At 40.8% G+C, this 67,515-nt stretch overlaps 1 protein-coding gene across 1 annotated transcript; it reads right to left on the minus strand.

Moving 5' to 3' along the window:
* Positions 1–31,964: 31,964 nt before the first annotated feature.
* On the minus strand, positions 31,965–60,398 carry ywhaqa (tyrosine 3-monooxygenase/tryptophan 5-monooxygenase activation protein, theta polypeptide a). The gene is made up of 6 exons (XM_060853381.1): positions 60,291–60,398; positions 59,411–59,964; positions 42,772–42,895; positions 42,141–42,304; positions 36,090–36,185; positions 31,965–32,999 (listed from the first exon to the last, which is right to left on the minus strand). The coding sequence occupies exons 2-6, from the start codon at positions 59,786–59,788 to the stop codon at positions 32,928–32,930; spliced, it is 834 nt and encodes a 277-aa protein (XP_060709364.1). The 5' UTR covers positions 59,789–59,964; positions 60,291–60,398; the 3' UTR covers positions 31,965–32,927.
* Positions 60,399–67,515: the final 7,117 nt, after the last annotated feature.

The following is a 67,515-nucleotide window of genomic DNA, read 5'->3' on the forward strand; positions in this document are numbered from 1 at the left end:
ACTACTCACTTACATTTCGACCATCCCTGCTATACAACAGCACCAATTGTGATGCCATTGATCTGGCTATTGCTGTTGTTTTCCCTTGGGAGGTTATTGCCTCCTTCCCCAACAGTGTCCAAAATAGTATACATGTTTGAAAGGGAAATAGCCACAGGGGACTCCTGCACTGCCTCCCTGCCCCTCCTGGTGGTCACCTACCTATCTGGCTGAACCTTTGGTATGACCACATCCCTGAAACTACTATATCTTAAACGTTCTGCCTCCTTTCTGCTGCTCAGTGAATCCAAATGCAGCTCCAACCGATCCACACAGCCTGAGAGGAGCTGCAGACGGATATGCTTCCTGTAGACATAATTCCTAGGCGTGGAATGTAACCTACAAGTGAGTGAAAACACTGGGAGGTGTGCTAAGTGTGGAGTTTAGGCAATTTAGAGAGGGAGGCATTGGTATGTGTTGTTCTGGCCATTTTTGTAAAGGGCTGCTTTGTGGTCAAGATACTGCTGGTTAGATCTAAAGTAAGTCTACATGAATTGTTGAGGGGAGCAAGCAGCAATAAGATGAGGGTAAGGTATTCCCCTATATTGATTGGAACTCACTTTGTGCTAGAGTTTTGGATGGGGCAGAATTTGTAAGGACCATTCAGGAGGGATTCTTGACACAGTATATAAACAGTCCATCCAGGGAAGGGGTTATACTGGACCTGGTTTTGGGAAATGAACCTAGCCAGGTGAATGATGTTTCAGTGAGGGAGCATTTCGGGAATAATGACCATAATACTGTCAGTTTTAAGATCCTCATGGATAGGGAAAACAACAATCCTAATGTGAAAGTGTTAAGTTGGAGGAAGGTGAAATATTAGGCAGGAACTGGAGAATGTTAATTGGAGGTGGCTGTTTGAGGGCAAATCCACATCATACATGTAGGAGTATTTCAAATGACAGTCAATAAGAATTCAAGAGCAGCATGTTCCTGTATGCTTCCCTTTTTTTTGACCAAGGTCATACCATCCCTGATCATCCAAGGTTCACATAACTTGCCATACCTATCCTTCTTTGTAAGACCTTTTCTTTTCCTCTCTGTGTGCTAGCTGTTAAAGAAGTAGAGATGGCATTCAGTGTCAGTGGAGTAGTATGCTGCTCCTGTCAGATGTGGGAGATCATGGAATAGCTAAGTATCCCTGACAGCTATGTCTGCAGGACGTACGTCTGGCTGCAGCACCTCTCAGACCACATGGATCAGTTGGAGCAGCATTTGAACACACAAAGGGGCACACAGGAGGCAGAGACCTTGATACATAGAAGCTTCAGGGAGGTGGTCACATTGCAGGTTCAGTTGGATAGGTAGGTGACTGACAGGAGAAGTAGTCAGGTAGTGCAGGAATCTCCTTTGGCTATACCCCTCCCAAGCAAGTACTGTATACTGTTTTGGATACTGTTGAGGAGATAGTCTCTCAGGGGAAAATTGCAGCAGCAGCCAGATCTTTGTCACCACAACTGGCTCTGCCAAAAAGCAGGATATGGCATAGCCCAAGCGAGCGATTGTGTTGGGGACTCTCCAGTCAGGGGCACATACAGGTGTTTCTGTAGCCAAGAGTGAGACTCCAGGATGGTATGTTGCCTCCCTGGTGCCAGGATCAAGGACAGTTGCAGCAAATTGTCAAAGGAAAGCGTGAGCAACCAGAGATCATTGTATACGTTGATACCAATGTCACAGGTAGAAAAAGGGATGACATCCTGCAGAGTGAATATGGGGAGTCAAGCAGGAGATTAAAAAGCAGGACCTCAAGAATAGTCATCTCTGGATTACTCCTGGTTCCATTAACTAGTGAGAGTAGGAATAGGAGGATTGTGCAGATGAATGTGTTGCTGAAGAGCTGATGCAGGGGGAAAGGGATTCAGATGTTTAAATCTTTGGGATCTCTTCCTGAGCAGAAGTGACCTCTACAAGAGGGATGCATTGCACCTGAACTGGAAGGGGACCAATATCCTGTGAGATTTGCTAAGGGGAGGGTTTAAATCAGTCTGGCAGGGGCTGGGACCCTAAGCAGCAGTGAGACAAAGAGGAGATTGAGGCTAGTACGGAAGTTAAAGAGAGGAAGTTAAATAGATAAGGCAGGCAAGAGCATGGCAGCAAATGAGGGAAGAGTGATAAATTAAAGTACATTTATTTCAATGCAAGTGGCCTGACGGATAAGGCAGATGAACTCAAGAATGGATGGGATCGTGGGACTGGGCTATCATGGCAATTACAGAGATGTGGCTGAGGAGGACATGAGACTGGTACCTCAATGTTTCCAGGTAAAGATGTTATAGGAAAGATTGAAAAGGGAGGCCAGAGAGAAGGGGGAGTGGTGCTTTTGATTAGGGAATCACAGCAGTACTTAGAGAGAATATTCCTAGGGCCATCATTCAGTGAAGCTATATGGTTGGAAGTGAGAAGTATGAATGGCGTGATCACTTTGATGAGATTGTAAAATAGTCAGCAGGAAATTGGGGAGCAAATATGTCGGGAGGTCGCAGATGGCTTGTAATAAGTAGGGGATTTTAACTTTCCGGAAATAGACTTGGACTGCCATAGTGTTAAGGGCTTGGGCAGAGAGGAATATGTTAAGTGTGTTCAAGAAAACTTTCTCAATTAATATGTAGATGGTTCTACTAGGAAAGAGGCAAAACCTGACCTCCTTTTGGGAAATAAGGCAGGGAAAGTGACTAAGACATTAGTGGAGGAGCACTTTAGCACTAGTGACCATAATTTTATTAGTTTTAAAATAGTTATGAAAAGGCTAGGCTGGCCCATAACTTAAAGTTCTTTGTTGAGCATGGCCAATTTTGATGCTATTATACGGAACTTACAAAAGCTGACTGGGGGAGGCTATTCGCAGGTAAAGGGACAGCAAGTGGAGGCTTTCGAAAATCAGATAACAAGAGTTCGGGGACAACATGTTCCTGATAGCATGAAGGGAAAAACTGGCAGAAGTAAGGAACACTGGATGACTAGGGATATTGAGGCTGTGGTCAAGAAAAAGGATGCATATGTCAGGTACAGATAGCTGTGATCAAGTGAATCCCTGGAGGAATATAGGGATCATAGGAGTACACTTAAGAGGGAAATCAGGAGGGTCAATGGGGGATATGAGATAGCTTTGGCAAGTAAGATTAAGAAGAATGCAAAGAGTTTCTCCAAATGGCACTAGATATAATACTTTAGGAAAGCTGGTTGGCATGGACGATTGGTGCCAAAGGGTCTGTTTCTGTGGGCTGTATGATCTATGACTCTATTTGATTTTTCCCTGATGTCCCACATCTCACAAGAGGAGCGTAGCACTGCATTAACTTCTATTACTGCCCCTCTAGTAACTATTGGTTTAAAAGTAAATGAAAGATCTTATTTACCTTGCCTTACCTTAATCCTGCTCAACCAAGCCCAATGCTCACCAAAACCCACACTTTGACATTAACAGCAGCACTTTGACCTCACAACTCCTCTCCAAAGAAGTGAAATACTGAACAAAAGGCTGAAATTACATTGAACTGTGATGCTCTGAACTTAATGGACATTCGGAATTCATTTACTCAGTGAGTTAAGAAAATAATAGTTTATTAAGTTTGTTTGCAAAATTTATGACATAATGGATGGATTCTAAACTACCTACACCAAAGGAAAATTTGACTAATATGTAAATGTCATTGTCAAATTTGGGATGTCATAAAGGAACTTTAATTAAAATATTATTGACAGATTTTGAGAATTCATGTAATTATTTGGAAAGTTGCCATGTGGGATGACACAAGTCAAACAAAGGGAGCACACTTTCAATTTGGCAAAGGAGAAATGTCATGATGATAACTGAGTGTGTGTATGCTTGAGTATTGGATACTGTAAGGTGCTCAGATACTGTAAAACACACTCTGTACTGCATGTGGGACCACGTGGTGGAAGGTCAGGAAGCATGTGTTGTCATGGTTGCCAGCATGCCAGATTAAATGATGTGACATCTACAGCTAAATCTGTGACGTTGAGGATTTTTCTTTCAGCCTGAGATGGCACATTGGCAATGTAGTATTTGGATTTATTTCAGATCCTGGTTCATTTTTTGTTCTGGAAACAATGTACAACATACAAATAAGAAACACTAGAGTATTTGCTACAATGTGCTTGGTTAAAATTGGGATATTGATTCATTGTATATTTAGCATCAAAAGAGCTCAATGTAAAATCAGCTGTCTGATTCTGTTTTTGGAAAATGCAAAGCAAAATTTTGATAACAATCCTGCATTGAGATCAAACGATTGGTTTTGCAATTATATGAGCTTTTCTATACAAAGCCAAACAGGTATATAACATTATTGCCATTCTTAAATTAAAATCTTTTTTAAATGAAGCTGGTTTTAAACTACTTTAAAACCCAATAAAAGCATTGTTTCTTTCTATTTGAAGAAAAGGACAAATGGTTTTACTTAAAGAGTGTTGATTCTAAAAGCATGAAATACCTCACTGTCGTGTGTACTCTATAAACTACTATTTAAAAGCCCTTCACTATCAAACTTCTATTATTTTATTTATTACCAGAAGTATTTATTTCAAAGCATCTTTATAAAAGTGGTCTTGTATGAATTATATATATAGAAGCTAATCAACGACCTGTGATCAAATAACTTATTGTGTGAGTTCACATTGCAATACATTTGTAGATTATTCCATGGTTAAATGCATATTGTATCCAGTGGAATTGTCATATGTTTCCATTAGTTATTAATGTCATTGGACAATTCAATGAGATTTACCAGAGATCTAGTACATAAATCTTGCCCATAAACCTACCTGTTGATATATGAAATAAAGTGTGTCAAGTATTCACAATGCTTACCTTCAGACAGGAAATGGTAATATCTGGGTGGCACAGTGGTCAGCATTGCTGCCTCACAGTGCTAGAGACCTGGGTTCAATTCCAGCCTTGCATGACTGTGTGGAGTTTGCACATTCTCCCCATGTCTGCAGGGATTTCCTCTGAATGGTTTAGTTTCCTCCCACAGTCCAAAGATGTGTAGGTTAGATGTTGCTAAATTACCCTGTAGTGTGTGGGCTAGGTGGATTAGCCATTGTAACTATGGGCGTAGGGTAGGGGTATGTGCTCTTTAGAAGGTGGTTGCAGACTTGTTGGGCCAAATTGCCTATTTCTGTACTATAGGGATTCTATGATTAACACCCTCCAATTAATTGCACACACTAACAGAGTCTGCAGCATCATTTATGTATGAACTAGTTAATTCACAAATTATGAATGGATGTTAAATGTGTAAAAGTCCTTAAATGTGTAAACATGGGATTACCCAAATAGAGGGCTGAAAATGTGACAGAGTCTCAGAGTACAAGCAATTACTAACTTCAAAGACTTAGTCAACAATATTATTATGAAAATTTAAGAATCAAAATAAGATCCAGATTTTGTAGATGTGCAATAGTGAACCAACAGTACTAACTATTCATCATACTTCTACTTGTCACAGATTATATTCATGAACTTTTGCACTGGGGTTTTCAATAATTAGAAATTTTAATACGACTTGACATCTCTGCAAAGGATGTGGAACCTGTGTGATCAGGGCAAGCAACTGTACATCTTAACCAATCATATTGAAGTGTCCTCTTGGACAAGGATGTATAAATTAGGATACTTCTTGACAAATCATTACAGAAAAGCACAGCCCCAACTCCTCGCATAAGTCAACCACCTGCTTGGCCTGCGAAGAAATAGTTGGGGCCCACAAGACATCCTGTCCACTGTCAGATCCAAAAGACAATTAAAATCCACCCCCTATAAAAGTGTGCCGTGTTCCAAAAGTACTTAGAGAAAGCACTAATCAAAAATTTGAGGGGATACGCCAGAGGACAGTAGATGTTTAAAATGTCATATATCTCCCCATGTATCAGGGCTTTAAGTATCACAAACCGTCACTGCTCATCAAATTCACCTGCACCTCCACACATATCATTTACTGCATCTGCTGCACCCGATGTGTCCTCCTCTATATTGGGGAGACAGGCCGCCTACTTGCGGAACGTTTCAGGGAACACCTCTGGGACCCGGACCAACCAACCCAACCACCCTGTGGCTCAACACTTCAACTCCCCCTCCCACTCCACCCAGGACATGCAGGTTCTTAGACTCCTCCATCGCCAGACCATAGCAACACGACGGCTGGAGGAAGAACACTTCATCTTCCACCTAGGAACCCTCCAACCACAAGGGATGAACTTAGATTTCTCCAGTTTCCTCATTTCCCCTCCCCCCACCTTGTCTCAGTCAAATCCCTCGAACTCAGCACCGCCTTCCTAACCTACAATCTTCTTCCTGACCTCTCCACCCCCACCCCCACTCCGGCCTATCACCCTCACCTTGACCTCCTTCCACCTATCGCATTTCCAACACCCCTCCCCCAAGTCCCTCCTCCCTACTTTTTATCTTAGCCTGCTGGACACACCTTCCTCATTCCTCATGCCCAAAACATCGACTCTCCTGCTCCTTGGATGATGCCTGGCCTGCTGCGCTTTTCCAGCAACAACTCTGATCTCCAGCATCTGCAGTCCTCACTTTCTCCTAAATCATTACAGAAAGCAAAATAAAGAGATGAAAGGAAAGATGTGATTAAAAAAAGATGAAAGGCAAGATGGTGGCTATTCTGTAGAACTGCTGTGGACAGCACTACCTAACAGCCAAGGCATACCGGTTTTTTTCGCTATCCCTGGCCAACTTATGTGGTGGAAATATTAGTTTAAAACCTTACAGAACACATATTTGATAATATTTGGGAGTGGGAAGGATGCCAAAGGGAAAAGGAGCAAGCAAACAGCAGCAGGGAGGACACTCCCCTGTACATCTACCACACCAGAGACTGTAGCAGCAGCAGCCTCTCCTGAACCCCCCAGGAGACCTGACAGACTCTGTGGTAATGGAGAGACTTCCCTTGAAAGTTGCAGCAACAATTGAGGAGATCCATGGGGAGATTCGTGCCCAGGTCCCAACCCATCGCATTCATGCTGCAGAAGCATGAGCAGGAGATCCAGGGCCTTGGGGAGATGCTGGAGGAGGTGGAGGGTCGAACTAAGGCCTTGGAAGCTGCGATGAAGTCCTCATCCAGTCAGATCCAGGTGCTGGAGGGAGAAGTGCAGGCCTTGCAGAATGATATCGACGAGCAGCCAGTCAGCTTCTTTGAAAGCTGGCTGCCGAAGTTTTTGGGCCTTCACATCGAGTCCAGCAGGCTTCAGATTGAAAGGACGTATCGAGTTACAGTGCACAGGTCAGTGCCCCCGCTTGGTCCTAGTGCACTTCCATTCATATAAGGACAAGCAAAAAGTCATAGAAGCTTCCTGATCCCTGGGAAAAGATCCACAGGCACTGCTGTACAAGGGGTCAAAAATCATGTTTTTCCAGGATTTCTTTGCAGCTGTAATTTGAAAGAGGAAGTCCTTCAATTAAGTTAAAAAGAGGCTGAGGAACTTGGGCATCCAGTACTCCATGAGATACTCCGCAGTGCTTCGTTTCAAACGCGAGCACTCAGTTTATACATTTGACTCGGCGGATAAGGTTAAAAACTTTGTGGACACTTTAAAATAGATGGATTGGCCTGAAGGATATGGTTATGGTTGTGCTCTTTTCTATCTTTCCCCATGTTTTCCCTTTTTTTTATTCTTTTCTTTCTCTCTAATAGTTTCCTCTTTGGAAAGGGGGGAAAAGACTTTTGAATAAGTTGTTCCTTTTTTTTAATAACTGGATTTTCTGATGGGAAATTTTGTGGATGTTCTTTGTTGACTCTCCCCCCTTTTTTTGTTTGTTCTGCTTCTCTTTTAGTCACAACCAGGGGTGACATGAAGCCAGGGATGGGTGGAATGCTCATCCTGACTTTGTCTTTTTTTCTTTTGGTTTAAGAATCATCTCCTTGTTTTTTTCTCTGGTCTAAGGCTGGGGCACAGTCAGGGTTTGAAGGAGCTGTGAAGGAGAGGATGGGTAGGGTGAATGCTCCCTATAGGCAGAGGGAAGAGTCTTCTAGTCAAGGTTTTATAGTTGGTTTTCTTTGAAGTTTATTTAGTAGTAATTGTTTATAGTTATGAAAGAGTAGTTTTTGTATGTATAGTTCTTCGATTCTATGAGTCTTTGTTTACTTATGCTCGGCACTTTATAAGCAGGGTTCTCCCTCTGAGGGGTTCAAGGGTGTCTAAAAGGGGATATGGCTAAGTGTCTTATTAAATGGTGCACCTGGAACATTAAGGGAAGTCATTCACCTGTTATGAGGAAAAAAGTGCTTTTTAGCCTTAAGAGGGAAAGGGTTGATATCACTTTGTTGCAGGAAACCTATCTTGATGATGGGGAACACCTGGAATTGCAACAGAGGGGGTTATGGCCAGGTATTCTTTTCATTCTTTACTACTAAAAGTAGGGGAGTGGTGGTACTTATCCAGAAAAATCTTCCTTTCACATTATTAGAGCAGGTGAAAGATGAGCAGTGACGGTTTGTGATACTTAAAGCCCTGATACATGGGGAGAAATATGGCATTTTAGACATCTACTGTCCTCTGGCGTATTCCCTCAAATTTTTGATTAGTGCTTTCTCTAAGTACATTTGGAACACGGCACACTTTTATGGGGTGGATTTTAATTGTCTTTTGGATCCGGCAGTGGACAGGACGCCTTGTGGGCCCCAACTATTTCTTCGCAGGCCAAGCAGGTGGTTGACTTATGCGAGGAGTTGGGGCTGGTGAATATTTGGAGATATCTTCAACCCAACCGACAGGGATTTCACCTTTTTTTCAATCCCACATAAATTTCACATGAGGATTGACCTCTTTCTGGCTCCCTCAGCCCTTCTGAATTCGATGATGAGTTGTAAAATTGGGAGTATAGCTATCTCTGATCATGCGGCAGTATATTTGGAGGTTAAGGCCAGGAGTGAGGGGCTAGGTTTGCAGCACTGACATTTGGACCCTTTTCTCCTTAAGGATTCCAAATTTGTGGAATACTTTTTGAAGGAGTTTCAGGAATTCTTGACTATCAACTCAGGCACGGCTAGTAGTCCGTCCATGCTATGGGAGACTGCTAAGGCCTTTGCTAGGGGATTAGCTATTTCCTATTCGGTTAGCCAGAAATGACAGGAGGAGGAGCAGCAGCGTCTACTTGAGACGCATTTGAAAGCCGCGGAGGCAGCACATTTTGCGCGGCCTTCGGTGACTAAGCTACAGCGGATTACGGCCCTTCGGGCTGCCTTGAATTCAATAGTGACACAAAATGCAAAGAAAGAACTTGCTTTTGCTGGACAGAGGCTGTTTGAATACGGGGATAGGCCAGGGAAGTATTTAGCGTACCTGACTAGGAAAAAGCGTGCTCCCCAATCGATTACTACAATTAGAGACAGTACCAAGGTCCTTACATATGATGCTAAAAAGATTAATGAGGCTTTTCGGAGCTTTTACTCTGAATTGTATTGGTCTGAAGGTTGCAAGGTCAGGAGGGCTAAAATGGAGACCTTTTTTAAGAACCTTGGGTAACCTTGGTTCCAAGGGGTAACCTCTTTCCTTAATGCCCTCTTGACAGTTCAGGAAATACATGAGGCAGCTAGGAAACTTCAGAGTGGGAAAGTGCCTGGCCCTGATGGTCTCCCGGGTGAGTTTTATAAGGAGTTTATAGGGATTTTGTCAGGGCCGATGTTGGAGATGAACAGTTACTCCTATATGCACAATGCCTACCAGCATCTTTGAGAGAAGCTAATATTTCCTTAATTCTTAAGAAGGATTGTGCCTCATGCAGACCCATCTCTCTATTAAATTCAGATTTCAAGACTCTGTCCAAGATCCTGGCGCTGAGATTGGAAAGGGTGTTGCCCCATATTATTAAAGAGGACCAGACAGACTTTATAAGGGGCCATAGGTCCTCTAACAATATCAGAAGGTTGCTGAATGTGGTCCAAGTTTGTCAGCAACGATCGATTCAGGGGTTGGTGATTTCCTTAGATGCAGAGGAAGCATTTGACCGGGTGGAATGGCCGTATCTTTTTTATGTCTGAGAACAGTTTGGGTTGGGTGGAGTCTTTGCTAGGTGGGTGAAGGTTTTATATTGCCACCTTCTGGCCGCGGTCATCACCAATGGGGTGAAGTCTGGGAATTTTACGATTGGTAGGGGTAGTCGGCGAGGCTGCCCCCTCTCACCGTCGTTGTTTTCATTGGTGATAGAGCCGCTGGCAGAGGACATTCATCAGAACATCTACATAACCACTCCGGAAGTGGGATCGAGGGCACACAAGATTACACTGTATGCAGATGATGTCCTTCTGTTTTTATTGAACCTGATGACTGTGTACCCCACTTGATACAATGTGTCAATTCATTTGGGGCTATTTCAGGATATAAGATTAACTTTGCAAAAATCGGAGGCTATGCCTTTGGCAAACCTTAAAGATGTGCTAGGAGTTGAAGGTGGCTCTAAGTTCCCTTTGAAGTGGTCACAGGCAGGGTTCCGGTACCTGGGCATTTTTATTACCCCCAAGTTTGATCTGTTATTTTGGACTAACTTTCCTCACTTACTTGACAGTATTAGGTGAGATCTCCAGAGATGGGAGGCTCTTGCAATTTCATGGCTGGGCCGAATATCTCTCATTAAGATGAATGTTCTTCCTCATTTGCTTTATCCCATGTGTATGCTCCCTATAATGTTTCCCAGGTCAACACTGTGGAAGCTTATGGGATGGTTTGGTTTCTTTGTCTGGCATCGTGGGCGGCCCCTCATCAAACTTACTCAATTGCAGTTGCCTCAAGGAGGGGGAGGAGTTGATTTCCCAGACATCAGAAGGTATCAATTGAGTTCCCTGCTGTCCTTTGTCTGCGATTGGGTAGGTAACGATCCAAACTCAATATGGCTGGATATTGAGGCCTCCCAGGCAAAGTGTCCTCTTATTAACCTGTTGTTCATGGATAAGATGAGGACAGTTATGGACCACTGCCGGAACCCCATTGTCATTAGTACAGTAAGGGCTTGGAGGGCGATGCGTCGGAGTGAGGGTTGTTTATCCAAGACTTCACCACTTACACCTACAGTTGGCATGCCAGGGTTCCGACCAGGGCTGGTGGATTCAGGGTTCAAACTATGGGCGGTGAGAGGAGTTCCTAGTTTGGGAGACTTATTTGAGGGGAAGATTATGACGTCTTTTGAGCAACTGAGTCACAAATACAGGTTGCCCAGCAGAGATCCTTTCCGTTTTTTTCAGGTTAGGGATTTCATCCAGAAGAAGACGACGCTTCTCACTAAGCCCGATAAGCGATGGATGAGTGGTGTAGTAGCAGGTGTGAATTAACTGGATGCTGTAGCCATGAACCTGTGCACAAATGACTCAGTTCATCAAGTTGTTTCTGATTGGAAGGACACAAGTGCTCACCTCCCTATTACAAGGAAAGAGCTAAAACAGTCCTTTGTATTGTTTACTTCATCTCACTGGCCAGTGGGCCTCAGCTGGCAGGCACCCCATTAAACACCAATAAGCCAATCTCCAAAAAGAAAGTAAAGGTGACATCAGACACCAACAATTACAGGAGTTCATGAATGCAGTTCATCATGACCCTTGCTAGGACAATAAATGTAGGCCTAGCCAGCAGCACCCACATCTCAATAAAGAATAATTAAAATTTGGGCAATACAAGCTTAAAGAAATCAGTATACATTACACATTCTTTCAAAGTGGCCAGAGAAGATAATGATGGATAGTGTCAAGTTGGTGACTTTGCTGGCATGAACCATCTTGTCAGTAAGTTGGCTTGACTTCCCAAGAATGTCAGTAAATGTTTGAAGATGCTCAAACTCCCTCTGTATGGCCACAGGCAAGCAACCAGTGGCTTTAGTGTAAACACCACCATCATGATCAGTCCTTATGAAGCCAATGATACATTTTCTGATGTCCTCCACTCCTAGATTGCTCCTATGGCAATGTCACCCAAGCATATAATTCCTGGTGACTTCAAAATAAAAGTTAATGCAGATTACCAAGCGGCAAGGTATCATTAGAAACAATGGATTGGAAGATATAATTGTAATGATTTCTGTCTGAATTTGTGTGCTGATGATAAGTTCTTAATCACCAGCACAGTTTTTTTTAATCTCACTCATCACAACATATTTTAATCGATGCACCTGTTCTATGCAGTGGCAACTGATCAATTATGTCATTACCAGGCAGCAGACAGGCAGCTTGTAAGTCTTAAGTAAAGCCTGGACCACTGTGTCATTTCAAAACTACACAATTAGATCCACATCCTACATTTCCCAGGGCATGAAGTTCCAGAAGTGTCACAAGGCTCATCAGGCCATCATGAAGGAATCTCTCTCAGACAAATACATGGCTTGCCTATGTACAATGAAGGCAGATACGTACTACATCGAGGATGATGGACAACCTTCAGGGATATAGTGTAATCTGTTGTTCTACAGCCCTTTGACGCTACCTGTCATAACCATCAAGATTAGATTAGATGAAGCAATGAGTAATTGAGAAACTACTAGAGGAAATGCCTGTATAGGGTTTTCCTCAATGATGAGTTAATGTTATCCAAGTATGGTGCTAATCAAAACATTTACAGGATTGCTAATCCAAACTCAGAGAGGTGCAAGAAACATGACTAAATGAGAAAACACAAACTTCAGACAAATACAGACCATAAAGACTGGAAAAAAATTCCATATTGCTCTGAAATCTGTCTTTATGTTCCAGGCTACTGATGTACAAACAACCTTTGATGCTGGCAAGTCAATATTGCTCAGAGAAAAGTCCAAATTCTTGAAAATTGGTAAGCAGATTGATCTCTTGATGACCTTCCTGCACTGTTAGAAATTCTGGAATGCTCTAACTCTTGACTCATGGTGGAAATTCCAGGTTGATGCTACCACAGTTGAGGTCGACAAAGATTGAGGTCAGTGCCTGCTCAAGATGTTCAGTCTTTGTAAGAGCAAGGAACCATCTACAAGAATACAAATATACCCGCATTGTGACCTTTACAAGCAGAAAATAACTCATCAAACTTACAATAAACCATAGTGAAATCTCATTCCTCTGTATTGCTGACAAAAGTCATCCCCAGAATCCCTCCGAATGTTTTGTACAACATCTTGTTTTGGATCCACTGCCAGAGAGTAGTTGCAGCTTCAGAAAAGATCAATGAACTAGTACCTTGGTGTTTACACTTAAACATCTCCAGTAGAAATGCCAAGAACAGAACATGGACTTCTAGAAATACCGTGTTTATTGCCCTGACAAAGATCTTTTACACAGTCAGCGGTGACAGCTTTCAGCAGGTAATGGATAAATCTGGCTGCCCTGAAACATTCGAGTAAAAAGTGAGGTCTGCAGATGCTGGAGATCAGAGCTAAAAATATGTTGCTGGTTAAAACGCAGCAGGTCAGGCAGCATCCAAGGAATAGGAAATTCGATGTTTCGGGCCAGAGCCCTTCATCCCGAAACGTCGAAGTTCCTGCTTCTTGGATGCTGCCTGACCTGCTGCGCTTTAACCAGCAACATATTTTCAGCTCTGCCCTGAAACATTCACTGGTTCAGCAATCCCATGATAGCATGCTCATGTGCTATGTGTTAGTGCCACCCCTCTTCACCATGATTATTGCTAATGTCTTCCAAGAAGACAGTCCTAGCATCAAAATCAGATATTGCATGGGTGGGAAGCTGCTCAATCTGAGACAATTCCAGGCAACAACCAACTCTTGCTGGTTCAGAGTTGAACATGCAATGTGGCATGAGATTGTTTTCCAATGTATTTGACAAATAAGCAGGCCAAAAAGAAACTTAAGTAATGTACAAACCTTTTCCATTAAAGCCCTGCATTGAGTCAAAGGTTTCAGTCCATTCCCAAAAACCCATTAGCAGCATTATTTATCTTAGCAACAAACTCTCTTAAGCTATTGATATTAACAACAATGTGGAGATGCCAGCTTTGGACAAAGTCAGAAGTCACATGACACCAAGTTATAGTCCAACAAGTTTATTTAAAATCACAAGCTTTCAGAACACTGTCAGAGCTCTGACATACAAGAACTGGCAATAGAAAAGCAGCTTTTAGTATCTATTGAATATCAATCTGAGAATGAGGAGAGTTTGTCTACCAATGTCCCCTTTAAGCCACACAGCAGTGTGACTCCAAGGAAGCTCCGCTCATGCTGATTAGTATGTCAACACATAGAATCATAGAAGCCCCACAGTGCAGAAAGAGACCATTCAGCCCATTTGAGTCAACACCAACCCTTCAAAGAGTGTTCCACCCAAACCCTGCCCTATCACTGCAATCCTGCATTTAGCATGACTAAGCCACCTAGCCTGCACATTCCTGGACACTACGGGGCAATTTTTTTTTAGCACAGCCAATCCACCTCACCTGTTTGTCTCTGGACTAAGGGAGGAAACCGGAGCACCTGGCGGACACCCATGTAGACATGGGGAGAATGTGCAAACTCCACACAGACAGTCACTCAGGGCTGGAATCAAACCTGGGTTCCTGGTGTTGTGAGACAGCAGTACTAACCACTGAGCCACTGTACCACCCTAACATCCAGTTGCTGAGTGTGCTGCCTCCATGGACCTCAGGGGTCTGTACAGCTGCAGCAAAAATTAAAGGGAACAATGCTGCCTACTAAACCAGAAGTCTACTGAGTTACAGTCCTTTTTGCCCTATTCATAGCAGACTTGCTTCCGCTTCAGCATCTTGCCAAGAAGTTGAACTACTTTTACTGGAGCTGCCTTCAGAGCCTTCTGCAGACCAGGTGTCAAGACAAAATACAAGACACTAAATTCTTCACCTTGAGCTAGCAGGTCAAAAACTGAGACCATTTGAGATAGTCACAACAGAATTAGGCTTGTCGTGTACCCAAAATGCCTGACAATCACTTACCAAAGCAAAACCTCTGTGGAGAGCTTGAGTATGGCAGTGCATTCTAATTGCAGTGAAAGGAAGTGGTCTGAAAACCACTCTGAAGGCTTCACTTATGAATGTTGATATTGATTTCATCTCCTAAGGGAAGCTTTCCCAAAATCAATGAATCTGCAACAACAAAATAAAAAAGGGTACTCCTTCGAAAGCAGGTCCATGTAAGAGCCACAAAGAGGAAACCTCAAAGATGCAATCTGTTCCAATATTCAGTTGCCAGTGGTATCCTTTTCCATTTGTAGTACAACTTTCTGCATGCAGATCAGCCTTAGTGGTCACCTATATATCACTGGAATCCTACATCCCCTGATGATAAAACATAACCCCCCCCCAACCCCTTCTCCCCAAACGCCTTAAATCTAAAACTTCATCTGTTTCTTTCTTGAATATATTCAGTGGCTTGACCTCTGCAGCCTTCTATGCTACAGAATTCCATAGATTCACTACCTTTCAGTGAAGAAAGGTTTCCTCATCTCAGTCTCAGTCCATATCCACAGACTCTGTACCCTGGGTTATAGACTTCCCAACCAGGGAAAAGATCCTCCCAGCATCTTGTCTGTCCAACCATGTTAGAATATTATGTGTTTAAATCAAATCTCCTCTTATTTTTCCATGCTGTAGTGAGTACATGCCCAACTAAACAAAATCTTTCTACACTGGACAGTACTACCACCCCTGGTATCAGCCTAGTGAACCTTCCTGGCACTCCCTCGATGGCAAGGATATTACTTCTGAGGTAGGAAGTTCAAAGCTGCTATCAATACTCCAGGTACGGTCTCATCAAGACCCCATGTACCTGCAGTAAGGCATTCCTACTTCTGAATTCACGTTCTTTTGCAATGAAGCCAATACAGTATTAGCCTTCCTAATTGCATGGACATCTGCCTGTCTACTTATATTGACTGGTGTCCATGCTCCTGATCTTCAGGCACCCAGCACGGAGGGATGAGGGCAGATCTGAGGACCTCCTCGTGGGTCTGCTCCTGCGCCTGGCAAGATTGGCCACAAACAGGTCCAGGCAGTGGGCCAGGAGGGGGACATTAGGGCCGATTGCCTGCCCCTCTTCCTCGCCTATGTTAGAGCCCTGGTGTCTCTGGAGAAGGAGCACGCCATGTCCACTAACACCCTGGAGTTGTTCAGGGAGAGGTGGGCGCCGCAGGGAGTGGAGTATATTATTTCCCCGTCCAACTCTATTTTGATTTAATCTCTGCCCTCCCCTTCACTATTTGATCACGCAGCATTGCCCTTTGATGTGAAGGATACTGCTTGTCACCGGCCACTTGGGTGTTTCCTTCCTTCCTGGTGGTGGAAATTGAATAAAGATTTGTACACCTTGTGCCTTTCACTGTGTCTCACACCTGCTGGGGGAAAATAAGCACTATCGCAGTGGGAAAAAAATATATATTGACTGGTGTACAAGAACCTTCATATTCCTTTGCTCATCCAGACTTCCCAATATATCAACATTTACTCATCCTTTTGGTTTTCATATCAAAGTGTCTTATAGACTCAGAGATATTTTGAGATTTTTCTTGTTTGATGGCTATCACAGCCACACAAGTTGGTTTTTTTTAAACTTTGTTTATTCTGGATTCCCTGGCATGGCAATCATGTGTGTTTGACAAAGGAATACCTGAGGAACACTGACAATATAATTTGGGCTATATTGTGCTTTTGGTGCTGTTCCATCTTCTCAACTGATTTTATTCTATCCACAGTATGGCTTGGAGCTGCAATACCTCTACAACTTGTCACAGTGAAGTATGCTGCAGCTGCCATAAACAACATCTTTTTCGCCAGAAACATTGAGCAAGAAGAGTTTCATCAGGACAGTTCTAAAATCCCCTTTCTGCCTAATAAAAGTTCTAATTAGATGGCAACTAAGCAGAATTTTCTTTTGCGGAATAGGAAAGGAAAAGAACAGAATGAGGCTAATAAAAGAAATGGATTGTAAAAGGTAACAGTTATTAAAAATTATAGCTGGGAAAGTGAAGGATAACCCTATTAAAAACAAAGAGCTTGGGGACAAGGAAAGCAGAATGGGGCCATTGAAAGAAACAAGCCGTGAAAAATAGAAAATGAATGATTAAAGAGAAAGGACCAAAATGTTTTGATGTAGAAAAGAGAAAGAACAGAATCACAAAGTGCTACAGTTGAAGAGAACAAAAAAAATCATTTTTTAAAAAAATAGTATATGCTAGGGAAGAATAGAGAAGAGCTGAAAATGTGTTGCTGGAAAAGCGCAGCAGGTCAGGCAGCATTCAAGGAACAGGAGATTCGATGTTTCGGGCATAAGCCCTTCTTCAGGAATAAGAAGGGCTTATGCCCGAAACGTCGAATCTCTTGTTCCTTGGATGCTGCCTGACCTGCTGTGCTTTTCCAGCAACATTTTCAGCTCTGATCTCCAGCACCTGCAGACCTCACTTTCTCCTCGAAGAATAGAGAAGAATTCAACAATAGACTTTAGAGCAAAAGATTCTATCTGCACATTCTTCTTTACTGTTTTTTTCTGCAAAATGAAATGTATGTTTCCAACTTATCTGATAATCCACTAGTCCACATCAGGTTAGGGCCTATCCAATTGCTTTTTGTCTAACCAATGCAGGGCATCTAGGATAGTTCACTATTTCAAAGTTTGATATCAGTCTGTTCTGTTTTTGCGAATAAATTGCTTGGTTTATATTGCTTCTAAACAATTTTTCTGCTTCTACTCATGTTGTTTTCTGAGTTGCAGTTATAGGTTTACTGCAATATTTTTCGCTTTGCATCCCTGATCATCTGTGAGGCTATTACCAAATTTGCAGACAATATCTGACAGATCTATAGAGGTTATGGAGATTTTTCACTGTTCTTTTATGCTGGCTATCAGAGCCACACAGGTTCTTTTTGAGATTGTTTTTATTCTGGATTTCCTGACCTGGCAATCATAAATGTTTGAGAAAGGAGGACCTGAGGATCACTGAATATATAATTTGGGATTGTGGTGCTGTCTCATTTTCTCAGCATTTTATCTACAGCAAGACTTGGGAGTTACAATATCTCTACAATTTTGAGATCATTCACTGCTGATAAGCATAAATTAAAAATGGAGACTGGTCTCTGGACTCCACTCACAAGTAGAACTGTATATGTATTATTATATGATATGTTATAAATTGTAAAGTGAAACAGTCAATTAAAGTTAAATGATAGCTCCTGAGTTAAACTTACTAGACAGGTAAGGAGGGGTTTAAAGATCACAATACTCTGCGCTCTCAAGAATGGGCTCCAGAAAAGTACTACATGGCTGGCAAAATCACTGGCCACACTTCAAATCATTTCCAGGATGGGATCAATATTCACAATGAAACTAGTTTCCGGTGACAACTCATCCCAAAACCTGGAAAGCTATACAGGAAATAACATATGAGATATGCTGGTGCATTCATTATATAACTGGTCTGGTGATCCAGGGAACTGACTAAACCCAGAGAATGCAAATTAAAATTCCATCACAGTACTTCTGGAACTTGAATTATATTTATCATAAATAGAATGTAAAATGTTAGTACCAGTAAAAACAACTATTAAGATGTGGGCATATTGTCAAAATTCAGCTGGTTCATTAAATTCTTTTATGAGAAGAATCTTATCATTACTTGGTCTGATTTACTTGTGATTCCTCATCCTCTCTAATCTTGCATTTCTCCTATCTGACAACTTCCACTCCCTGTTATTATTCCCTTTTTCTTCCTGTCCTCCCTTACCTTTGCTCTGTCTCCTCTCAAACATTTTATTCTCTCATCCCTTTCCCTTCCTTTTTCATAGATCCTTCACTCTTTATCTGTTCTTCAACATTTCCTTTCCAGGAAAAGTCATTCTGATTCCCCTTGTTCAACACCACAGGACATAAATTATTTAAGTTGTAAATAGCCCCAACAGTCTTGTTATTGGGCGCATATGGTGGTGTAGTGGTCATGTTAAGTGAAAATTTTAATGTGATTTTCCTGCTATAATAATCTCAAAACTGCTCATGCAACACACAATTGAAACAGATTCTGAGCTGTTATGGTCACTGTTTTCTAACTTGTTAAGCAAAGCTCAATGTTAGCATTTATACTTTAAATCACTCAAGATCAATAACACTGTAAAGGGGACTTATGGTAGCTACTTCCAAAATTAATTGCAAAAACTCTGTGTGCACTATAGAATCAAAACTGGACATAATTTCTGACATGGGCTTAAAATGTGCTGTTTAAGCATTTGTGAAGAGAAAACTTACCTGAGGGTAAAGCTGTATTCTTTCAAACTGGAATGGATAAATTAAAATGTGATCTCCCCTGTCAGGAATGCATTTTAAATTAACATTTAATAGGATTCATGATTTTCCCTTGATAAATAGATGCTCAATTAATTAAGATGCCAAAAAAAAAGTGAAAGCTTCGAACTTTACAGCCGAAGTTAAGAATACTGGAAGTTCATGTGAAGCTGAAATTTATTTGGTTGAATTTAGTTGCATCTGGACACCTAGCCAAAAGGTTCCATCACAGTTCTAACCCTGGCAAGTATCCAACAATACAGAAACTTGCCTGAGTATATCCTGTCTGCAAAAAGCAGAGCAAATCCAATCTGGCCAGTTACTGCCCCTTCTGCCTTCTCTCAGGCATCAAAGTGATGCAAGGGGTCATCAGCTGTGCTAACAAGCAGCACTTAAACAGCAATAATTTGGTCACTGATGTTTAGTTTGAGTTCTGTCAGTACCTCTCAGCTCCTGACCTTATTATCACATTAATCTATATGGAGACAAAAGAGCTGAAAATTAGAGGTGAAATGAGAGCAAGTGCCATTGACATTGAGACCATATCAAACCAAATGTAAAAGGAGCCCTAGCAAGATTGAAGTACAGATAGGAATCAGAAGGAAAACTCTCCACTAGATGGAACAAAAGAAGTTGGTTGTGGTTGTTGGGGACCAATGATCTCAGCCTTAGGACAATGTTGCAAGGGTATATTGGGACCACCCATCTTAGCTCTTTCATCCATGACTTCCCCTTTATCACAATGTCAGAAGTGGAAATAATTGCATAAATTGCACAGTGTTCATCAAGTCAGATACTCAAGCAATGCAGGTATATGTACAGCAGACCCTGACAGTATGCAGTCTTGGACTGATGACTGGTGAGCATCATTTGCACAAAATGTTCCAGGCAATAGCCATCTCGAACAAGAGAGTTGAGACAGTTAACTAGAACAACACTCAAGAAGCTTGACACCATTCAAGATGGATGTGCGTGCTTCATCAGCACCCCATTTATTATTGGCATACATTAGCAGCATCAAGTATTATATACAAGATGCACTGTAGTAACTCAGGAAGACTTCTTACTGACAGCACCTTTAAACTCCATCACTTCTACCACATAGATGAACAAGGGCAGAATGTCCATGGAAACACCACCACCTGCAAAGTCCCCTCAAAGCTACACACTATCATAGACTCATAGAGATGTACTGCACAGAACCGACCCTTCGATCCAATTTGTCCATGCCGACCAGATATCCTAAATTAAGCTAGTCGCATTTGCCAGCATCTGACCAATATCCTTCTAATCCCTTCCTATTCATATACCCATCTAGATGCCTTTTAAATGTTGTAATTGTACCAGCCTCCACCACTTCCTCTGGTAGCTCATTCCACACAAACATCACGCTTCGCGTGAAAAAGTTGCCCATTAGGTCCCTTCTAAATCTTTCCCCTCTCATCCTAAACTTATACCCTGTCATTCTGGACTCCCCCAACCCAGGGAAAATAATATCTATTTACCCTATCCATGCCCCTCGTGATTTTATAAACCTCTATAAGATTGCCCAACAGCCTCCAATGCTCCAGGAAAAACAGCCCCAGCCTATTCAGCCTCTCCCTATAGCTCAAACCCTCCAACCCTGGCAACCTTTCAAATTTCCCAACATCCTTCCAATAGGAGCGAGACCAGACTTGCACATAATATTCTGAAGTAGCCAAACCAGTGTCAAGTACAGCTGCAACATGGCGTCTCAACTCCTATGCTCAATGCTCTGACCAATAAAGGAAAGCATATTAAATGTTTTCTTCATTATCCTATCCACCTGCGACTCCACTTTCAAGGAACTATGAACCTGAACTCCCGAGGTCACTTTGTTCAGCAACACTCCCTGGGACCTTACTATTAAGTGTATATGTCCTGCCGTGACTTGCCTTTCCAAAAGCAATTCACATTCATCCAAATTAAATTCCATCTGGCATTCACTGGCTCATCTGATCAAGATCCTGCCGTACTCTGAGGTAACCTTCACTGCCCACTTTCTCAGAACTACATTGCCATCCCTTCACTGAGTCAAACTTTAAGAACTCCTTTCCTAACACCACTATAAGTGTATCTTCACCACATGGACTGCAGCGGTTCAAAAGAGTGCCAATTATCACCCTTTCACAGGTAATTAGAAATAGTGAATAAATGTTGGCTCTGCTTGATGAAGGAGCAACACTCCTAAAGCTAGTATTTCCAAATAAACCTGTTGGACTGTAACCTGGTGTTGTATGATTTTTGGCTTTGCCTGTGAAACACATATCCCAGGAATGAATGTTAACAAAGTTTCATATCAAGTCAAATTGATGTCAGCAATTTTAAGAAATTACTGTTAAATATACAAAAACGTTTAAAAAATGAACATTTCAAATCTGAGGCGCTGACTGATGGGATTCGTCTCCCCCTTTTTCATGGAAAAGGACTGCAGAGAAATGAAAAGCTTCTTAGGCAGCTGATTTTAATTGTTAAAGTTCTGCTCCAGTGACTTAAACATAAAATCTAGGTTGCTACTCCAGCGGAATACTGCAAAATGCTACAATGTCCTTGTATATTATGCCCTTCAGAAGACATGGTAAACTGAGAAAACAGATTTTTTACATTTAACCTCTCAAGTTAACCTGAAAGATGCTCCAGCACGACTTTGAAGAGAATTCTCCCCAGCATCCTGTCCAATATTTAGTCCTCAGCATTATTACAAGCTGATTAGGAGCTCATTATTATATTCATGTTTGAAGGAACTTACAGCACCCAGTTTGGCTGATGCATTTCCTACAACAGTAACTGCACTTCTGAAATAATTAACTGTCTAGAAAACACTTTGAAACATCACAAAAAGCACCATATAAATGCTTTACAACCTTGCGAGATCTGAATACTGTTTGCTTCAATGTGTGCATAATGTCACAGGTGATTAAACAGTGTACATAAATTGTAAGAATTAGTCAGGAGTAATTTTATTTAATATTTCGTTTATTATCTGTCACTGGGGGAACAGATCCCAAAACATTGGGTGGGGGTGATGGAGAACGGAGATTCATCCACTAATTTCCTTTATTGGGAATGTCAGCTGCTCAAATTAATTTGATGCTTTGAGATGTTAATGTATGCAAGACAGAGTACTTAATGAAATACACATTAATTATCTGTAAGAGGCAAATTAGTAGGATACCTGGAGAAGATAGTTAAAGCAGCCCCATGAACACCTGCACGAAAGAAAGCTTCCTTTAGTACGCAAGTATGTGTTAGCCAGTTAATTCAGTTTAGATTTCAGCTCCATTTCCAGTTCTGAAGTTGATAATTAACTCTGTGGTAAGCAGCAATGTAAACTGCATTTCCTTCAAAACCAATGCAGGTCATCACAGCAAGAAAAAAAATTCTAAAGTTATTTTAAGTATATCTTTCCTTTAGCATTTTTTAAACTCAAGATTGTGTTTTAGGCTGCTGCATAATTATACTTGTTTGTGAACTATGTTTGTAAAACAATAGTCTGTTGAAAATACTAAAATTAGATTTTTAAAAAGCTGTATAGAACAGAAATAAATTAACATATTTAGATAGAAAATGCATCATTTAGAGCAAAATTAGAGCAAAAGGCTTTGAAGGCATCTTCTTTTAAACACATTCATTTATCATCCAACATTTGGATTGCCTCTTTACATTGGTCCTTCCATAATGGCCCATCAATAGCATTGAATGATTTTAGTTAAGATTGTGCCTTTCAAAACTTCCAGTTGTCCTGAAGAATTTTACAGTTAAAGTATTTTTTGAAATATAGTATCTTTTGTAACTTAGGAAGCATAGGGAAAACTGCAGTTCAACTTATAAGTTCTTGCAACGAATGGTTTTCATTATGGCATATAATCAGGACCTTTTTCAATCCTTTTAGGATTGGATCAACTTGTGTTCACGTTCTGGCACATGCTGAATACAAATACATTGAAAAACATGGATTTCATTCCCAACTTCAAAAGCCGATTACAGTGACTAAAAAGTAATATGGAAAAGATAAAAAAAAAAGCGATGACTCTCAGTGACACAAATGATTAGTCATATTTCACATTAGTTTTGTATAATTTAGCTTTGCTATGTAATTTCTGAACACAATTCGATTTTAAGTGGCTAAGATGTCAACAAGTGGGCGACTTGTGGTGCAGTGTCCTTACTCCTGGACTGAAGGCCTGTGTTCAAATCCCACCTGCTCGACAGGCACATACTAACACCTCTCAACAGATTAGAAAAAGAGGTTAACATATTTTTTTAAAAATGAACAAGTACTTGTAAATTGCAGTGTTCCAATAACAGTATCACTAAAGTACAAAAAGGTACAGGCTTTTACCACCCTTAAATTTCAGAGGGTTGGTTAACACCTCCTTCAACATTTGGCATTGGAACTGGATTAATACTTGCAATGAAGTAACAGAATCAACTATTAGATTTATTGTACACCAATACTTATTGATAAATTAACTGGATGAAGATTTAAAATAAGTTTGGAGATTGATGCAACACGTCTGCAACCGGCATTCTCGCTAGGATATTAACTGAGGTTAAGGAAAAGATTTTTAACGAATTTGGCAAGGGGAGGACCACCAGGAAGAACCATTATTAACGTGATAGCTGATATACAGCAAACTGGAAGACAAGCAGTATTAGAAATGGTACTGTTGATAAAGGAAACACGACGGCAAAGCCTTTCTTCTTGCATACAGGGCGGCACGGTGGCACAGTGGTTAGCACTGCTGCCTCACAGCGCCTGAGACCCGGGTTCATTTCCCGACTCAGGCGACTGACTGGGTGGAGTTTGCACATTCTCCCCGTGTCTGCGTGGGTTTCCTCCGGGTGCTCCGGTTTCCTCCCACAGTCACAAAGATGTGCGGGTCAGGTGAATTGGCTATGCTAAATTGCCCGCAGTGTTAGGTGAGGGGTAATATGTAGGGGTATGGGTGGGTTGCGCTTCAGCAGGTCGGTGTGGACTTGTTGGGCCGAAGGGCCTGTTTCCACACTGTAAGTAATCTAATCTAATAAATACAAGAATGTCAAATTTCAAAGAAAGGACTATTTTACATTGCATACATAAGGATGCAATTGGTTACTTTAGAATTTAAAAAAAACTCTGGTGGAATGGCAACTATTTAACTACTGTTCATTGTCATAAAAACTCAGTTAATTCACTAATGTCCTTCAAAAAAGGAAATCTGTCATCCTTATCTGATCTTGTCTTTACCTGTTTCAGACCCAAGCTTAACTGCCCATTGTATAATCAGAGACGGGCAAAATGCCCACATCTTATCAATGAGCTGTAAACAATCTCTACCTTAAACATACTCAAGACTGAACTTCTACAGGTCTCTATGATAGAGAATTTCAAAGGTTCACAATACTCTTAAGTTAAAAAAGATCTCTTTGTACAACCAAGGAAATATCTGCCATGTTTATCCGTTTAAGTAATCTGTAAGTAACAAAATCTCTTCTAGTCCTTCAAAACTCTAGAAAATACAGGCCTAATTTGCCAAATCTCTTCATACAACAGTCTACCATCCCAGAAGCATGCCCGGTGAACCTTTCCTGCACCCTGTCTATGGCAATAGATTTACAAGGATGTTGCCAGGGTTGGAGGATTTGAGCTATAGGGAGAGGCTGAACAGGCTGGGGCTCTTTTCCTAGGAGGTCAGAGGTTATGGGGTGACCTGATAGAGGTTTACAAAATTATGAGGGGCATGGATAGGATAAATAGACAAAGTCTTTTCCCTGGAATCGGAGAGTCCAGAACTAGAGGGCATAGGTTTAGGATGAGAGGGGAAAGATATAAAAGAGACCTAAGGGACAACCTTTTCACACAAAGGGTGGTACTTGTATGGAATCAGCTGCTAGAGGAAAGGTGGAGGCTGATGTAATTGCAACATTTAAAAGGCATTTGGATGGGTATATGAATAGGAAGGGTTTGGAGGGATATGGGCTGGGTGCTGGCAGATGGGACTAGATTGGGTTGGGATATTTGGTCGGCATGGACGGGTTGGACCGAAGGGTCTGTTTCCATGCTGTACATCTCTATGACTGTGACTCTATAAGGAAATCAAAATTACACACAGTATTCTAAGGGTGGTCTAACCAAGCTCCTATACACTTGAAAAACTTCAATACTCCGGTACACATGATATTACAACTGTCTTGTTCTTGCTTATTCACTAAACCTGTCCAAATCCCCCTGAAGTTGCTTTGTATCTTCCTCATACATATTCCCACGTTATACTATCTGCAAATTTGAAAATATTACATTTGAACCCTAACTTTAAATCATTTGTATATTTGATTTATGATTGTCATATGTTCTGAGATACACTTCTCTTACCTGCTTTACAGGCTCATTGTACTATACAAGTGCATCAGAGAAGCAGAACAGATACATTACAGTTGGCAGGAAGGTGCAGAGATATCAACATTAACATTAGAGGTCCATTCAAAAGTTGGATAACAGCAGGGAAGAAACTGTTCTTGAATTTGTTGTACACCTATACGAAATTTTATATCTCTGCTTGACGGAAAAGAGTATGGCTGGGGTGGGAGGGGTCTTTGATTACATTGGTTGCTTGTCTGAGGCAATAGGATGTATAGATGAAGTAAATAGAGGAGAGGCTGCTTAGAGAGGGGGACTGGGTGATGTTCTCAACTTTCTGTAGTTTCTTTCAGTCTTCAGAAAAGCAGTTGCCATACCATGCTGTAATGCATACAGATAGGAAACATTGTGAATAACTGGGACCTAAATATTGATCCCACTGCTCCTGACAGTACTCTGTTGATTGCTAAAAGCCAAAGAGGCATGCTGTTTCATATGATCCACCAGTCATTGGGAATATGGCCTACTAACTTAGCATTGCAACAGCATTGAAATTTGTATACTACATTTCACATCTGAGGCAGGTAGAATATGTTTAAGCTCAACAATCGCATCATCATCATCATGTAAAAAAATCATGCCCTGCTATGACCTAGCAGGAGCAGGATGAGACATCTTTGAATTTGAAGTAGACTGAATATTTCTCATGTCTGAAATTGGCAGCCTACACTCATCTGTAAGATACAGTGAGCTTTCAGAGCAACCATTATTCTATGCAAAAACTTGGATGTGCACTAATTCAGCACTGTTTGCAAATAACTCAGACTTTATCCACGTAACAGCTAGCTCTACAGTTTATAGAGCTATAGAAATGTCAAGTAAACTGACTAGTGGAAGACACAAGAAATAGAGAACCCACCAGTAGATTTCACCATTACCATACTGAACAAATGGACTTCATTTGAATTCATGAGTGAATTTGAGCAGGGGTTGAGGAGAACATTTAGGTGCGCAGGGAAATTATGTGCAGCTACTGATTCAGATAAAGCAAAAAGGTGTTAACTACACATCAGAAATATTGTATGCAAGGTGTAGGTGGTCATTCCACTGAAAATATATTTATCATTGAAACCAAAAACAATGTTAGCAAGAGTTGGGCCTACAAAGGGGGCCCACAGCATTACCAGCATTTTGGGCCAACATATTGTCCAAGCTGAACTCAACTACAAGACAGACTACATTCATATGTTCAATGAATACAGATTTTGAAAATTGCAGTGTCCAGATTGCCATTCTATAGTGATCTAGCATAAATGCCATTGTGAGTAGCACATTACTGAACAGGCTGAAAATGTTGAATGAGTACATAAACACAACATTGATTTTGAAGCATAGGTTGTGTACAGTCTTCACAAAGGTGAAGGAATCCTTCATGCCATATGTGGAAAATTCAGAACTGGTTAAAAACTTATTCAACCATTTGGCCAATACTCATGATGCAGAACCAGGCAGTCAAAGACAATAGTGCAAAATGGGACATCACTTGTGGCTTGGATAGGCTATATGTACACTGACTTGGTTGACCACAATGATAATTCTTCTCACATGCCACAAAGTAAGCTCATCACAAAAAATTATTTTGTAGGAGTAAATTGGTGCTGAGCAGAGCAGTTAGCTAGAATTCAGTTGCAAATGAAAGAACTGGAAACAAAGTGAGAAAGGGAGAAACTTGGGAGAAATGAAAATATTTTAATTCCTCCAAGTGAAAAAAAAGGAGAAACTAAAAAGGAAAATGTGAAAATCTTTCTTTGAAATTCAAAATTATAAAAGGAAAACCATAAATTCCAGAGAGAAAAGGTGAGAAACATTTGCCCTCAAAAGGTTAGATCAGTATCTTCCAACCTTTTTAGTAATGTGGCACACTTTAAAGAAACAAACAAAATTTCACAGTACATCCACTCTTTCACTGTCTCAATTTTGTCCTTTGGACACATGCATCTAAAATGCTTATGTTTTAAAATCAAAAGACTGAGACCATGCTTTTAACTTGAAGATTTTTTTTTTTGAGACCTTAGAGTTATAATTAGAATATTGTTTAGGATGATTCATTAACTTGATGCAAAATTTCACAACACAGTTCTCATGGCACATTGCTCGAAAACCATTACTTACATGTCATGGATAGGGATAGGTGGAAAAATACAATGATTTAGATATAACTAATGTTTTGATTAGACAAAGAATATCTATTTAGTGCCTAAATTCATTGGGGTTGGTATTGAAACTTGATATTTATAAGAGACTCAGGAAATCAAGTGATTGTTTATTTCATATATGCAGAGAGGCCTTAACACTGAAGTAATGCTCACTTTGGTGGGTTACATTATACTTTTGGGCTTTATGCAGTTTCAAGTTTGATTCATTTGGTGATTTTAAAAGTGCCTTGCTGGTTACACTCACTGGAAGCAGTTCCTCTGTTTACTTATAATAAATGCAGGCCTTGTTCATGACATCCACAGCCCTATGTAATGGAAAGTTCTTAACTCCTCCACATTGCTTTGTTTGGAATTGACTTGAACATACTAGGGCGGAGTTTGTGCGCGACAAAGCAGTGGGAAGGTGAGTGGTGAGAATGTTTGGCAGAGGGGATAGACACATGGAGTAAGCAAAAACTTGGCAGTTGGAATATAACATGGACAAATGAGAGAGGACGCACCTCAGCAGGCAGAATTGGGATGATTATTATTCAAATTGAGAAAAGAGCAGAAAGCTACAGAATAATTTGGGTGTTCTCTTGGACAGATCAGAAAACGTTAGCAACTATGTTCAGAGGCTAACAGGAAAGGCAAATTGATTATTCCCTTTGAAATAAAGGCCAAAGTATAAAAATACAGAAATCTTGCTAAAGTTGTACAAGGCATTTGGCAGATGACAAGTGGAATACAGGGAACAATTTTGGACCCTTCTCCCAGGAAAGGGGAGATTGAAGGCAGTCCACAGAAGGTTCAGTAAGTTGAACCTGGGTACAGAGGAACAGCCTTTATATAAAAAAAAGTTATTCACAGATAAGGCAAGGGGACTTGTTGGGCAATTTGTGCTGGCCTGATCAGAAGGCAATTAAAAGTCAACCACATTGCTGTGGGTCTGGTGTTATATGTAGGTAAGGATGATAGCTTATTTCCCTTTAAGGACATTAGTGGAGACCTTTTCCCCAACAAAAAGGAATTCATGATTAACTTAATTCCAGATTTTAAATATTAAATTCAAATTCCATCTGTTGTGGGTTTTGAAACCAGGTCCTCAGAATATTACCTGGGCTTCTGGATTAACAGTGATAAAACCATCACCTCACCAGTGAACTCCCAAACTGACTCCAGCAAGGCGGCCTATTCCTACAGATTCTTTCCTGAGACTTTGCCAGACAAATTCTTTGGAGTTTTCATAAGTTTCTATGGGATGTCTCTTTGGCTAGTAGATACAGCATAACCATTTGACTTAATTTTTTGAATCCTACTATAATAGAAGCAATGTCAGTAGCTTTGAAACTTGCTTTTGAGTCCTCATACAGGTCTAACTGGGAGAGCTTTAAATTCCTTTCATTCCTTCTCACCCGGATGCTTTCTGGAGCTAGTGACCTGTCACCTGAGCTTTTGAACCGTCACATTTTTATCTAAGTGTTTCTTGCAGAAGTACAACAGATGGTTGCTAATTTTATGGCATTAAATTTAGTTTGCACATTTTCAATTCTAATAGCTTCACTGGAACAGAGGTCCTTATCCAACAGGTAGGTGGATAACATTAAGCAAAATAAATATAATTACTATGCTGAAAGTTAAATGGCAATTAAATTTAATTTCTTGCCATGGAATGATTAAGAAACACTCATTGAAATTCTTAATACATTCGAATAGAATATTTTCTAAATGGAGTTACTCTTCAGCTATTATTGATTGAACCAACCTAGTGTTTCAGAAGGAATCATTTTCCTGCTTTATTGGATTAAAAGATGAATACAGCAAATGTGAATACAAAGCCCTAACACTTTGAAAAGACCAGAACAAAAATATTTAATTGATTAAGTTAGCAGTACCTACTAGTACACCATTTTCTATCAGCACCCCTGCTCATCCACATCCACAAATGCTACAATTTTGGCATTAAGTTTCCAATTTGGCTTTAAGCATTCTTGAGGCTAAAATTATATCTTGGACCCTTAATCATTTGCATTCCCCATACAGTTCCTTAACCTACTTTTGGTGAGTGTTTGTTTCTGATAACTTAATCATTTGTCAATATTCTACTCTAACTGGTTTGTAAACAATAGGCTTTGGACACCATGGTGGCTCAGTGGTTAGCAATGCTGTCTCACAGCACTAGGGACCCAGGTTTGATTCCAGCCTGGGGTGACTGTGGAGTTTGCACATTGCCCCCATGTTTGTGTGGGTTTCCTCTAGGTGCTCCAGTTTCCTCCCACAGTCCAAAGACATGTAGGTTAGGCAATTTGGTTGTGCTACATTGCCCATAATGTCCAGGGATGTATAAGTGAGGTGCATTAGTCAGGGGAAATGTAGAGTGTTTTACTCTTCAGAGGGTTGATGTGGATGCAATGGGCTGAAGGGCCTGTTGGAATTCTAACTGCTACTCATATTTGGGAGGCTCAGCATAAAAATCAGCAAGTATTGCTTTTGCTTCAAGGTTCATGTATTTTATTCCCAAAAAGATGGTTTTAAAATTCTTTCCTTAAGGTTCTCAAATTCTGGCTCAATCTTAAGTTATAAATGCAATTCCAAAACTTTCACTTGATTTGCAATTAGTTAAGCTTTCCTCAGACCAAGGCAGTGATGTCTAACTTGCTAAGGGACAGAAAAAGATAATAGTTGTAAACTATTCAAAATATGAAGGGTTCGATAGAATAGATAAGATTGTCTTTAGCATAGACCAGAACAGATCAAGATAATGGACAAAAAGAATTAAGTGACAAAAGGCATCTTCAATAAAAGCCGAAAATCTGGAATGCAGAACTTAAACTAGTTTTGTATCTTTGCACTCAATTTTGCAGACAGGAGGAAGGGCTTGTAGATTGATTAATCACCTCCTAGACTAAATAGAGATTCTGAGGTGCCAAAGAGCTCAAGTCATGGGGTGGGATTTGAATCTGTAGACTTTTGCCAGAGGTAGAATTAGTATCAGCTGATGGTCAAGATTAAAAAAAAATTAAAAATAGAATCAACAATAACTTGTATATTGGGTTTTAGGAGGAGTTGGAAAATTGAAGAATCAGAAAAAAGTTTAACAGCCACAAACTTTAGTCAAATTGTCCATCCTACATTAGGATACTGAAAATGAGAACAAAAATTATTTCAATATCTTCCATATGCATCACTCTGAGCAGCTAGTTATAGAATGCAACCACTGAGCAAGCTCTTAAAGTGGTGTGATAAGTAAAAATCAGAAAACAGCCCTGCATTTTGGAAAAAAAATCTTTACATCTACCCAAAGCAGCATGCAGTGCCCATCACATCTAGAAAGGATGGTACCTGCAATGAATACAGCAGAGTTTGACCGCTGTCCAAAAATCAATGATAAAAATGTGACTAACATATACAAGGGCACTGCTACAATGCCATGTCCAATCTAGTTATTGCACAGTTATAACTATCTAGCAAATTAGCATTCAAGGGATAGGAAAAGGCAGAGCAGTCCTGATAACAATTCACCTCAAAAATGTAAAAAATTAGATTTATTTGCTTTTGAAGAGAAGTTCTGAACAAAGAATGGATTTTTGTTGTTAGGGACACATGACAATAAGTATTGAACTACTTGCTGATGAGTTTACAGTTTGCTTCTTGGGTTGGAAAGTTAACCAGGTTACCTGAGAAATTCAAACTGATCATTACTGCAGGTTTTCTTTTCTTGAAGAAATATAGAAGATGGTAAATAAACAAGTGGAGGATGGATTTGAGGGGTAGTGGTGGGGGAAGGAGGGGAAGAAAATGTGGAAGATGGAGAAAAGTATATTCTGGAAGTCTGTTGTCTCCATACTGTTAAAACATAACCTTATCACCACAGCTGCTGCCAGACCTGCTGACTTTCAGGTAAGACTAGGTATTGCAAAGATACTCACCTAGTCAGTCATTCATTAAACCTCCTGGGGGAAAAAAAAGTGAAAAGAATTGATAACATCTTGAATACCATATGGGACTAAAGCTTAGTTAATACTGATAGTGAGGCTGTTTCATAGCTTAAACTACTTGGAGAGTAGTGTTGTACAATCAAACAGCAACACAAGTTCTAGTAAAAGGTCTATGAACATCTGAAAGAATGCAAGTTAGACAAACGTATGGTTTACAAAACATTTATTGTGTTACATAGGGCATTAACATTTCCACAAGGCTTTTGGGAATAATAATGAATGATTAGTAATTAGTGGTCCAAATCTCAATAAACATCCCTTACATGTGCACAAATCTGCAAAGAAATACTATGCTTTTAAAAAAAAAGATAGTGGGCACAAATGAGGAAAATTGTGTTTCCCATTCCAGTGTATCAAAGAGTCATGCTGGTGATAATTCATCAGCACAACATCAAACTTTAGTAGAAACACGCTGCAACAGAACACAAGTGAACACCATAACAGACAAGTGTTGCTTTGTTTCTTTTAAAAAAAAGTGAAGATTTACTGAATTCCAAAAAAAATTTAACATACTTCAACTTGATTGTACATTTATCAATGCCTTCAATCTCAATTTTACAAAATAGCTTGTCATTTTATTGCAGAACATAAGGCAAGTTCTCCTGCAGAGTAGAGGGGTGCGTGCACAGTTACTTTGCTTTATGCTGCAAATAGTATTCGCATTTCAAGAGGTTTTAAGGAAGAGTAGATGATGCACACTTGCCAATATCAGCAGGATAACTTCAAACATAGGAGGGTGAAGTGTGGGAGCAAGTAAAAAAATGCAATATAATCCAAATACTGTCTAGTGCAGCAAATTTCTACCAATTATGTTCACAATACAAACACTGCAAGTATTTCTTTATAATATTAAAGATTTTCCTCTACATGGAGGTTACTTGTTATAAAGTTAACTATATATGCTTATACAGCAGTAACTGCACACTGGGAAGGCAGACAACCATCAACACAAACCAAGGGATGGATTATTTTATAGCAATGATGTGTATAAGACTAAATTGGGAATTTTCCATACATAGCTATTCATACAGTACTGACAAGTTTGTTATAGGAATTGAGAAGTAAGAAACAGATGTGTAAAAAGGATTTGGATTGGACCCTACACACATTTAGTTGTTTTCTCCAGGCTCAGTTGCTTGGAGCTCAGGATCAGCTGATCCTGAATTCTCATTTGTCCACAACTAGGAAGGAAGAAATAAAAGTTACTCAGATTCACTAATGTTTGAAATCAATACAAATTTTAAACACATTGAATACCACATCAAAAGTTTCAGGACTATTGAAAAAAAAAATAGATTCTTTGGTGAAAAAGGCTAAATATCCAAACACTTTGTTTCTTAATGATATCATGGCTGTGCTAAAAGGACACTATGGTGGACTTGAGTAGTGAGGCATTATGGGTGGAGCTGAGAAATAAAGGGTGCAGTTCCATTGTTGGGGCTGTATTACAGGCCTCCCAACAGTGAACGTGAGGGTAGAAGAACAAATATGTACACAGATTATGGAAAGAAGGAGAGGCAACAGGGTGTGGTGATCGGAGGTTTTAATTGTCCCAACATTGACTGGGATTCAGGAGTCTGGATGGGGCAGATTTTGTAAGAAGTGTCCAGGAGAGTTTTCTAGAGCAGTATTTCAATAGTCCAACATGGGAAGGGGCCATAGTGGACTTTGTGTTGGGCAATGAGCCAGACCAGGTGGTAGAATCCCAGGTGGGGAATTTCTTTGGGAACAGTAACCACATTTCTGTAAGTTTTGGAATACTCGTGGACAAAGATAAAAGTGGTCCTATGGAGAGTGTACTAAATTGGGCCTATGTCAATTAGGCGGGAGCTAGGAAATGTGGATTAGACACAGCTATTTGAAGTAAAGTCCACATTTTATAGGTGGGAGGCTTTCAAAGATAGATCAGGCACGTCCTGTTGAAATCAAAGGATAGGAAAAGCAAGATTAGTGAACCGTGGATGACAGGACAAATCATGCAACTAGCCAAGAGGAAAAGGAAAGCGTACATAATGTCCAGGCAGCTAAGAACAGAACAAGCCCTGGAGGAATATTGAGAGTGTACGACCAGTCTTAAATGAGGAATCAAGTGGGTTAAATGGAGTCGAGAAATAGCTTTAGCGAGCAGAATTAAGGAGAATCCTAAAGCCTTTTATTCTTATAAAAGCAGCAAGCAGGTAACTAGAGAAAGGATTGGTCCACTACAGGATAAGTAAGGCTGTGTGTCGAACCTGAGAAAGTGGGAGAGATTCTGAATGATTACTTTGCATCAGTGTTCACTGAGAAAAGGGACATGATGAATGTTGAGATTAGAGATAGAAGTTTGATTAGTCTGGATCACGTTGATAGAAGTAGGGAAGATGGGTTGGGTAGACTAGAGGTTAAGGTGGACAAATCCCCAGGACCAGATAGGATCTATCCCAGGTTGCTTAGGGAGGAAATAGCTGGGGCCCTGACAGATGCCTTTGTAACATCTTCAAAATCCGGAGGACTGGAGGGTTGCTCATGTTGTCCCCCTCTACAAGGGTAGCAGGGATATTCCAGGTAACTACAGACCAGTGAGCCTGACATCAGTGATGGGAAAGTTTCTGGAGAAGGCACTGAGGGATGAAATCTATTTACATTTGGAAACAAATGGGCTTATCTGTGATAGGCAACATTGTTTTGTCTAGGAGACACCATGCCTTACCAACTCTAGAGGAAGTGAGCAAGTTGATAGATGAAGGGCAGGCTGTGGATGTTATATAATGAACTTAGTAAGATGTTTGATAAGGTTCCCCATGGTAAACTAATGGAGAAAGGTGAAGTCACATGGTGTGCAGGGTGTTCTAGCTGGTGGATAAAGAACTGGGCAAGCAACAGGAGACAGTAGTTGAAGGGAGTTTCTCAAAATGGAGAAAAGGTGACCAGAGGTGTTCGACAGGGATCCGTGTGCTACAGCCACTGTGTGATATTCATCTGGAAGAGGGCATGGTTGGTATGATCAGCGAGTTTGTGGATGACAAGGATTGGTAGAGTAGCAGAAAGCATAGTGGACTGTAAAAGAAGAGGACATAGACTTGAGTTGAGCAGAGAAGTGGCAGATGGAGTTCAATCCAAACAAATGAGATGGGATGCATTTTGGGGGAGTCTAATTCAAGAGCGAATTATACATTGAATAGAAGAGCCTTGGGAAAAGTTGATGAGCAGAGAGATCTGGGAGTTCAGGTCCATTGTACCCTGAAGGTTGCTGCAAAGGTAGATAGAATGGCCAAGAGGCATATGGTATGCTTGCCTTCATTGGACAAGGTACTGCGTATGAGCTGTCAGGTCACGTTAAAATTGTACAAGACATTGGTTCTGCCACATTTAGAATACTGTGTACAGTTCTGGTCACATTACCAAAACGATGTGGACAGTTTGGAGAGGGTGCAGAGGTTTATGAGGACGTTGCCCGGCATGGAAGGTGCTAGCTATGAAGAGAGGTTGAGTACATTAGGTTTGTTTTCATTAGAAAAAAAAGCAGATTGAGGGGGAACCTGATTGAGATCTACAAAATCATGAAGGGTATAGACAGAGAGACAGAATCTTTTTCCCAGGGTGACGAATTCATCAATGAGAGGTCATGCTTTCAAAGTGAGAGGTGAAAAGATTGAGGAATACAGGCAGCAAGTACTTTACAAAGAGTGGTAGGTGCCTGGAGCATGTTGCCAGAGTTAGCAGAGGCAGGTATGGTAGATTCATTTAAGATGCATCTGGACAGGTACACTAGTAGGTGGGGAGCAGAGGAATACAGATGCTTAGGAATGGGCGACAGGTTTAGACAGTAGATTTGGATCGGCTCAGGCTGAGTAGGCTGTAAATTTTCTTTGTTCTAAAAGTGTCTATTAGTTATAATAGAACTATGCACGGTTGATTAGTTAAGTTAGCTGGATGGCTGTTTTGCCATGTGATGCCAGAATAGATTCAATCCCTGCACCAGCTAGCATTACCATGAATTACTCTCCTCCGCCTTGCCAGAGGCATGGTGACCCTCAGGTTAAACCACCAGTTGTCTCTAATAGGAGCACAGCCCGATGGGGTGATGAAACTACGGCAAATAGCAGATGTCATTTGATACACCTACAACATTCTACATCTAATTCGGATTAAAACCCAGCATGCATTCAACTAACTTCTCCAAGCACAAATAGTTTAATGAATCAAGAGAGGCCATGCAGGGAACTAGATTCTTCAACTGTAGTCTTCATAATCTTAATGAAGACAAAGCATAATGACTTAAAGAAACTTACTGTAAGGTTGTCTCTAAGCAACTGCATAATGAGGGTGCTGTCTTTATAGCTATCATCTTGAAGAATATCCAGATCTTGAATAGCCAGATCAAATGCCTAGTAGGGCAGAAAGAAACAAACAAAGATGTCAGGAATGAGAATTTTCCCAAAAACTCAAACGCAACTGTGAAAGATTTAGTTTTGGGAAAGCAATTGCTTCTTGAACAGCTAGCAGAAACAGAAGAATCAAGTAGACATTGACAAATTGCATCAACTTTATTTTCACTCATGTCTAATGTTGACCTGTTGAACAGAAATAGTAAGTGAATGCAGTTTTATTTGCTTGTAACAACTTTAGAAATCTAAAAATTGGAGCATCAAGAGTTTCCATCGGGGAAAGAAGGAATTCCAAACGTTCACCAAGTGAAGATGTTCTTCCTGTTTTGTGGCCTACCCCCCAATTTTGAAATGAGGTCGCCTGGTTGACAGTCACCAGTCAATAGACATTCATATCTAGCCTTTCATGTAGAAACTGAAATTTGAGATCACCTCATTCTTAAATTCAGGAATACATGCCAGCTTCCTCAACTTAAAGACAATTCTTTCACCTCAGGGTGCCTCCAGTTCATCTTTATGGCAAATAACCTAGAATACCAAGCAGAAATCATACAACCCCCATTGTGGAAACAGGCCATTCAGTCCAACAAGCTCATACCAACTCAGAACAACATCTTACCCAGACACTCTCCCACATCCCCACCCTATCCCTGTAATCTTGCATGGCTAATCATGGCAAATGCGCATAAACCTACTCACCCTGGACAATTTAGCATGGCCAATCCATCTAACCTGCACACCTTTGGACCATGGAAGAAAACTGGAGCACTTAAAACATGCAAACCCACTGGGAGAACATGCAAACTCCACACAGGCATACTAACAGATGTACAGCATGGAAACAGACCCACTGGTCCAACTCATCCATGCATCAGGTATCCCAACCCAATCTAGGCCCACCTGCCAGCACCCAGGCCATATCCCTCCAAACCCTTGCTATTCATATACCCATCCAGATGCTTTCAAAATGTTTATCAACCTTCACCACATCCTCTGGCAGCTCTTTCCATACACACATCACCCTCTGCTTGAAAAGGTTGCCCTTGGGTCCCTTTTATATCTTTCCACCCCCGCCCCCCCCCCAACCTAAACCTATGCCCTCTAGTTCTGGACAACCCTGGCAACATCCTTGTCAATATTTTCCAAACTCTTTCAAGAGTCACAACATCCTTCTGATGGGAAGGAGACCAGAATTGCACAGTATTCCAAAAGTGGCCGAACCAATTTCCAGTACAGCTGCACCATCACCTTCCAACTACTGTACTCAATGCTCTGACCAAATGAAGGAAAACATACCAAACGCCTTCTTCACTCTCCTGTCTACCTGCAACTCCACTTTCAAGGAGGTATGAACCGGCACTGCAAGTTTTGTTCAGCAACACTCCCCAGTATCTTACCATTAAAGAAAGTCCATTCCTGATTGGTCTTTCCAAAACGTAGCACCTCACATTCGTCTAAATTGAACTCCAGCTGCCACTCCTCAGCCCATGTGATCAAGACCCTGTTGTACTCTGTTAACCTTTGCTGTCAACCACACCTCCAATTTTGATCTTATTTGCAAACTTACTAAACTATGCTTACATTCACATCCAGATCACTTACATAAATGACAAAATGCAGGGAATCAATCACTGATTGATCAGGGAGTGTGGGAGAGAGTCTGGGTAAGATGTCGTTCTGAGTTGGTATGAGCTTGTTGGGATTGTATGATTCCTGCTTGGTATTCTAGGTTATTTGCCATAAAGATGAACTGGAGGCTCATATTCTAATCCCGGAGGTGAAAGAATTGTCTTTAAGTTGATCATTTGGCATAGAACTGTTCACAGGCATCCAGTCTGAAAAAACAATCTTGCACCACCATCCTTTCTACCTTCAAGCCAGCTCTGTATTCACATGCTAGTTCTCCCTGTATTCCATGTGAGCTAACCTTGTTAACTAGTCTACCATAGGAACCTTGTTAAACACCTTACTGATGTCCATATAGATCACATCCATTGCTCTGCCCTCAATCCTGTTATTTTGTCAAAAAGGAAAGTTTGAGACAGGATTGCCCATGCACAGTCAGTCCTTGCCTACCCAAATACATGTAAATCCTGTCCCTCAGGATTCCCTTCAACAACTTGCCCACCACCGATGTCAGGCTCACCAGTCAATAGTTCCCTGGCTTTTCCTTACCACCTTTGAGTGGCACCATGTTAGCCAACCCTCTAGTCTTCCAGTACCTCACCTGTGACTATCAAATGATCCAAATATGTAGTCACCAGGGGCCAGAATTGACCCCAGGTTCCTGGCACTGAGGCAGCAATGCTAACCAGCTCACCATGTGGCCCCAAAACTCAACTCACCCCAAATTGGATTGAGTACTGCAGATGTACTGATGCTGTAGACAGTATCTGGTGAGACAACAGTTTTGGACCCCAATCCTGGGGATGAAGGGTTTGTCATAGGAGCAGTTAATGACTCTGGGGCAGTATTCAGTAGTTGGAATAAAGATCTCATTGAATATGGAGATGAATGGACAGTGGACATGAAGAATGTTTCCACTAGGATAGCGGGTGCAGCCTCAGAACCCTCCTTAAATGCAGAAGTTCTTTCAGCCAGAGGGTGATAAGACTGGAATTTTACTGCCATAGAAGACGGAGGCGGCCAAGGCATTGAGCGTACTTGAGAGATGGGTTCCTAATAGGTACGAGGGATCAAGGATTAGAAAACAGCAGAATAGGGTTGAGAAACAGATCAGTCGTGATCAAATGGTAGAGCAGTCTTGACAGGCCAAATGACTTACTTCTGCTATTACACCTGGTAAAGGAGACCAAAAGCACATAATATTCCAGATGCAGTTGCACTAAGACTCCATAACGCATGACATCTTCACTTTATGCAAATTGGCAGCAGGGCAGGATGTGCCAACTGGAGCTCCTCTACTCACCAGTTCCCTTTCTTCCCTCTTTCCCCAGCTTGGAATTCTTTACTAGACTAATTTAAATCCTTTGCAAAGATATCAGTAATGCTACTGTTTTTCTTTCTAAGTCTTTGTATAACAGGACTATATTCGCAACTAAGATTTGTACCTAGGTACCTGTACCTAAGATGGCACCAATAAAAGGCAGCTGTTGCAAAGACTTTCCACTGCACTCTTGTACCTTTGTCACAAAAGGATATTCTATTCTATTACACAAATCCTCCTGCAGTGAAAGCAAACATACTATGCCCCTTCTCTATTGTTAACTGCTGCACCTGCATGATAGCTTTTATTTATCCATTAAGATAGGTAGTTTTGGGCACCAACAGCTCACCATTTCAGAGATGTCATTTATTCTAACAAAGTGGATAGATTCACGTTTACTCATTCCATCTGTATGTTACAGCCCACTGTGCTAGCTCAGGTTCTATTGAAGCCTCCTTGTATGATCCTTACAACATGACCCCAAACTGGATTGGAATGTATCAGCAGATTTGGAAATTTACCATTAGTTCCTAGATCCAAAACATTCATAGTAATTGTGAATAGCTACAGCCTTAGCACTGATTCTTGCAGCAGGCGATTAGTAACAGCCTGCCATCCATAGAATCATTCCTACTCTGCTCTGAGTAGGAGTTCTCAATCTGACTCGTAAATTTCATGCACTCCAAAGTCTTTAGAAACCTGTGGGCCTTTTCAAAACCCTAATAATCCAAATACACCATGGCTATTGGTTCTCATTTACCTTACAGGTAACACCCTCAAAAAGCTCCAACACATGCCAAAGATTACTGCTCATCATTCCACACCGACTTCATTCAAATTTTACCCTTTTTCCTAAAATGTTATCATACATTTAACAAGTTGTAACATTCCTACTGCTGGCATGATACTAACAGATCAGCAATTCACCACTTGCTCCAATCTTAATGATCAGACTTGATACTATAGCTGGAACTGGAGTTATAAATAGGAAGGGGATCCTCAAAAACAAAACAACTCAAATTTAATATACCTAGACTGTCAATGGAGAAAACATGTTCCAGATGACCATGGACTCAACAATTTAGGGATACAGGGTAGGCCATTTAGGAGAAAGGAAGTAAAAATGTATTCCCCCAGAGTGTGGTCAATCTGGGAATTCTGCTACTGAAAGCTATTGAGGCCAAATTGTTGTTTAAAAAGGAAATAAATATAGCTCTTACTAAAGGAATCAAAGGGTATGGGTGAAAAGAGGAACAGGGTACTGAAATGAATGATTATGATCATATTGAAGGGGTGGAGATTAAGATGCTGTCACAAGATCTCAACTTCTAACAATAACTGATTTAACTATTTGATAGAGAATTTCATTTTCACTGAGCAATTACTCCTTCGAGACAGAAACCTCTAACCATTAAGCTTTTCTGCCATTTCTTAGACACAGCATTCTGAAGTTGGCCAAGTTCACAATTGGTGGGCCTGACATTTCAGGATGTCCAGAGATATCATATTTTTACGCGAAGTTCTATCGAGAAAAATGTAGTATTTGCGAGAAAATACAGAAGTCAGTCTTAAACATTAAGTGCCGGCTGCTGGAAAGTTGCAAACACTTGAAATATCTTAGTTACACTTTACTGAAGAGTGTCAGGGGTGTGAATCTGAAAGTTTCCAGAAGAGTCCAGAAAAATGTTGTAGATATTACAACATTGGAGTCTTGAAATAATGTACATTATTGATGAACAGCTAGTTTAATAGCCTCTGCTGACATCCTTGAGCTTAAGAAAATCCCTTGATACTACATTTAAAAAAGTTTGATAAATCAGAATCTGTCCAAATCTACAAGCTTGATAGATTCGAATCCCAGGAAGATCAAATGCAGCACTGAAGTCACGTCCCAACATTAGTTTAATTACACACAAGTTTTGAACAACATTTAACTTCATGACAAGAGATTTTCTTCATACATATGCAAAGTAGCACAAGTTTTAAGCCTAGGCCTCAAATTCAGAAAGGAACTCCGGTCTGGTAGCAACTGGAGAGAAAAACTTGAGTCATACCAATCTTGAACGATGAACTTGTCCTCCCCACAGATGCTGCAGAACACTTGAGTTTCTTCAGCATTGTTTGATTTCAAGCACTTGCAGTATTCTGCCTCAAATTCGGAGTGCATGAGTAAAAATAATTTCCTTTGCACTATGTACTCAGAGCTCAATTACTGACCTCCATCTGGCTGATCTATGATGTGCAGCCATTAAAATTTGCAAACATTAAGAGGTGTGGATCCAAGGACAAATTAGTTTAGTTTTTTGATCAACTTGTAAATTTCACTAATCCATTCAAATCCAACTGAACCCCTTAAAGCACCACCTGAAAATTGAAGTAATTCACTCTGGGTATCAACGTTCAAATCGGTGTTGATTTTAAAGGAGATCTAAATAATCATTCTTCATATCCCCAATTCAGGACTTCCTGACTCAGTTTTCCACTCCAATTTGATATCACAAAAACAGTCAAACCCAGGAATCCCTAACCACTCAAAAGATTTTCAATCCAAGACCACATGATGTCTTACGAAGTTTGGCTCACATTATCTTTTAAGCTGCAATAACTGCACTTTACCTCATCAGCCAGAACATCTGCAAAGAAAAAATTTAAGCTAATGCTTATCTGGATCACTAGTAAGTAATCCTTGGGTTCAAATGCATATATTTGGACAGATGATCACAAGACCACATTCTGTGCCACCTTAGTCAAATTTTTCACTGATTACTGTTGAAGATCACCGATTTGCCATTGTGACAAGACTCGATGTCAGTAACAAGACTCAGGATCCCCACAGATACTGTTAGATCTGCCGAGTTTCTCCAGCATTTTGTCTGTCAGTCTCTGGAATGGGTAAAACACCAGAAAAAATTTTCAGAATTATAATTTACCATTGTGTCAGGTTGTCACACGTGGAAGCAGGTGAACAGGGGTAAGTTGAATTGAAAAAGAAGAAGTGTGCAACTTACTTCTTTTGCCAGGTCACAGGCACGGGTTGGACAGTTGAGAATTTCATAGAAGAACACCGAGAAATTAAGTGCAAGACCCAAACGAATCGGATGTGTTGATGGCATATCATCTTTACTGATAGTAAAGGCTGCCTGGTAGGCTTGTTCAGCATTCATTATTGTTTCTACAGAAGGAAAAACACTTAAATTGAAGACCCATACCTTGTGAAAGCCACCCAATATTTTAAAAAGTCAGAAATTTGCAATTGCTAATAGTCTTAAATCTCAAATTCCCAATTGCCCATGTTGAAATTGCTGATTGTACAAGCAATTTATAGCAGTATTGCCATCCTAGATAGGACAGTTAAACAAATTCATTAAAGCGGTGTATATTTTGCTCTAGGGCTCCTTCAGCCCACTGGAATTTGAATCCATCAACTACATGCTAGCTGGACAGAATAATTTTTCTGCAACAGCTTACAACTATCAAGCAATTAAAACAAAATTAAACAATGGGATAATATACCCTTAACTATTAGTTGGTTTTTTAACATTTAAGCAACAATTTTTACACAATACTCTTGTCTCTGGCATTGCAGTATACAGATTATTCAATTTATCCTTTCCTACAGGAACAAGAATTTTTACATACCTTTTCTTTGATCTCCCAACGCAACTTCAGAAAGGTACCGATAGTAATCACCCTTCATTTTTAGGTAGAAGACTTTGCCTTCTGAGTTACACGACTTGGGAATTAAATTATTATCCAACAGTTCCTAGAGAGAAAGACAATCACATTTCAAAACAAGTTGATATGAAATTGTTTAATTCAAAACAAGCACTCAAATGTCACAACTTATTCTTTATCAGTGGGTGATTTGAAGGGAGGAAATTGGGATTTAAAGAACAGTAAGGAGATCACCTCTTAAAATGGTTTCGTTTATTATTCAGCATTCTTAGCTAAAGTTTCAACATCTTTCACACAAAATACTAACCAAACTACACTACAATTATCAGGATATCAAACTGAAATATTGCAATGACAGGTAAAACATTTTCATAAAATACTTAATCATTGCTCGCAATGTTACATCAAGCAGCAGCTGAAACTGTTAGTGCTGTTTTCTGAATCTAAGAACTGGGGAGAATGAAGTCAAAGCACAAATTTCATGTAAACCACTCGAGCTAAACATCGGTCAGGTGCTCGCCTTTACAAGAGACTTCCATGGCATGGCACCCTTCCCGTCAATTTCAAAAAGAGCCTGATTTCAGCTACTTCTACACTGTCTATTGCCATTTCTTGTTAAGTTGCACAAAGTGTGACCACATGTTACTCCCTCTCCAGAATCATTCTGCAGTTGAAAGGGTTTTGAATTTTCCCTCAATTTTTAAAGAGATTTGTTTGCTCTGCCTTTATGAACTCAATGCAAGTGCTGAGCCTAGACTTAGTTACCAAGATAATCACATCCTTCCTGTCATCCACCTGGGGACTGCAAGGAAGAGCCAACCGTGGTGCAGAGAGCAATTCAAGTGTGGGGAGAGAGAGACATGTTGTAATTAGGGATAACATAGTTAAGGTCATACACACTGGTTTCTTTCAGCAGGATCAAGTGACCCAAAGGATGTTGCCTGCCTGGTGCTTGGGTTCAGGATCTCAACTGGGCTGCAGACGGGATTAAAGATCCAGTGGTCATGGTTCATGTAGGTACCAACAACAATTCTACTGGGTAGAACAGCTAGGAGCTAAAATTAAAAAGCAGAACAAGAAAAAGGTAATCTCTGGATTAGTACCTGAGCCACAAGGGTCAAAAAGGTTAAGCAGCGAAATGTACGACTCAAAGGATTTGTGTGGAAGAAATGGGTTTGAATTCATGGGACACTGGCACCAATATTGGGGAAGAAGGGACCTGTTCCAATGGGATGGTCTTCATCTAAGCCATACTAGGACCAGAATCCTAGTGAATTGCATAACTAGGGCTGTAGTCAGGGCTTGAAACTAAGTTGTGGGGGTCAGTTATAGGAGAAATTAGAAAAGCCAAATTAAGGAGGTGGTAAGAGTGCAGAACTCTGAAGGGATTATTAAAATCTCCACCACAGAAAATAGGATAGAGAATCTGGAAAGTGTTAGTAATCAAACTTAAAGCACACTGAAAAAACAAATTAGAGGGACAGTTAATACAGGACTGAAGGTTTATATTGAATGCGTGAGGTACAAGGAATTAAGATAAATAAGCTTGTGGCACAGATCGAAATTGGCAGGTATGATGTGGTGGGGGTCTGAATATTCAAGGAATACATCTTACTGAAAAGACAGGCAGGTGGGCAGAGGTGCGGTTGTCCTTAGTGTGAGAAAGCGAATTAAGCCAATAGAAAGAATTAAGCAGGTTCAGATGGTGTAGAATTGCGTGGGTACAATTGAGGAACTGAAAGTTAAAAACCATAGTTGGAGTCTTGTATAAGCCTTCAAGCTATAGTCATGAGCTGGGGTACACCTGGAGATAGAAAATATGGGTAGGAAAAACAAATTTGATTATGGCGAATTTCAGTATTGGGAAAAATCAGGTCAGTAGTGGTTTGCAAGAAATGTGGAATGTCTACAAGATGGCTTTTTGGCACAGTTTCTGCTAGAGCCGACTGAACAGGCACCACTGGATTGTGTTATACAATGAGGTAGACTTAAGGGAACCTAAGATTAAGGAACTGTTAGAAATCAGTGATGACTGAATTTCCAATTGGAGAGAAGATAGAATCAGAGGTAACAGTATTTAAGTTGAATAAAGGCAACTACACATGAGGGAGGAGTTGGTAGAATTAAGTGGGAGGAGCCTAGTCTAGCCTAGCCAGGCAGACAGTGGAACAGCAATAGCAGGGGATTCTGGAAGTAATTCTGGAGATGGAGCAGAGATTCATCCTAAGGGAATAGCAGCATATTTCAAGGAAGATGAGGCAAATCATGGCTAACTAGGAAAATCAGGGATAGCATAAAAGCAAAAAGAGAAAGCATATGAAGTAGCAAACAGTGGGAAAGCAGAGGATTGAGGGGCTTACAAAGACCAGAGGACAGAAAAAAAATAAATAAGATTACTGGCTAGGTTACCCTCCCATTAATAAAGACCAAGTTTCTTTACATATCTAAAGGGCAAAAGAGGCAAGTGGATATTTACCAGTGGCCCAATGACATAGGAGATAGTAGTGGGGAACAGAAAAATTACTTTGTGTCAGTCTTCACAGTGGAAGACATGAGTAATGTCCCAAACCTTCAGAGGTGAGGGTGCAGAGCAGAATATGGTGGCCATCACCAAGGACGAAGTGCTAGAAAAACTAAGTGGGTCAAAAGGCTAGTGAGAAAGATAAGAGCTCATGGTGTTCGAGGAAAGTGATACATGGATAGAAGCTTGGCTGTCTGATAGAAAGAGTGGGGATAAACAGATCCTTTTCAGGGTGTCAGCCAGTGACAAGTGGTGTTCTGCAAGGCTCAATGTTAGGACAATTTTTCATTTTATATGTAAGGATGAAGGAAGTGAGGGCATTCTGGCTCAGATTGCTGATGTATAAAGATAGGTAGAGGGACAGGTAGCACTGAGGTGACAGAAAGGCTGCAGAAGCATTTGGACAGATTAGGAGAGTGGTCAAAGAATTGGAAGATGGAGTAAAACTTGGGAAAGTGAGTCATGCACTTGGTAGGAAGAATAGAGGCATGGACTAAATTTTCTCTCCATTTAGAAAATAGAAGTCAAGAAGACTTGGAGTTCTAGTCCAGGATTCTCAAGGGAATATAAAAGCAGGGATATACTTCAAGGCTCTGGTTAGGTTACATTTGGAGTAGCGTGTGCAGTGTTTGGCCCCATATCTCAGGAAGGGCATACTGGTCCTGGAGCATAGTCAGAGGAGATTTTGATATGGTACCAGGAATGAAACACTAACATGAACATTGGAGGACTCTAGGTCTATACGCGATTGAGTCTTAGAAGGATGAAGGGGGATCTAATTGAAACATACAGAATACCAAATGGCCTGAACAGTATATTAGAAAGTATTTCCATTGGTAGGAGGGACTAGGACCTGAGGGCACAGTCTTAGAGTAAGGGAAGACCTTTTAGAACAGAGATACATCTCCAGGCGGGGAGGTGAATCTATGGAATTAATTGTCACAGAAGGGTTGAGGCCACGTCATTGAGTATACTTAAGACTTGAGTTATATAGGTTCTCATTGTCAAGGGGATCAAGGGTTACAGGCAGAAAGCAGGAGAATGGAGTTGAGAAACTTCTGCCATGATTGAATGGCAGAACAGACTTGATAGGCTGAATGACCTAATTTCTGCTCCTATATCTTATAGTCTAAAGACCACCTAAAATGTTTGTTTGGGAACTCTACAGCCTTCTGGACTCAATACGGAGTTCAACAATTTTAGGGCTTGAGCATTTTCCCCATGCTTTCCTCCACCCACATGAACTAGGTCTTATCACATGGTCTCTCACAACCCATTGTCAGCTACCAGTAGTCCCCATTAACAGCTATCCATTCTCCTAGACTGGTTTTTAATCCACGTTGTCTGTCTAATGGTTTCTCTACCTCCACTACTGTTTACTCCTTATCCATCCCCCAAACTTATCTTCAGATAAAAACCTTCCTTTTCCTAGCTACCATTTCTTAAGGTCACTGAACCGAAAACATTAACTGATTTCTCTATAGATGTTACCAGACCTGCAGAGATTTTCCAGAATTTGTTTTTGTTCAAATCTAAAATATCCTGGATGAAAACCAAAACACTGCAGTGCCTACAATTACCCACAGCTGTTACAGGACTCCTCACCATGTCATTCTGACCGGAGGTCCAATTATTTCAATATTCTTGTCCAGCTATCTACTCTGACAACACAGTGGCAAAGTGGAGCACTGTTGCCTTAGAGTGCCGGGGCCCAGGTTTGACTCCAGCCTCGGGCGACTGTGTGAAGTTTACCCATTCCCTCTCCTCCTAGTGTCTGCGTGGGTTTCCTCCGGGTGCTCTGGTTCCTTCCCACAATCCAGATAGTGTGCAGATCAGGTGATTTGGCTATGTCTAATTGCCTGTTGCATTAGATGCATCAAAAGGTAAAATATAGGGTACAGGAATGGGTCTGAGTGGTTTACTCAGGAGGGTCAGTGTGGACTTGACAGAAGGGACTATTTCCACACTGTAGGGAAACAAATCTATTCCATTTTACCCTAATGCCCATATAAAGGTGATAATAGTGGTTTTGTAACCATTCAAATAATCAGCCCATACTAACCAGCTACATGTGCCACAAGATGCTCGCTTCATTACAATTAGATAGTTAAAAAAACACATTGTTCACTCATGTCCTCAGGGGAGGAATCTGCTCTCCTTCCCCAGAACTGTGTGAAATGGAGATCCACAATGTGGCCGACTTAAACTGCTAGAAGTAAGGACTGCAGATCAGAGTCAAGAGCATGGGGTTGGGGAGACTGGGCGCCTCCTAGCAGAGTGCTTTAGGGAACACCTCCGAGACACCCGCACCAATCAACCACACCGCCCCGTGGCCCAACATTTCAACTCCCCCTCCCACTCTGCCGAGGACATGGAGGTCCTGGGCCTCCTTCACTGCCGCTCCCTCACCACCAGATGTCTGGAGGAAAAACGCCTCATCTTCCGCCTCGGAACACTTCAACCCCAGGGCATCAATGTGGACTTCAAGTTTCTTCATTTTCCCTTCCTCCACTTCACCCTAGTTTCAAGCTTCCAGCTCACCACTGTCCCCATGACTTGTCTGACCTGCTTAGCTCTTTTTCCACCTATCCACTCCACCCTCTCCTCCCTGACCTATCGCCTTCATCTCCTCCCCCACTCACCCATTGTATTCTATGCTACTCTCTCCCCACTCCCACCCTCCCCTAGCTTCTCTCCATGCTTCAGACTCACTGCCTTTATTCCTGATGAAGGGCTTTTGCCCAAAGTGTCGATTTCGCTGCTGGTTGGATGCTGCCTGAACTGCTGTGCTCTTCCAGCACCACTGATCCAGCATCTTGGAAAAGCACAGGTCACGCAGCATCCAAGGAGGAGAATAAATATTTCTGGCATAAGCCTTTCAACAGGAATGCTACTTCCTGACCTGCTGTGCTTTTCCAGCAGGACATACTGACTTAAAACTGCTCTCAAATACATTAGCAAGAAACAGGAGTTGCATAATAGCGGTGCAAGTAAAACAATTAAACCAAAAGATGGATAATGTAGAAACAACCCAAGTGCTAAAAAGTTAGAAAAGCAAACAAGGCTTGTGAAGTCAAAAATCTTCCTCCCTAATATTTGGAAGAGTAGTTCCACAAGCCACCCAGCCTCACTACCACTAAACCTAATATCTAGATTGCATTACCATTCTTGTCCCATCACAAAAAGTCATGGCACAAATCAAGCAGGAGTAGTTCAGTCAGATGTATAGCATGGAAACAAACCCTTCACTCCAACTCATCCAAGCTGATCAGATATCCTGATCTGATCTAGTCCCATTTGCCAGTATTTGCTTTCCTATTCATAACGCATCCAGATGCCTTTTAACCTCTTCTCCCATCCCCCCCCACCTCCCCAATTCCAGGGAATGGACTTTGTCTATTTACTCTATCCATGCCCCTCAAGATTTTATAAACCTCTCCCTATAGCTCATTTTCCAATCCTGGCAATATCCTAAGTATTTTGAATCCTTTTGAATTTCACGACATCCTTCTGATTGGAAGGTGACCAGAATGGCACAATATTCATTGAATTAGGACCCCTTGAAATATGACGTCAGGTCAAACATGGACAAGGAAACATCTTCACATATGGTCAGCTGAATAAGTCTTTATACTCTGCTTGAAAATGGTATGGTGTGGGCTTCAAAGCCCTACTGTTCCTATAGATTGGAGGGTACCTAGCATCACCCCTCTAAGAAGCAGAGAGAAAGTGAGTTACATAAAAATTAGCCAACTTTATGGGGGTGGTGAGAACTGCAAATGTTAATAGCTTAACACTGGGAAGATACTCAGACCAGGCAGGGTTAGCATGAATTTACAGAAGGGAAATCATGCTCGACAAATCTACTTTAATTCTTGTAGGATATAAAGTTGAAGAGTTGGGCTAATGGGTGTGGTTTATTTGCCTTTTCAGAAGGCTTTTTCAACAAAGTCCAAAATTGAGAGATTAGAATGTAAAGTTTGAAGTGCATGAGATCGGGGATAATCTATGGGAGATAGGAACAAACTTGTCAAACAGTAAGATTTTTGCTAGCTGGCTAGAGGATTTGAATAGACAAGCCAAGTCTCTAGGTTATACAGGGCATTAGCGAGATCACATCTGGAACACTGCAATTTTGGTCTCCCTATTGGAAGGAGGATCTGTTGAGAGTGTAAAGATTTACTTAACTGATTCCTAGAATAGCAGATCCGACGCTTGAGTAGAGGCTGAATCAGTCAGGACTATATTCAACAGAGTTAAGAATGAGGAGAAATCTCAAACTTTAAAATAATTAGACCAGGTGCAATATGGATGTCAGAGATGCCTGGGAAGTTCAGAGTCAAAAGGTCACAGCCCAAGGATATGAAGTTAATCATTTAAAACAAGGAAAGAAATGTTTCTTGATCCTGGGTGGGGAGTTTGTGGAATTTACAGCCATAGAAACAAAAATGTCAGAATATTGTGTAATAACTCCAAGAAAGAGTGCAAAGGATGTGGTGGAAAAGCAGGAACAGGCTGATTAAACACCTCCTCCACCCCACAACCTGCCACTCAGTTCATTTCCCAAATGCCTCATGTCTAAATCTCCCATTACTTTTAATAAAAAGTTTTGATCTTTTGCTCAATCATGTCCCTCCTTATCTAGATAAGTATATGTAGTAGCTATGGCATCCAGAGTCAGATTGGAGTCAGACAATTCCTCTGCATATAGAAGCCACGAAGTGGAGAGAGAAAAAAAAATCAATATTTCACAACATAGTCTTATTATCCACTTGTAGTTCAGGGCTAGAAAAGGCTTTGGTTTATCACATCATCCTCCTCAAACATGGTCATGAAGACCAAGCTATGCAGCTAGGTTCTATTTTCTTCAATTAAAACTACAGCACTTAAGTCAATTTCTCTTATTTGAGGTTATCTTTCCCTGTACACCTTAACCTCCCAATTCCTCAAAATTGAGATTTTTGTTATTAGTTGCAGCATTTTTACATAGCACTTCAGATGCAGAAATGTTATGGCACAGTTCTCCAGTGTGAAATGATAGTGTAGCAGGCGGACTCAAACTTCCTGCTCCACTTTCATACACTTCAGTGGATCTTGCATGTTCTAGATCAGATTCCCTCTCGGGTGGTTGGGCCAAAGGGCCTGTTTCCATTCTAGATCGACCCTCCAAAGAGTAACACCCAGACCCATTTCCCTCTGACTAATGCACCTAACACTATGGGCAATTTAGCATGGCCAATTTATTTGACCTGCACATCTTTGGACTGTGGGAGGAAACCCACGCAGACACGGGGAGAATACATGTGTGGAGTTCGCACAGTCGCCAGAGGCTGGAATTGAATCTGGTACCCTGGTGCTGTGAGGCAGCAGTGCTAACTACTGAGCCACTGTGCCACCCCATGTTGCACTAACCCATTCACAATCACCCTGAGAGAAATGACCTCCCATTCCAACGACCATTCAACATTCTCATAGGTGTCCTTTAGCATATGAAAATCCTCAGAGCACTCCATCTCACTTTAGCCCCAACATAGTAAAACCACCATTAAAATTCAATCTGCTACACTGTTTTTAAAACACAGACAGTGGACAAAAATCATAGTTGCCTAACACCCTCCGAAATCAGGTACTCCACACTTGGATATTCAACCATTTTAACTTTAAGTGGACAAGACCCAGTTTATCAGTCTAACGCCAACACAATCAAAATTTCAATAATCTCCTGGAATGCTGAATAAATAAAGGCTTCAATATCTGATAAGTGATGCTCAGGAGACTGATGAGCAGACTGAACTTGCTGCAAAAGCATTGTTGCAAAACAAGCAACAGGAAGTGGGTAGGGTCAGGCATTTATTCTAAAAAGAGGAATTGCTCAGACACTAATCACTTATCTTCAAGTCGCAACTAGGGGATCTCAACTTTATGCAAGTCAACCGTATCTACCTTTGAGTTCAGTAGAAGGCAAACCAAAAATACATAAACTTCCGAAAGCACAAAAAAAAAGGCATGTCAAAAATGTTACTTCGGGCCAAATGAATTCTCAAATTTATGAGCAAAACCTCAGTGCGAGTAACATGCACACTGCAGTATTTGCAAACCTCAGTACCAGATACTGGCCTTTACAAAGCACAAATGGCAAAGTTATGTCAAGTTCTTGCAATGGTATTCAACTGAGTTTTGCCATCTAAAAAAGGTGCCATTTTGAAATGTCAGTAAACAGGAAATCTATCGGTATTTTGCAAAGGAAGCAAGCAGATTGCAAACAGTTTTAATAGAAATTAAACATGCTATAAATTTTCAGAAATTAAGTGATAGAGATTGGTACAATTACAACATGTAAAAGGCATGTGGATGGCTATGATAGGAAGGGTTTAAAGGGATTGGGGCCAAGTGCTGACAAATGGGACTAGATTAATTTAGAGTAGCTGGTCAGCAGCGAGTTAGACTGTAGGGTTGGTTACCATGCTATAGATCTGGCTCAGACTCTAACATTGGCGTTTGCAATCAAAATACCTAGGGCATCATTTAAAAAACTGTTCATCACACCAAACTATATTTCTCTCTAGGATACCATTTTCAATTCATTGAGGTAAGTGAAAAGGTTATCTTGCACTGGATATTATATTAAGGTGAAAAAAACTGAGGCAAAAGAGTCAATATGAAAAGCATTCAGATAACCTTCCAGCTTTAATACCTTCAGCAATTCTGTTTTGTAGTGGCATCTTAATTTGATTATTCTTTAAGTAAATAAATGAAAATCTGGATAGAAAATGACATCCCCAGTGATAATTTAACTATCATCTCTTGACATTCAGTGGCATTATCACAAGTGAATGACACATTAACATCCTGGGGCATATCACAGACCAGAAACTCAACCAACCATATGAAGTTACAGAAGCAAAAAGGGGTTAGGAATTACTTGCTGCAGAACTTACACCTGGTCTCCCCACCATCTAGAAAAGGTAAGTTAGGTCTGTTTTTGGAGTACTCTAAATTGATAGAGTGCAGTTCAAACAAAGAAACCTGCTCCGAGGAAGGGTCACTGGACCCAAAATGCTAACTTTGACTTCTCCAAGTGCTGCAAGACCTGCTGAGCCTTTACTTGTTTTTGTACCATCCATGACAGAACAGCCTATTTGATTGTCAGTAGTGGAAGGGCTGTATGGATGTCAATGGCAGCAGTGTGTACCATCTACAAGATGCACTGCAGTAACCCATAGGGTCTCTGACACCACCTTGTAAATCTATCACTTAGGATGACAACAGGAGATGCATTAGTACAACTGCAAGCCATTCATTTTTATTTACAACTAATCGCAATTCCGTTATAGCCACTGGATCAAATTCCTGGAATGAAGCTTCCAAACAGTACTGTGGATGCTCCTACACTTGACCTGCTGCAGTTTTTAAGATGGCAAGAAAAATGATAAGTGTTGGTCCAGCAAATGACACACCCCATAAATTTGTTTTAAAGCAAATGCGTGGGACGGGGAAGACCTGATGTCGAATACATGGTTGATAACAAGAGGTGGTCAGGTCAAGAGTGATGAAGGGCTTATGTCCAAAACATCGATTCTCCTGCACTTCTGATGCTGCCTGACCTGCTATACACTTCCAACACCACATACTGATCTAGATCAGATGCCACAGTGGTGGATATTTTTGCGGAGGTAGGAAGTCGTTTGACAGATGTTTCACCCTCTGTCTAGGTGAGTGTGTTTTGGAACCTCCTGTGAAGTGCTGCTGTACTGTCTCCAATTCATTGTAGCAGCCAGTATATTGGGTCTAGATCTGCATTTGTTGAAGAAGTCAGTGGATGAGTGCCATGCTTCTAGAAATTCTCTGGCTGTCCTGTTTAGCTTGTTCAATGATTGTGATTATCCCAGTTGTTTTGTAGACCTTGTCAGGCGCATGGCTACTAGGGAAAGCTGGTTGTAGTGCTTAGTGGCTAGTTAATGCATGAAAGCTAGTGGCTAGTTAATGCATGAAATACTACATAAGGCAAATAGGCAGGCAACTAGCAGTCTTTAAATGGAATCTTGTAAATTAAGTTAGTCATGCACATGATGGATTGTGGGTCTTTGTTTCATTGAGTTGCCCAAGCTTGGCTGTCAGTTTATAGACTGCCATGAATCAGAGTGGTGGGAAAAGTCTAGCTGTTAGCTCGAGACTTAATAAAAGAGGTAGCTTGTCTAGTGTTAGGTCATGGCACGTCCTTATCACGTTTGTCTGCAGATGAAGTTACAGGGATATCTATTATTGGCAAAGACTTTGCAGAGGTGTTGTTCTCTTCACAGGTCAAGAACGTTGTAGCCCTTTTGGGCAAGATCCTAATGCAGCTTCACGTGTTTGGATGGTTGCTGTTCAGGGTCTGGTCTGTGGGGCTTTTCAGTACACTTGTGCATTGCCCGTTCTGATCTTTCCAGCATCATATCCAGGAATAGGACGTTAGTTAATTTCCTCTCAAATTTGATCCCTGCGAGCATGGTGTTGATAATCCGAAACACTATAAAGACAACAAGCAGACAACTAGCAATGCACATCCACAAACACCAAACTAGCCAAGAAAAGGCTGCCAGCATTCTTAAAGACCCATCACATCCTGGCAATGTTTTTCTACAACCTCTACCATTGGAGAGAAGATACAGAAGCCTGAACACACGCATCAGCCTGTTTCAAAACAGTTTCTATCCTACTGTTAGAATACTGAATGGACTCATGAAGTACTCACCTGTACTATGTTTTGATTATTGCTACTTAACTAAGTGGTCTGCCCAGAAGACAAAGCTTTTCACTGTGCCTTGGTACATATGACAAATTCAATTCAACTAGTCACTAAACCCTAACAACTTTCGCAAGTAGCCACACAGATGACAAGAACCACAAATTCGACAGGGACAATACAATCATTGAAGCTGCTGAACAGAGGACAGCCTGAGAATTTCTAGAAGATGGCACTCATTCATGGACTCCAAATACTCTATATACTGGTCACAGCGACAAACTACTGCAACTGGAAGCAGCAGAACTAAATAAATTCCTGACGACAATACTGTAGTACTTCTCAAGCAGCTCCAATGCCCTGAGGACGTCACCTACACATCTGCAAACCAACTTCCCAGTTTAGCACACATACCCATAACTATGGTAAAAAAAGGAAGGTCCATGGCAAACAAAGGACTCAAAACAAACCTTGTAGTATAGCATATAAAAGGAGAACTTAAATTAGGAAAGCAGAAAGGGGGCATGGAAGTATAATAGCAGGTAAAATAAGGAAAATCTTAAGTATGCTAATGGCAAACATAACTAGGGAGAATAGGATCCAGTAAGGGCCACTGGTAATTTTCGCAGAGCCAGGGACACAAGTAGGGTACTAAATGGATACCATGTATTCACTTCACACGTGAGGGGTGTGATGTATGCATATAGAAATCAGAGCTATGTTTGAGGAATGCAAGTGTGTGTTGACTGATTGCTCATGGAAGCTAAGCATCAACTCGGACAGTTTGATTGAATGTGCCACGGTGCAGCATGGGATTAAGCCAACATGCAGGCCCAAAGCCTGCATAATATATCGATCAACTCAGGCTGTCCTTAACATTAGTCTTCCCTCACTCAGTAGCCTCAACTGCTGGTTGTCAGAAAATACAAGCTTGAAAGTTCATGCAAGTAGAATTATTTGTAGCATCAAACAATAATTACCACTTTTGCTATCAGATTTCCCCATGAGGGAGTGTGCAAATTACCTGCAGAATATTAATAAGTAGCATGCACTATCAAGCACAAATAGAACAAGTACATAGTTTCCTAGCACAAGCCATACCAACATCCACTGGATAACATGTTTTGTAGTTTTGGTCCTGTGCATTTTGACACCAGCATTTAGCAGTAAAATATTCAGCTATAGCAAATTCTCTATTTAATAGTATCACCAGTGATATAGCCAATTTAAAAGATATCAATGTCTCAAAAAGTTGGATTAACAGCAGGAAAAGAGTGAAGATCTTTAGAATTCCAGGCACTAGAAGCTTTCTTTACCATTGTCTTGACCCAAGTCATGTCAGCTCAAGGCACTATGGCAACTCATCCTTATTTCCTCCTCTCCTCAGAAAGTTCCTAACATTAAGTGCATCTTAGCTTCATCATAAACACTTTGGGTATGTTTAAAATTAGGATTTCCATCCATTGTGCATTTCTCATCCACTCAAAAATAAATTGTGGCACAGCTGAAATTTATAGAATTAAATGATGGATTAATTCCTTAATTCCAACAGTTGCAGGAAAAGGTCTGATAGCCTAGCTTATTTGTTTTAGGTGAGGTTTTTCATCACATTGGCAGGGTTACTTCTGGGCCAGAAAAATCTGTGTTCAAGTCCCACCTGTCCTGTAGTATGTAATCTGTATAAAACAGATTGATGACCATAACTATTTGGTGCTTCTGATTACTTGACTGATCTAGCAAAGACATTCAAGATTAGAATAGAGATTCTCATTCAATCTGGAATGAAAGTTTGTGGTGATCAAGTAGAGCAGAATAGTGGGAGGTTATACAAAGTACTTATTCATCCAGCCAGTAGGCATTGAACCTCCATGCATGGAAGGAGTCCTACATACATTTACCTCCCAATTCTTATTCCTTCAAAACGCGACTGTTAGTCTTCCAATCACAGTCTAATCAGACATTTTATGCTTCAAACTTCAACCACCGAGTTCCACACATTTGGACCTTAGGATCCTTCTGCAGTCATTCATGCATTTAATATTTTACTAAAGGACACAACCATTGGAAAAAGTCAAAATGTTTGTTTGGAAATTCACCACCTCAATCTTTTATAACTTGAACATATCTAATGCTCTCTTCTACAACTAGCACCAAGTATTGCCCTCCTCATGTTTTAGAATCAGATGGCATCTTAAACTATGTCATGTATCCTCACTCTAGGAAAAGAAAAGGGACCACTGCACAGAAACAGTATGTTGTAGTTAAAAGTAAAACAGGCATCACTAAGTATTTCATCTCAAGTCTTTGACTTTACACATGTAGGAGATTTTTTAAGATCAACCTACAATGCTGCCTTCTAATGATTTAGAGCAAAAGGAATTTGGGAATTCAGGTCTAAGTTTACAATTCTTTCATAATAAACTTATCCATGTACTGTTTTAAATCCCCCTCACTACAATTGCTCCTTGCCCAAGGGACTATGTAGATCTAAATTCGTATCACTGGTATAGGCTTTTTTTAAAAAAAGCCCACATACTACAACAGATTTTCCTAACCACTTGAAAGCAGATTTTCAAACTCACACTGGATATATCCAATCATTTGCTCTTAATGAAAATGATACTAGCAATTTTATTCTCAAATCTTAAAAGATTTTGCTACCATAGGTGATATAACTTTTATAAGAGCCACAGTTTAATGTGTGTCCTACATTGAGGACTTGACTTTTCAGCAAATACTCATGTTCAATATCTAAATTGAATTTCTAAGTCTGCAGCACTTCCCTCTATCAACTTCTGAGCATTCTTATTCTTCAGAGTATCAGAGTATCAGAGTGCCGGCATGCATTGTTCAAGTGTTGTTAAGGTGGGCAGACTGATTTACTAAGTCAGAGGGTAGTTAGGAGTCAACCATGTTGAGAGTCCCACCTAGGCCACACGAAAGACAGTAGATTTCCACAACAAAAATCAATAATAGCAAGTAGTTTATCTTAATTTAAATTCACCATCTGTAATAGTTGGGTTTGAACATATCCAGCAGCACGAGCCTGGCCTATGAGTTACTAGTGCAGTGACATTACCACAACTACAGCACAATTCAGTCAAATCTTGTCACTCACTCATTTTCCTTCATGGGTTAGTTAATATTTTCTATGAATCCATTCACACCCTCTAATTCAGAGGTCCACCTCTCCAATATTTGCATTGGCAAAGAAAAATGTTTTTCCAAAAGCTAATGAAATTTTTGGACAATTGCTAGGTAAAGGTGTAAATTTTAATTTCACTGCTACAAAGGGTAGATCAGATTCAAATGGGTGGAGGTGGGCAAGGATAAAATGAATGTGAACTATGCAAAGATACCTCTTAAAAATCAGAAATTTAGACTACGGGGAATTCATCTTAAGAGGTAATGCAAACAAGCAGCAAAAGAATCAGTGGTGAGGAATAACCTATTTGGTACTGGCCTATGATTTCTTCAGGCATGAGGGGCTCCTTTAGTTATGCACTGGAATAAAGGTTACAAATCAACAAAGTAGGATTAGTTATGAATGGTTGCTTTTCTGACAGTACAGGCTAAATTGGGCTAAAATGATTTCCTCCAGGATGAAAATAGTTTTGTTGTTGGTACCTGTTCCATGTCCCACACAACTGACCACATGTCTGAAGGAAGCAAATGAGTTAAAGTATGGAATCAAAAATAGAATGAGGCCTTGAAAAAGAGTAGGATATCAAAGCCACAATTCTAACAGCGAATAGTACCCAACATTTAAATTCATTAAACTTCACACATTGCTAATGAATCAATAATAGCTATATTTCAAACTCAAGACTTACCCAATTCAATCTCAACCTCAACACCCCCAGTCCATCTAATAAAACAGAACTTTCATATTGGTGAAAAAAGTCTTTATCTCTACCTGCTGCCATGGCCTGTAGCTGTTCAAAACTTCCTACATGAACATATTTACTCAGGCTCCAACTAGAAACAAACATTACACATTTACCCAAAATCAATAGAAATGTAGTGGTAGTGACAGATTCTACTTAGAATATCTAAAAGTATAAGGCAGAACAGACAAGTCAAGTATTTCACCTTGGGACTGCTGGCAAACAAAGCTTCCATTGAATTGCCATCTCCGTGTAATAACCAGTATGCAATTAAAATCCATTTTGCTGCATGCTTTGAAGAATTTTACCAGTTTGATGAAAAACCTCAACTTGAACACTTCAACCAGTTCTAAAAAAACTGGTCAATTAAAAACAGCTAGCTAGATATGCAACATTCCTAATCACTACTTAAAGCAATTTTGGCTGCGAAAACCAGAAAAGTGATCAGTGATAATATATGATTCACAGCAATTCACCACACCCAGCGTACACACCCTAGTCAAACATAGCTACCACAAAATGTAACAAGCCTTTTAGTCAATTCCATGCAGTATCCTGAGCACTCACTCACTGATTTGGAATGTTACAGATGAGCAAATTTCTAAACAAGCTATTAGAATTGGAGGTAAAGAACAAAACACCCAACCAGACAGTAATTGTCCCACCGCACAAGAGTGGGACATTTTGAAAAGATAGCCAACATCTTATCAATCATATGACAGTTTACCATAGTTTTAGCATGGTGGAATCTAGCAGTGGGAATTCCTATATTTCAAAAGTAATGCCAACCACAGTTTGAGTTGACAGTCATATTGCAATCAGTGGAAGCAGAAAGAAACAAACATACCCTTACCCCTTTCTTAAATCAGTATTTTTCAATGTTGATAAATGAATTAACACAGATTAGCAATGAAGACTCAGCACTGAAGAAATTGAGAATCATCTTTAGCTGTTAAAAAAAACCATCGAATAGATCATGATTTGTTCAAGCATCTATGTAAACCCAAATAAAGATAACTTCAGTCTTTTCTGCCAGTGAACCAACACGAACACTAGTCAGCCAAAATGTATTAGTTTCTAATGAAATTGACAAGTCACTAGTCTACAAATGCTAAGAGGATGAGGTGAATGCAGTTTAAAAAGTCTATCACAACCTATGATAGAAAAGCCTAGTTTTGAAGAACTGTTCTAGTTTTTTTTAATCTCCCATGTAGGCTAATGGCACACTGACCTAGAAAACCATACAGCCTCAGACTTAAAAAAAACCTGCACACTGCAGTTCCTTGGTAAACCTTTCACCTCCCCCCCCCCCCCCGAAAAAAACCATTGAAGATACAGAAGCTGGTTAAAAGGCTGCTTTGAATCTTTTCTTTTGCATACGGAGGAGAAGGAGCTATTTCAGGCAGTTTGTTTAAAAAAAAGGACGATTTCAGATCAAAGACATCCCACTCCTTTGTTCGCCTTTCTTACCAGGACTTCTTTGCAGATTTGAGTAAGCTCCGTTTCGATTGTGCGTCGGTAAGATTGGGTTAGGTCCAGTTGGCACTTCTCATCGTCGGACTTCTGTTCCATGCTGGAGACGATCCTCCAGGACGCCCTGCGGGACCCCACCACGTTCTTGTAGGCGACCGACAGCAGGTTCCTCTCCTCGATCGTCAGCCCGTTGCCGCACTCGGCCACCGCTTTCATGAACTTGGCCATGTCTTCGTACCTCTCGGCCTGCTCGGCCAGCTTGGCCATCTGGACATTCTCCTCGTTCGACGGGTTGCAGGCGACCTGCTCGGCCGCCTTGCACTGCTCGGCCGGCTTCTCCTGGTCGGCCACCTTCTCCTGCGCTGCGTGCTCCATGGCTCTCCGGCTCTGATCGAGCTCGGGGGGAGGGGGGGGGGGGGAAAAGGGGGGTGGTGGGGAGGGTATACTCAGAGGAGGTGGTAGTGTGTGGGGGGGGGGGGTTGGTTGGTGGTGCAGGCAAAGACTGGAGGACTTTCTCTTGTGTTGCTCACTACTTTTTCCTCCCTCTGTCACTGTTAAAACAAAATGGGGGGGGGGAAAGAAAGCAATTAAAATCGTTTTTAATACAAAAGGTATCCTCGACTCTTCTACTGCCACTTATTTTCCCTCCGCAGTCTACGCTATGTGCAAAGTATAGATTTGCTGCGGAAAAAAAAAGCATCGAAACGGCGGATTTAAGTTAAAATTCATCGTTTTTTTAAGACCAGAGATTTTACTTGACAAATCAGAAGAGCTACCACCCAAAACAATTTAAATAATTTGACATTATTTTAGTATTAACCGCCTTCGGCGCGAGCACACAGTTGGAGAGTTAGTCAAGATCAGAGTGAACACCGACCTTCCTCCCGTTCAGCTGCTCCTCAAATGGACAGGCTCCAGCCGAGGAAAGCGGACAAAAAAGGATCCTCCCTAACGCTCCACCTTGACGGCTGGCTCAGGCCCCGCCCCTACACACACACACACGCACACCGCTAGCCTCGCACGGACAGACAGGCGGCTCGGCCAATGGGACGTGGAGGAGGAGGCGGCGGGCGACGGTTGGGCCAGGTGTCCAATCGCCTGCACGGTCCCCCGCCTCAGGGGGGCGGGCTCTCGGCCGCTGTTCCGACAGTTTCGGTTGACCGGGCGTCAGAGGCAGGGGATTCGGGGTTTCCTCCAATCAGATTCCGTGCGAGATGACGTTCCTGTTGCCATGACGATGGTGGAAGGGGCCCAAAATGGGCAGGGCGTGGCACGAGACATGGCGGTTGGTGGCGTGTTGGGGGTTGGGAGGCGAGGCAGGTTGGTGCATGGCAGGGCTTGGAGGACCTGGGGGCGTCGAAGTGGTAATTCACTGAAGCAGCGAGGAAGAGAGGTGGTACGATGAACTCAAAGCAGAGAAAAACTGAATAATATTAATGATAATAGAACTGCATCAAGATGAAACAAATGAAAGCAAGTAAATGATACCTGAGTTCGTTTTAAGGCTAAACACTGCTGCACGCACAGTTCAGGAAACGATTAAGTCGCATTAGCAATGTTACGGGAAAGATCGCATCGAACAATGGCACATTTAAGAATTCAACTGGTGCTGTTAAAATGTATGCACTGTTACAATTTGGTAGGTAAATCGTCATGTTTTGAATCAACTGGACATTGAAAACGTTTGGGAAGAGATTAAAATTGCACATATGTGGTGCCTTATTCACTTTCAGAAATGTGTAGCTCAAAACATTTGACTGACTATAAAGCGGCTGCGGTGTTATGTCAGCAAACATTGCTGTTCTTCACTGCAGGAAGGTCCCACGAACACCACTGAGATGATTTGGAGATGCCGGTGTTGGACTGAGGTGTACAAAAGTTAAAAATCACACAACACCAGGTTATAGTCCAACGGGTTTAATAGGAAGCTTCCAATTAAACCTGTTGGACTATAACCTGCTGTTGTGTGATTTTTAACTTTGTACCTCTGAGATGACTTACAAAAGGGAAGTGCCAGTCAAACCCTTGAGAAACTTCCTCGCTCTTCACATGATGCGAAGGACATCAGGGGTGGCGATGTACTTGTGGGATTATTGGTAGACTGCTAAACCAGAGACCCAGATAACATTCTGGGGACCCAGGTTCAAATCTTGCCATGATAGATGGTAGAATTTGAAATCAATGAAAAATAACCCTGGAATTAGGGGTCTAGTGATGACTGTGAATCAATTGTCAGAAAACCTGGTTCACTAATGTCCTTTAGGGAAGGAAACTACCATTCTTACCTGATCTGGCCTACATGTGACTCCAGACCCACAGCAATATGGTTGAGCAAAACTAGGCATGGGCAATAAATGCTACCTAGCCAGTGATGCGCACAGCCTGTGAATGAATAAAAAAAAATTGATATCTAATGAATGACAATGACTTAAAATTATAAAGAATTTTGGTATCTTATTCAAAGCACCTCTTTGACAAAGTTGCACGGCATCAGCATTGTACAGAAATGTCTCAGCCCAAATGTCTTCATGTGAAATGAAATTAAAAAGTGACAGCGAACTATTAACATGGGGCAAAAAAACTGAAGTCAGATTTTTAAAAAATGTCTTCACTGCAGAAGCGCATCCAGGTGCTTTGTTACTCGGAAGAAAACTGTTGATACTGAGGCAAGATGGAAATTTTGAGGGTCCATTCAAAGGGGAAGGTTTTTTTGAGACAAGAATGGAGGTGACGAAGGGGAACTGCTTTGTAATTATGACAAAAGTGGAGCAGAGAGGTTGGGCATTTGCACAGTGACAGAGGAATGAATGTAAATATAGATTTGGATGGAGAAAGTCTTCCCCCACTCCTCTGGTTCCACCAACTGAACTTTCAGGTTTGACATCAAGCTGAGATTCTAACTTAATGCTTTTCATTTCCACACACTGTTACATCACTTGTCTGCCTCCTCAACTTGCCTCAGCCTATCTGCTACTGAAATTGTTACTGACTATTTCTGCATAGTTTCACAACCTCCATCTACCATAAATTACAAAACACCCAAAGTTCTGCTGCCAGTTTCCCAGCATGCTACAGATCCCATTCACCTATTGCCTGCATTCTTGCTGAATTATATTGATCCCTTGTCACACAACACCCCCAGTTTAAATAACTTCTCGGCATCTCTATTTTCCTCTGCAAACTCTGGTCACTTACTGACCCCATACACCAACTCTAATCCCTACCCATCCCCAGCTGAACCTATCTTCCTCTAATTTATTTTCCCTACCTTTGTCAATATTCCCTCAGCCATCTACTCCCTATGAATTTCCCTGATGGGGCCTCCTTAAGCACCACTTCTTCGACCAAGCTTTTAGTCATTCCTTGTAATATTTCCTTATTTCACCAAGCAATCATTTTTATTTGAAGACACAAATGCCTTCTTAGTATGTTGCAGGGTACTACATATATGTAAGTAATAGTAGTGGTGGGGCCTCCCAACTTGCATCAACTTTCTGATGATAGCCAATAACATTTCACAAACCTAACTTACTGCTACCCCACAATAAATATCTTTATTTTTTCAGAATTCTTTTATCTTATGAGCTGGTCTAGGCTATCCATTTCATTATTTATCCATATTAAGGACATTTGGTTGTATTTTTTTTCGTGAAATTGATAAATAAATAACCATTGAGTTTATTCACATTCTCTTTTTCAGTTTATGTGCTAATGTTTTTAGCAGCCTCACTTCCTCTCTGAAAGATCTTTTACTGTTATAGTGTTGGAAAAATATTTTGTCATTAAGTTCAGTACATTTAACTGTGCTCATTTTATGTGTCTGATTAAAAGTCATCCACTTTTTAAAATTTGTTTGTGGAATGTGGGTGTAACTGGCTAACAAGCATTTATTGCCCATCCCTACTTACCCTTGAGAAGGTGGTGGTGAGCTACCTTCTTGAATTGCTGTCAGAAAAAGTTGTGGAGGCGAGTACAGTTATGATATTTGAAACGCATTTGGACAGGTACATGGATGGGAAAGGTTTAGAGGGATGTGGGAAAATGCAGGCAAATAGAACTAGTTCAGTTTGGGAAACCTGGCCGGTATGGTTGAATTGGGCCAAAGGGCCTGTTTCCATGCTGTATGACTCTAAAAGTGCTGCAGTCCATCTGCTATGGGTTAACCTATAATGCTGTTAGGGAAGGAATTCCAGAATCTTGACCCAGTGATAGTGAATAGATGGTGATATATTTCCAAGTCAGAATGATGGCTTGGAGGGGAACTTGAATGTAGTTGTATTCCCATGTATTTGCTACTCATGTCCTTCTAGATGGAAGTGATCTTGAGTTTGAAGATGGATCTTTGGTGAATTTCTGTGGCGCATCTTATAAATAATACATACTATTGCTACTGAATGTCAGTGGTGGAGGGAGTAGATGTTTGTGGATATGGTGTCAATCAAGCAGGCTGCTTTGTCCTGAATGGTGTCAAGCTTCTTGAGCATTGTTGGCACTACATCCATCTAGGCAAGTGGGGAGTAATCCATTACACTCCTGACTTATGTCTTGTAGATGGTGGACAGGCTTTGGGTAGTCAGAGGATGAGTTACTCATCTCAATATTCCTAGGCCTGCTCTTGTAGCCAATGTGTTTATGTGGTGGGTCCACTAATTTTTCTGGTCAATTTTAATTCCCAGGATGTTGGTGGAAGATTCAGTGGTGGTAACACCATTGAATATCAAGCAGTGGTGGGTAGATTATTTCTTATTAATGATAATCATAACCTGGCATTTGTGTCACAGAAATGTTACTTGACAGTTGTCAGCCCAAACTTGGGTATTGTCCAAAACATATTTCATTTGAATATGGAGTGTTTCAGTATCTGAGGAGTTGTGTATGGTGCTGAAGATTGTGCAATCATCAGTGAACATCCCCATTTCTGACCATATGATGGAGGGAAGCAGCTGAAGGTGATTGGACCGAGGACAGTACACTGAGGACCTCCTGCAGAGATATCCTGGAGTTGAAATGTCTGTCCTCCAAGATCCATGGCCATCTTCCTATATGCCAGGTATGACTTCAACCCAAGGAGAGTTTGTCCTCTGATACCCATTGATTCCAATTTTGCTAGGGCTCCTTGGTGCCATATTTAGTCAAGTGCAGCCTTGCTGTCAAGGACTGTAACTCCTACCACCCCTCTGGAATTCACCTCTTTTGTCCACGTTTGATCTAAGGCTTTAATGAGGTCAGGAGCTGAGTGATTCTGGTGGATCCCAAACTGGGCATCGCTGAACAGGTTATTGCTGAACAGGTGCCGCTTGATAACACTATTGAAGACACCATCTATTACCTTACTGATGATTGAGAGTAGGCTGATGGGGTGATGCTTGGCTGGGATGGATGAAATGTGACATGGTAACTCTGTTACTCTCCACAGATGCTGTCTGAATGGCTGTGTTTTTCCATCTTTTGTTTGTTATTGTTTCTTATTTTATATTGACTTTCTTGAACACCTTTCTGGAATCAATAAAGATTGCAGCACAGAAGCAGGTCATTTGTCTTTGGATTTATTTTTGAATATGTGAACCAACTAATCTAATCTCATTGTCTCCACATTATTAAGATCTCCATAGACACCAACAACCTTTAAAAAGAACTTGCATGTAAAGTTACTGAAAGAGTGATACAACAAAATTTCACACTTTAAAGCTTTTGCCCGAACAAATGACTAAAAGCTCTAATAATGAATTGCTATTTTCATTTTGTAGGAAATTTATGCTTTAAACTACAGAGAGGAACATTTTCATTTTTACTTATCACACAATTGAATCCCCACAGAATTAAATTACTCATAGCAAACAGTCCACAGTTGCTTTCAGCGTCCAATTAGTTCCTGACTTCTTGCCAAGTAGTAGCTTTGATCATTTCCAACCACTTTTCTCAATTTTCAGAGAGGTCTTTAAGACCATCAGGCAGCAATAAAGCTTGTCCCTATGATTCTTCTTCGCATTGCTATGTCAAGATGAATCTCACCTAATGAAAAACACAAAGAACTGCAGATGCTGAAATAAAAATAGAAAATACTGGAGAAACTCAGCAGGACTGACAACATTTGCAGAGAGAAATTTCAGTGTTTGAATCTCACATTATTCTTAGATGGCTGCAGGACACATCTCTTTAACAAAAAAAAATCTCCCGCTCACATCTGCTGGTAGCTCACAAACCCACGCAGGCTTTTCTCTCTTTACTGCACAGAACTGCTTTCTATCCAAGGTTTTCTCTAATCATTAGGGAAGCATGTAACCTGATATCAAAAATGGTTTCATTTCTCCTCTTCCACGTGTAACAAGAAACATATTAACCTTGATTATTGGCTGAAATCTCTAAAAAGTGATCCATGACCCTGACTCCCTTTCATTTGAGCAGTAAGTGAACAGTTTGACCATGCAACATTTACAATTCAATACTTACAATGCCCTTCTTGTACTATGGGAGACTTAGCATCTACTCATTGTAAATTCAAAATTGCTGTCATTATCTCTTATAAATATCTTTGCACCTTCTTCTCAGTAAAGCATTCCAAGTATTCTGTGATCTCTGAGAATCATACATCTGTGACCTGAGGTCAGGCAGGTATCAGAACAGATCAGCTGATCCCCTTCACATATCCTAGATGTAAAGCTATATACAAGAAAATATAATAAATTTATAAACTTTCTAACGGTACTGCTTTTCAATATCCATATTTATTATTTTCTGGCAAGAAATTATATATTTTGATCTGGAGTAATGAATTCCATAAATTTATGTGAGCACCCTTTGATTGATTTTACAGTCAATTTATGTTTTCTATTACCACTTTACACACAGTGGTAACAATTTAGCAACATTTGCCATCTTTAACCCTTTAAAAACCCCACACTTCAAAGAGTCGCACATTTGTAAAATACAAAGACTCATTGAGCCAAGGCTGGCTTTCCATGGAGCAATCCACTCAACCCGATATCCCTGCCACCCTGCAAATTTATTTTCTCCAAGCGGTCATTCAATTTCCTTTTGAAATACTTGTGCATCTGTTCTTCTATCACCCTTCTAGTAGGTTCTAGGTCATTACCACTTGCCACATAAAAGAAATTCTTTCTCACATCTTCCTTGTATCACTTACTCAAAATCTTAAACCTGTGAGCTTTGCACCACTGTTTAATAGAAACAGTTATTCCTTGTCTAAAATAGTCAAGGCTGTCATATTATTGTATGCCTTTCAAAAATATCTCCTCAATTTCCTTTTTTCAAAGGAGAACATCACAAGCTTCAAAATTAGAGTGATGCTGGAAAAGCACAGCAGGTCAGGCAGCATCCGAGGACCAGAAAAATCGATGTTTCTGGTTAAAAACCCTTCATCAGAATTCCTAATGAAGGGCTTTTGCCCGAAACATCGATTGTCCTGCTCCTAGGATGCCGCCTGACCTGCTGTGCTTTTCCAGCACCACTCTAATCTTGACTCTGATCTCCATCATCTGCAGTCCTCACTTTCGCCTAGCACCACAAGCTTCTCCAACCTTCCTCATTCTGGAACAATTCAGATACATCCCATCTTCTTCACATAACCTTCCCATCTCTCAGAGGAATGTCCTAACATCAAAACCGTATCATAGATGTAGTTTTCAATTCTTTGGTCACATCCGCTTCAATCTGACCTGTCCATTTACTATTACTTTCATATTTGTCCTGAAATAGTGTGTCCAAAATTATATACACTTGCTCCAACTGTGTCTTTACTAAGGTCTTGTAGAGGTGAAACATTTTTCTTGCTTTTGTATCCTATATCTTTGAGTGCAAAACAAAGGATTTAATTTGCCATGTCAGACCTATAGCTGCTCATATGGCCACCTCTAATGCCAGCCTGTGTGCATACCACAATCCCATATGCCATCGTACCAAAATACTAATATGTTTCTGATATTTATGCTCATCTCAGTGATTGCTCAAAATTTTATCTTGAATTTAGAGTTCATTTTCCTTTCAATTTCATTTTGAACTGCTTAACTAATTATTTCATTTGTTTTAGTGTTATGTAAAAATTATCCAACATGCACAACAACATTGCTACAAATGATTTTACC

This window comes from Hemiscyllium ocellatum, chromosome 3 (genome assembly GCF_020745735.1).
Source record: "Hemiscyllium ocellatum isolate sHemOce1 chromosome 3, sHemOce1.pat.X.cur, whole genome shotgun sequence".
In the NCBI taxonomy this organism is placed as follows: domain Eukaryota; kingdom Metazoa; phylum Chordata; class Chondrichthyes; order Orectolobiformes; family Hemiscylliidae; genus Hemiscyllium; species Hemiscyllium ocellatum.

Bases quoted from the DNA above. Each gene is read 5' to 3' on its own strand.
- ywhaqa (XM_060853381.1), bottom strand. From the start codon at position 59,788: ATGGAGCACGCAGCGCAGGAGAAGGTGGCCGACCAGGAGAAGCCGGCC. The intron at 42,896-59,410 runs GTAAGAAAGGCG...CTTTCTCTCTAG, and splicing joins AAATCTGCAAAGAAGTCCTG to GAACTGTTGGATAATAATTT. The intron at 36,186-42,140 runs GTAAGTTGCACA...CTGCCCTACTAG, and splicing joins CCTGTGACCTGGCAAAAGAA to GCATTTGATCTGGCTATTCA.